The sequence below is a fragment of the Nicotiana tomentosiformis genome, chromosome 3, assembly GCF_000390325.3.
Source record: "Nicotiana tomentosiformis chromosome 3, ASM39032v3, whole genome shotgun sequence".
Taxonomy (NCBI): Eukaryota; Viridiplantae; Streptophyta; class Magnoliopsida; order Solanales; family Solanaceae; genus Nicotiana; species Nicotiana tomentosiformis.
The window spans coordinates 48,402,560-48,474,648 of record NC_090814.1 but is presented as its reverse complement, the minus strand read 5'-3'; the positions used below and the strand labels follow the sequence as shown (position 1 = coordinate 48,474,648).

At 38.3% G+C, this 72,089-nt stretch overlaps 2 protein-coding genes and 1 long non-coding RNA gene across 4 annotated transcripts; 2 read left to right on the top strand and 1 right to left on the bottom strand.

Annotated features, from left to right (window-relative positions):
• Positions 1–30,704: 30,704 nt before the first annotated feature.
• LOC104115693 (uncharacterized) lies at positions 30,705–32,859 on the bottom strand. Of its 2 annotated transcripts, none has more exons than XR_690667.3 (3): positions 32,677–32,859; positions 31,636–31,701; positions 30,705–31,010 (listed from the first exon to the last, which is right to left on the bottom strand). It is a non-coding gene; the product is annotated as an uncharacterized lncRNA (long non-coding RNA). The 2 variants fall into 2 exon arrangements; XR_690668.3 differs by having other exon boundaries at positions 32,698–32,834.
• An 892-nt stretch (positions 32,860–33,751) lies between these two features.
• LOC104115692 (5'-adenylylsulfate reductase-like 5) lies at positions 33,752–44,505 on the top strand. The gene is made up of 4 exons (XM_009626372.4): positions 33,752–34,101; positions 42,367–42,548; positions 42,878–43,002; positions 43,398–44,505. Exons 1-4 carry the CDS (start codon positions 33,943–33,945, stop codon positions 43,811–43,813), a joined length of 882 nt encoding a protein of 293 aa, XP_009624667.1. The 5' UTR covers positions 33,752–33,942; the 3' UTR covers positions 43,814–44,505.
• A 17,557-nt stretch (positions 44,506–62,062) lies between these two features.
• On the top strand, positions 62,063–63,761 carry LOC104115690 (uncharacterized). The gene is made up of 2 exons (XM_018777501.3): positions 62,063–63,063; positions 63,389–63,761. The coding sequence occupies exons 1-2, from the start codon at positions 62,350–62,352 to the stop codon at positions 63,503–63,505; spliced, it is 831 nt and encodes a 276-aa protein (XP_018633017.1). The 5' UTR covers positions 62,063–62,349; the 3' UTR covers positions 63,506–63,761.
• The last annotated feature ends 8,328 nt before the right edge of the window (positions 63,762–72,089 follow it).

Sequence of the window (72,089 nt, the reverse complement as noted above, 5' to 3'; positions counted from 1 at the left end):
AAAAGATTGTACGGCCTTGTCGGCCTATGTTTTGAGTTTATAAATGATGATGTTGGCCTATTAGGCTCGTATGTCACGTGTGTATGATGATGTAATAAGAAAGATACGTTACATTGGTACTCGGTTGATTAAGGTACCGGGTGCCCGTCGCGGCCTATCGGTTTGGGTCATGACAGAAGTGGTATCAGAGTAGTTCTGTCCTAGGGAGTCTACAAGTCGTGCCTAGTAGAGTCTTGTTTATGGGTGTGTTGTGCACCACACTTATAAGTAAGAGGCTATATGGCATTTAGGACTGTCACTCTTTCTTCTTACTCTAGATCGTGTGGTAGAGATCAGTTGTAAGAACTCAATTTCCTAAACTCTATCTTATTCATAATATGATGATGCCTACATCCAGAAAGACGGTTGGTAAGAGATATAGTTGTGGAAGAGTTGAGTCATAGGAACCCGATTTTTGCATCATGCTTATGATGGATAAATATGAGGTATTCATCAGATCATGTGTATACTAATATATGTAAGCTTCTTGATAAGGATCCCTAAGGCAAGAATGCCTATCCACTCTTACGGTAAAAAGGAATAAGAGAATCGGAAGGTAGACACAAGTTTCAGCAAGTAAAAGAAGCAAGGTGAAGAAGGGTACGAGGTACCTAGTTAATGAAGATTAACAGTATTTACAATTCAAGTAGAGAAATATAAGCATTTTGAGTTACGTTCAATTATAACAGAGGTATGTACAATCGGCCACGCCTATCTCAGTTATGCCCTATGGGAACTAACCGATATGGTTTAAGAGAAGGATGAGATATCAGGATCTGGCTGGGGTTAGAGTAACCCAAAATGGTGAATGGATTGTTTGCGTTAGTTGACATTTCTGAAGGATAGTGCAAATGTGCTAATAGATCTCCTTGTGAGACACCCAGATAGTGCACTCTAAAATAGTACAGCTAGATATGAGTACTACAAAGATAGACACTGAAAGCCTTAAAGGGATAAATATTACCTTAGTATGGTTCCAGTCTCTAGTAGAGGAAGAATGTTAGGCATACCCGAAGAGCCAGCAGATGGAGCAAGGGAAGCTAAAAGCAAAAGAATGTCTTGTTCGAGTTTTCAAAATAAAGTGATAGACATAAATGTTAGCGGGAAATAAGAAGAGAGTTAATAAAGCATTATGAGTAAGATGTGATACTTGGATGATAATGGTAGATCAAAAAGATGACAGTATTACATAGTCTATAGTCAAGTAAAGGAAAAGACGAGAGGTGACAGGCCTTGAGACAACAAAAGAGTATAGGCCATAAAGTCATATCCTCATTTTGAGAAATAAGTTCGTGACTCTAACGCGACTACCAGAAGGAAACGTTAGACCCCAGAATAATAGAAATCAGTATGGGCTGGTGAACAAGATAAACTAAACATGAACTAGGGACTGAGTAATAGTTGGCATCATGAGAATCTCAGAGATTGCACGACAGAAGAATACCCTTTAAAGGTCATTCAGGAAGACGTTTCCCTAAAGCAAGCAAGGAGAGTAAAGTTAAGCTTAAGGGACTGTATGTGCCAGTTACACTAAGTGTCACCCTCGCGAATAAGGAATTTTATTATTCTTGAAGAGGTCAAATACCAGTTACTGAGTATGAGATGAGGTTTATAGAGATGTCTCATCATGCTACTACCTTGATACCCACTCAGGAGGAGCAAGTGAGGAGATTCATTTAGGATCTACACTACACTATTTGCCTTGCTATGGCTAGAGAGACCGAGATTGCTTTTCACCAAGTTGTGGAGATAATGCGTCATGTTGAGCGCATCCGCAGTCAGGCTAGAGTGATTACATAGGGTAGGTACAAGAGGTCCCAACATTTAGTAGCTTCTGTAGTGCCTCGTCTAGAGGTTGATGTTTATTTGGAAGAGGCCATTCTAGCATACCAGCTTATCATTCACCACCACCCATTTGAGGGGCTTCAGTGTAGTCTTCATTCAGTACCCTCCCAGCGCATAGTTTTTATCGCGCTCTATCTGTCTATGGTTTGTTGCTACCGGATTCTTCTAGTGGTTATTCTGGTTCATGGAGTCCAACTTAGGCCTGTTACACCCCATGTTTTCATACGTGAAAGTATGCCATAAGTAAATTGATGAAAGTTTGGGAATGAGATTACCTTGGGATTATAAGTATTACAGTATTTCAAACAAGTGATAAGTAAATTCGTGAAGGTGAGAGGGTAAGCAAATTGAAGAAAACGAGTTTCGTCGAAGTTTGATAATTTGGGATAAAATACGGTCCAAGCTATAGTACCCTGTATTTATGGACTAGTGTCATACAAGGCACCACATGACCATGATAGTAAGGTATATAAGGTATGTTAAAGGTGGGTCGTATTTTAAGTAATTTGAGATATTCTCAACTATGTGGGTAATTGGTTAATTATTGATTAATAGAAGATTAACAAGTTAATCAAGTGATTAGTGGATAATTAATTCAAATATTTGGATAAGAATTAAATCTCCCAGCGTGGCAGCAAGGCCTTGAAGTAATTGTGACTCTTTGGGTCTTGATAGTTAGGTGGCATGTGTAGGCAATTTTGGATAAAATAAACCACATGAAGTGGGGGCCACACCCATTTAATATAAGGCTTCTTTACTTTAGCATATATCAAATGCTAAAGTATGATCTTAAGGAATTCCATAACGTAAGCTTCCAGGGATCTTCAAGAATTCAATACCCGTGAGCTTTCATGGATCTTTAGGAATTCAAAGTATGATATTCCATAGTGTCTTTAACACTTCAAAAACCCGAGATTTCAGAGCACCTGGGAATACGGTGTAATCTTTCTCAAGAGAATTGACTCGGGTATGTTAAGACTATCCCTTCTTTCCTTTTGGCATGATCCAAATGATTCAAATGAAACGAGCAAAATACGCAACTTTCATAAATGACTCCATTCATAAAAATACTAGGGGGGTCTATATTATTGATTCCCCATGTGAATTATTATTATATCTTCTGTTCATGGGTCTCAGAAAAATACGTATTTGATAAAGTTTATCCGACAAGCATATTATTTTAATGACATTCCGAGAAATTTTATTAACGTATTTCTTATGCATTTCATGCAATTATACATGTACATTGACCCATGATCAGATGGCATTATATACGTGTATATATGTATATTATATGTATATGGGATATGGAAAAAGGTTACAGCGTTATATACGCATCACCACCTGATCAGCTAGTATACGTTGATGATTTGCCGACAGTGGCCGAAATGATGTGATGGGATGTCCTCAGTGGCTTGATGATGTTATGAACACATATACCTATGCGTGGTATGCCATTTATACGCATATGCATGACATCATAAAAATGAAATGATTCACAGAGCTATGCAAACGTACATGTCGAGTCTTTTACTCCATGTTTCTCTTATGTCTATTATTTACTGATTTTCATTCCTCACATACTCGGTACAATATTTGTACTGACGTCCCTTTTGCCTGGGGACGCTGCGTTTCAAGCCCGCGGGTCTTGATAGACAGGTCGAGATTCCTCCAAGTAGGCGATCAGTTCAGCGGAAGATGTTGGTGCACTCTATTTGTTCCGGAGTTGCTTATGTGGTCAGTATGATTAGAACATGTACTGATTAGTATGGCGGGGCCCTGTCCCGACCTTTATGATATTTATGTACTCTTAGAGGCTTGTAGACATATGTCGTGTACGTGAAAGATTGTACTACCTTGTCGGCCTATGTTTAGAGTTTATAAATGATGATGTTGGCCTATTAGGCCCGTATGTCACGTGTATATGATGATGTAATAAGAAATATATGTTACGTTGGTACTCGATTGAGTAAGGTACCGGGTGACCATCGCGGCCCATCGATTTGGGTCGTGACAAGGCCCCACAGTCATTTCTAGTCAATGGTTGCTATGAGTGTGGGGAGTTGGGGCATGTCAAAAAATAGTGGCCCCATCTTCATAGAGGTCCAGTGCAGCAGGGAGGTCAGACTATGATTTTCACACCGATTGCTACACCACACGCTCATCCAGCTTAGGAGATCATTTAAGACGTGATCATCCTAGAGAGGGAACTCAATCTACTGGAGGTTAGGCTAGATGCTATGCGTTCCCAGAGAGGACCGAGGATGTTTTTTTCTGATGTGGTGATTACAGGTATTGTTTCTGTGTGCCACAAGGATGCTTCAATATTATTTGATCCCGGTTCTACTTATTCATATATCATCATATTTTGCTTCTTGTATGTATATGCCTCAAGGTTCTCTTGATGCTTCTATACATGTGTCTATATCTATTGGCGATTCTATTGTGGTGGATCAAGTTTATAGGTCGTGTGTGGCCACTATTTGTGATTTCGAGACGAAAAGAGACTTCCTATTGTTAGATATGGTGAATTTTGATATGATCTTGGTATGGATTGGCTATCTCCGTACCGTGATATTCTTGATTGTCATGCTAATACCGTTATATTGGAAATGTTAGGGTTGTCGAGGTTGGAATGGAAGGGTTCTCTAGGTTGCATGCCTAATAGAGTGATTTTATTCTCGAAGGCTCAACGGATGGTTGAGAAGGGATGTTTGGGATATCTATCTTTTGTCACAGATATTAGTGCTGATACTTCTATTATTCAGTCAGTTTCAGTAGTGAGGGAGTTTCTGGATGTATTTTCAGCAGATCTACTAGGAATGCCACCCGAAAGGGATATTGATATCGGCATTGATTGAGCACCGGGCACGCAACCTATCTCTATTCCTCCATGTCGCCTAACTTCAGCGTAGTTGAAGGAATTTAAGGAACATTTGCAGGAGTTGTTGGATAAGGGATTCATCAGGGCTAGTATTTCATCTTGGGATGCGTCAATGTTGTTTGTTAAGAAGAATGATAGGTCTATGAGAACATATATTGACTATCGGCAGTTGAACAAGGTGTCTATCAAGAACAAGTATCCATTGTCGCGCATTGATGACTTATTCGATCAGCTTTAGGGTGCCAAGTTATTCTCAAAGATTGACTTGAGGTCGGGGTATCACCAGTTGAAGATCAGGGCTTCGGACATGACCCTTGATAGGAAGGTATGGAGGTCGAGTATTAGGGTAGTAAAGTAGGTAGTCTAGAGTGTTCTTAACAATAGTATTAGCACACAGTCTCACTTTCTGTTGGTAGTAGGTTTTTATTGACTAACTGTTGTTTTCTTTCATTGTGATCACCTTATTATCTTGTTGTCTTTATTCTTATTTTTATATGGCTTTTGGGATGTCCCTTCTTGTCTATATTTTCATTCATGTGGTGCTTATACTTTCCTAAGCAGAGGGTCTATTGGAAACAACCTCTCTTTCCTCAAAAGGTAGGGGTAAGGTCTGTGTACACACTACCCTCCCCAGACCCCACAATGTGGGATAATACTGGGTATGTTATTGTTGTTGTTGTTATTGTTGGTGATGTCGTTTGGGTTGACTAATGCCCCACATCTTTCCTGCATTTGATGAACAATGTGTTCCATCCCTATTTGGATTGTTACACCCCATGTTTTCATACATGGAAGTACGCCATAAATAAATTAATGGAAGTTCGGGAATGGGATTATTTTGAGATTATAAGCATTATGCCATTTCAAACAAGTGATGAGTAAATTCGTAAAGGTGAGAGGGGAAGCAAGTCAAAGAAAATGAGTTTTCATCCAAGTTTGACATGTGAGATAAAATATGGCCCGAGCTAAAATATTCGGTATTTATGGACTAGTGCCATGCAAGGTACCACATGACCACGATGGTATGATGTATAAGGTGTGTTAACATGAGTAGTATTTTAAGTAATTTGAGATAATTCTTAATTATGTGGGTAATTGGTTAATGGGAGATTAACAAGTTTATTAAGATAATTGGTGGTTAATTATTGGACAAAATCCATAACGTGGCAGCAAACCCATCTAAGGATTGTGACTCATAAGTCACTATGATTATGTGGAAAGACTTAAAGATCATGACTCATACTCATTAACTAAAGAAGAGACACATTTCATTAGCAATTTTTATAAGTTGTGAATAGATCAGAACATTAGCCATTTTTGCCAATTCCTACAAATTTTCAAATTCTCATTTTCAAACACTCCAAATCAAATTCTAACCCTTACATTAAGCAACGTGAATTCTTGCAACCAAAAGGAATCCAACGAGAATTTTTAAAATCATAGTAACGTAAAATTTTACGGTTCTAAAGAAGTACGGTGCAATCTTTTTCAAGAACATCATACGGATTTTTTCCTACTTTGATCTTGCTGTTACATGTTGTCGCAATTGATGTGTGTTAGAGGGATTGTCAAAAGAATTGACTCAGGTATGTTAAGGCTATCCCTTCTTTCCCTTTGGCATGATCTATACGACACAAAACGAGTAAATGCACAACTTCCATAAATGACTCTATTCTTAGAAGTGCCTATGTTCTTGAATTCCCATGTATCTTATTATTCTATCATCTGTTCATGGGTCTTAGAAAATACGTAAGTTGAAAAAGTTTACTTCATGATATTATTCAAAGTCATAATGGCCTTATGATATTCCGAGAGATTTTAATGATGTACTTCTCATGCATTGCATTCATTTATACATGTATATTGACCCATGACCAGATGGCGTTATATACGCGTATATATAAGTATTTATATGTATATGGGATATGGGAAAAGGTTATTGCATTATATATGTACCACCATCTGATCAGCTGGTATACGTTGATGATTTTGACCACAGTGGCCGAGATGATATGATGGGATGCCCTCAGAGGCCTGATGATGTTATGAAATATGTACCTATGCACGACATGACATTCATACGCATATGCATGACACTATAATTATTTCATGATTTATAGAGTTATCCAGACTTACAGGTTGACTCATTTACTTTATATTTCTTTCACACCTGTTATGTACTTATTTATGTGCCTTACATACTCGGTACATTATTCGTATTGACATCCCTTTTGCCTGGGGACGCTGCGTTTCATGCCCGCAGGTCTTGATAGACAGGTCGAGAATCTTCCAAGTAGGCTATCAACTCAGCGGAAGATGTTGGTGCGCTCCATTTGCTCCGGAGTTGTTTGTTTGGTCAGTATGATTTAGACGCGTATTGTTTGGTATGGCGGGGCCATGTCCCGACCTTTATGTTAAAGTGTACTCTTAGAGACTTGTAGACAAATGTCATGTATGTGAATGCTTGTATGGCCTTGTCGGCCTATGTTTTGATTATATGAAAGATCATGCCGGCCTTATCGGCCCGTACGTCATATGCATAAGTTTGGATTACATGTTGGGTCGTCCAATGTCGAGTATTTTCCCCATGTTTTATTCTACAGCAAAGGGCCAAATATACCCTTGTACTTTCGAAAATGGTCTAAGAATACCCCTCGTTATACTATTGGGCTATATATACCCTTCCCATCATACTTTAGAACAAATATACCCTTATTTTGGATTGAGTACCACGTGTTAGCACTAGATGAAAATAAGGATATATTTGTTCCAAAGTATGACGGGAAGGGTATATATAGCCCAATAGTATAACAAAGGGTATTTGTAGACCATTTTCGAAAGTACAGGTGTATATTTGGCCCTTCACCGTTTATTTTATTTATCTCACGATAGCTTCTTTGGCTCATTTACCTATGGTAGTATGATACGAAAGATACTCTACGTAGGTACTCGGTTGAGTAAGGTACCGGGTGCCCGTCGCGGCCCATCGGTTTGGGTTGTGACATGGATTCCCTTTTCATAGTGTTCATTGATGATATAATGGTGTACTCCTATAGTAGGGAAGAGCATGAGCAGAATTTGAGGATCATGCTCTAGACAATGAGGGAGAAGAAACTAAATGCTAAGTTTTACAAATGCGGTTTTGGTTAGACTCAGTGGAATTCTTAGGTCATGTGGTATCTAGTGATGGGATCGAGGTAGACCCAAAGAAGATTGCTGTAGTTCAGAGTTGGCCCAGACCTTCTACCACTACAGAGGTCAGAAGCTTCTTGGGTTTGGCTTGTTACTACCATCGCTTCGTAGAAGTATTTTTGTCTATTACAACCCCATTAATCAAGTTGACTCAGAAGGATGCTCTGTTTAGGTGATCGGATGAGTGTTTGGAGAGCTTTCAAAAGCTTAATACAACTTTGACTACAACTCCAATGTTAGTTTTGCCTTTAGGATCGGGGTCATGTACGGTTTATTATGATTCTTTGTGGGTTGGCATCGTGTGTATTGATGCAGGACTGTAGGGTAATTGCCTACGCGTTGCGCCCATTGAAGCCCCATCAGAAGAACTATCCAGTGCATGATATGGAGTTAGCAGCTATTGTACACACACTCAAGATTTGGAGATATTAGTAATATGGCATGTCTTGTTAGGTGTATACGAATCACCGGATTCTCCAGCATCTGTTTAAACAGAAAATTTTGAATATGCGGCAAAAGAGATGGCTGGAGTTGTTGAAGGATTATGATATAACCATTCTTTATCATATGGGAAAGGCTAATGTAGCCCTATAGCCTCTCGAAGATAAGTACAAACGTCTTCGTACCGATTCGCAAGAATCTACTAGGCTTGCTCATAACTCGTGAGACCTATGCAACCTAGTGCTCTGATACCAACTTGTCAAGACTCAAACTCCCACCAGAGACGTGATGGCGCTTGACACCGCTTGCTAGGCAAGCCAACAACAAATATACGAAAATAAACTTCAATAATGATAAAATATAGTCTCTAAAGTGCAATGGTATCAATAACTGAAGTTAAAATTTTCAATACAAATGAATCCACCCAAAAATCCAGTGCAACCAAGTGCATGAGCACAATAGAATACTAAATACAAAGTCTAAACAAAATACAATATTGTCTGAAAGACCGAATAGTAAGCACATATGATTAAAGAGGGTACTTCAAGTGTAACGAACCGACCGGTCCTTTTGAGAATTTACATTTTCATTCGGTGGTTTGAGGTTTTGAGTAGTTTCATATGAAGAGTTATGACTTGCGTGTATGGTCAGTTTTGGTTTTTGAGTGATTCGGAATTTATTTGGAAGAATGATTCTTAATTTGGAAACTTTAAGTTGGAAGAGTTGACCAAGTTTGACTTTTGTGTATGTGACCTTAGATCAAATTTTTGATGATTCTATTAGATTAGATGGTAATTTTAGACCTGGGCGTACGCCCGGATTGGTATTAGGATATTCCTAGAAGATTTTCGCCCTAATTGTCAAAGATTGGCAATTTGAAGGTTTGAAAAGTTTATATGTTTGATCGGAAGTTGACTTTGATGTTATCGAGTTCAGATTGTTGTTACAAGATTTGGAATAGGTTTGTTATGTCATTTAGTGTTGGAGAAGATAGTTGGTACTTTGCATATGATAAGTGGGGTTCACATCCGCAACCCCGCGGGTACAAAAAATGGTCTGCAGGTGCGGAATCACAACTAGTAGACCGCAAGTGCGGCTTTTTGGGCGCAAAAGCGGAATTTGTGTGTATTAAAAAATTAGATTGCGTTCATTTGGTATTTTGAGCATATATCGAGTTCTAGAGATCCGCTTGAGGTGATTTTTGCGGTGTTCTTTTTGTTTTTTCATGGGAGTCCGTATCTAACCTCAATTTTTGTATTTTAACATGATTACACTAGTTCATTTGTGAATTAATCTATGTTTTGATTAGAGAATTGAGGATTTTTGTCAAAAACTTTTCTAAAGTGAATAATTGATTTTTGAATATTGATACGGAGTCAGAATTAGATAAAATTAGTATGGTTGGACTCGTATTCGAATGGATTATCAGAATTTGTGATTTTGTCAGATTCCGAGGTGCGGTCCCGGGTTGACGTTTTGGTTGACTTTGAGTATTTGATTAAAGATTCGACCTTTATTATTTCGGTTTGTTTTCTATGGCATTATTTGAGGTTTTTGAGTTTCTTTTGGCTAGTTTTGAGTTGTTTGGAGGTCGATTCACATGGGATGGCATTTCTAGAGTATTGTTTTGGGATTGTTCTAGGTAAGTAACATATCTAAACTTGGATTTGAGGATAATTATCCCTAAGAACTATGATATTTGAGATGTGTTGAGATGACACATGTGCTGAGTGATGAGCGTGTGTGCGTGCACCAGGGTATTCATGATCCGGGTAGTTATTAGGCTATTATATGCCTTGTCTTGATATCATGCTTCTTTGATATCATGTTTTCTCCATTTGTATGACTATGTGAGTTATTATTCATGCTAGAAATCATGTCTAGGCTATCTACTTTATTGTTTGAGACATGATAAGGCGATTTTGCCATGTTGAACTATTTACCTTAGTCGTAGTCATACTCTTCAGTCATGATAGTTATATCTACATGTTATATCTCTACCTCTGTACACTTTTAATATATTGTCTCACATGTTTTTGGTGTCCTTGTACGTGACACGAGTTTGAGCTGAATTTGTGGCACATTGTAATTTTCTGTGTTGTATAATTAGATTATGTTTTCTCTAAGAAGTTGGCATATAGAGACTTGAGTGGATTGATGATTAATGTGGGCCATAGAGCCGTGGTGAGTGATAGAGAGGCGATGCTTGTGTCGAGGCCCCATATTGGGCTGAGTGTTATTGATATTGAGGTGACGTGTACGCTAGGCCCCACGTAGGGCTAAGTGGTATTATTTAGGGGAGGCGTGTGCACCAGGCCCCATGTTGGGATATGTGATATTGATTATTGATTAGCGCTTGGGCAAGGATCCTCCCCTCCGAAGTTGGTATTACATTGACTGCAGGCACAAAGATATATGTATGATGTGGTGAGGGGCAATTGTGCCAGGCATCCGTACAGTGCTGAGTGTGATTGTGTGTGTGATGATAGTGAGGGGCATTTGTGCCAGGCACCATGAGTATGCTGTGTGTGAGTATACTTGATGGCTTCACTTTGATCTTATTGACTGGACATGTGTATGTGAAATATAGGCATAAATATGTATTTTCTCGTGCTAGACGGTAAATGAAATGTCTTATCTGTTGAATGTTTGTAAAATCATATTTCCTTGTTAAACTCATGCTTTAGTGATTTCAGAGAAAGATTTGGGCTTTGACTGTTATAATTGGGAAAACATGCGTAATTTTCTATATTTGTAAATGAGCTGAACATGCTATCTCTTGAATTATTTTATTCTACTATCATCATTATATCGTGTGTAGTTATTGAGCATTGGTTTTGGACACTAACCTTCTTCTGATCTCGTCACCATTTTCAACCTGAGGTTAGGTTTGTTACTTATTGAGTACATGGTTGGTTATACTCATACTATACTTCTGCACCTTGCGTGGAGATCTTGGATCTGATGCTACTGTATATGGTGGGAGCTGGCGTTAAATATGTACCTATTTTTTCGAACATAGCTACCACATGTCCTTCATAGTTTTAGATTCGTATTTTGTTTATGTATATTCCAAACAAATATTGTATTTATTTTCATACCAGCTTTGTAAATCAAAGTCTTAGTGGCTCATGACTTGTACTACCAATATTTCGGTTATTGTATGGAAATTCAGTTATTTCACTCATTGAATTCTTATTATTTTCATTAAATAGGGTTGACTATTGCTTGGCTTACCTAGCGGGTTGGGTTAGGTGTTATCACGACTAAGTGAATTTTGGGTCGTGACAAGTTGGTACAATAGCTCTAGGTTCCTTGGTTCTACGAGTCATGAGCAAGTGTCTAGTAAAGTCTTGCGGATTGGTATGATGACGTCCATACGTATCTTTGAGAGGCTACATGGAATCTAGGAAAAACTTTTGATCTTTCTTTCTTATTATGTAATTGATGACAATGCTTAGATGCATTGGATATGACGATAAGAATTTGTTTGGGGTGTAAAAGACTATGGATGCTTGATTTCTGTCTTGATGTGTTATATCATCTTGAGTTATGAGTATGTTAGGGATCTTTTAGTTGTTCAACTGTGGAATGAAGTAGATTCTTACATCTTGTTGACGGGTTCAGACTCTAGATAATTAAGAAATTTCATAGTGGTTGTGACTATGTTAGGGCAAAGAGAAATTCCAGTTTGAGGCTATGCAAGTGGATTATCTCCCGTGGGATATTCTGAGGTTTTGTGATCCCTATGAAGCTTATGTAAAGAGTTTTCTTTCAACCAGCGGAATGTTTATGTGATGCAATTTGAGTTCGGATCTCTTGAGTAAGGTTGCACGACTATCGCGAGAAGGGATACGCGCTTAGCAGAGGATTTGAGGTATTTTATGGTTGTGCTACATAAGTATATGAAGGATTTAGTTGAATTACAGTGCGTGATTATGGCAGTTATGGAGTTAGAGTATTGTGTGTTATTGAATGTTATGTACTATGGCTTTGAGCCAAGTAGGGAAGTCTGCTATCGACGATCAGATTGCATGGTCATGTGTTATATTAGTTTTGGTCTGAGGCATACTTGTGGACTAGTTATGTCTTGAGGAGGTTGGTTTAGAGTATGACTTGAGCAAGGAAATTGCCAGATGCATGAGGTACTATACTTTATGGGCATATGAAAATCTTGGAATAATTTGGGGTTTGATATTCGTTGTGGATATGATGTGGAAAGAGAAATGGTTCAATCCGTTGTTTAAGGTAGGGTTACTTCTTAGGGTGTTGGTGTGCTAATGGCAAAAGTAGTTCGGCTCGTGTTGGCGGTGCATTGGAGATCAGAGCAGAGTGGATGACTCTTGAGAAGATTCTAATGAGTTCATGATTCATGTGTGGTATTTGAGGGTTTCCCCGAATTATTTTATATGGCTAGGATCTGAGATTTGCATTGGAGGGTACTGAGATTTGTATTCCGTATCATTATCGATTACACATTTCAGTATCAAATGGGATAGAGAAACAACTTCAGATTCACAAAAGGCCTCTTCAGAGTAGGCATTTCGATTACGGTACTATTGGGTGCTCAAGAGGGAATATAGAGGATTATGGGCGTTAGGACGATGTGGTTTCATGCTAGGATCTCTTGAGGTGAGCTTTGGATAAGGACCATAGTGTACTGGTAAGAAGAAGTATTAACTTGTAATCAAGTCGAGGAGAATTCGAAGAAATAGGTCAGCTTGGTAGTGGTATGGGTCAGCATAGTAATAAGACTGATTGGTTCCTTGGTGTGGTGAAACTCTACAGGTGTTTTGTGGCAATACTCTTGGGTAGAGCGATCTGTGTGACTTGGTTAAGTTAGAGGGATTCAGTTCTGATGGCTTGGTTATGTGCAAACGGGTTTCGAAGAGTTCTCAACGGTGTCAACCATGGCTTGAGATGGATGTTTTCTACAATCATGTGGAGTTTGTTGAGCGTTGTGATTTTCTCCTAGATAGGGTCAAGTGGAAGGTTCCTGGTTGATGGAGTGTCTATCCTACGTATAATTCAGAGTTGATAATGGGACTCGTATTTTCATATGATAGGATGATAGATGCGGTGAGGCATGTGGGATTGAGGTTTCCATGTACGAGGTCACAATTCCATTCAAAGGTAAGGTAATGAGTTCTAGATAGCATGGACGGTTTTGGATGTTTAGAAGAATGTTGGCACTGTCTGGTATCACCTGAGAAGAGTGCGCATTTCATAAGGCACACTCAGTTTTGACTAGAGGATGCTTGATTGGTATTACGGTAATTGCTGATGTTCAGATTTTGTTATGTGGTACATTATAATTAAGGAAGTATTTCTCGTGAGATGATCGTACATGAGGAATGTGTCAATCATTTTAGTGGTGGAATTAGGATTAGAAATTGAGATTCTTGTATTCTAAGGATTTGAAGACTAGGAGGGTTCTCAGAGGCAGGGTTTTCCTTGGTTGCGGATGGTGAAGGCATGTTAAGGCATTGACGGTTGATTTTACAAGTTATGGATATGTTATTGTGGACTTTTGGAAGGTTACTTATCTATTTTGGGATGATCAAAATCGGTTTGGGGGCCCATTGTCAAGCCTAAGAAGAATATGTATTCTAGGTCGAATCGGGTTGATTGACTCAACACAGCTATTGTTGAGGGGCGTGTCATCGGTTAGAGTTTATCTTATTCGTGTTCTGATATGTTCCATGTGTTACTCTTCTATGCTACGATGGATTGTGAGACTGTTGACTATTTGCACACATGATGCAGTTCCATTTGGGTCTTATGGCGGAATTCGAACGAGATAGCTCATTGGGTGTTGAATGGTGGATTGTGCCTTGGTTATGGTCTCCTTGTGTGTGGTATATGGTTTTATCCATTTCTTTATGGTTATGGTCATGTGCTTCACGTGCTAGCTATTGTTATATATGTGTTTGGTGAGTATGAGAGTTTGGGAAAATGGGTAATCCATGTGGACCTGTACATTTGGATTGTGTCACGCATCGCAACAGAGTTATGTTGGGATATGATCCTTTGTGCTTATTTCATGTGTTTTTTTCTTCTTTTGTGTGATGGGTTCATAACATTACACTTTGTGGTGGTATCTGTTGAGGTTGTGAGACGATTCTCTCATTTGATTCTCTTTCCATCATTGGGTACACTCGGGTTGTTGCTTGTTTGGTGCACGGATTGCATAGTATGTGGATCGAGGTGGTACTGGTGTGGCATATCGGTCGAGCAGGTTGTACTGGATGAGATAAGGTTATTGTACCTAGAATGAGTGTTATCAGTTTTGATTAAGGTATGTTTGGAAGAGTAATATTAATAGTCAGCTTAGAATTTGGTTATAGTTCTTGGCGGGGTAAGAGAGCTCCATGACTTGTTGATATGATGAGTGGTTATGAGTTTCTACGTGTTTCTTTCATCCTTAGCAGTGTATGAAGGTTCAAGACAAGGTTTTACTTGATATGAGGTATGTCGTCGGTACCAGTTTTGTTAATGGGCAGATATTGTGGTCGGGAGTTATTGCTATGAGTACGTGAGTTATGCAACTTTTAAATATTCACATAATTACACTAGTTAATTTGTGAATTAATCCATGTTTTGATTGAAGAATTGGGGGGGTTTTGTCAAAAAACTTTCTAAAAGTGAATAATTGAGTTTTGAACATCGATTTGAAGTCGGAACTGGATGAAATTAGTATGGTTGGACTCTTATTCGAATGGGTTTTCAAAATTTGTGAGTTTTTCTGGTGCCGAGGTGTAGTCCTGGGTAGACGTTTTGGTTGACTTTGAGTGTTTGATTAAAGATTCGATGGTGTTATTTGATGTTTTTGAGTTGCTTTTGGCAAGTTTCGAGTCATTCGGAGGTCGATTCGCGCGGCATGGCATTTATAGAGTATTATTTTGATTTGTTCAAGGTAAGTAACATATCTAAACTTGGATTTGAGGGTAATTATCCCTAAGAACTAAGATATTTGAGATATGTTGGGGTGACACACGTGCTAGGTGACATGCGTGTGTGCGTGCACCGAGGTATTCATGATTTGGGTAGTTCTTAGGCTATTATATATCTTGATTTGCTATCATTCTTCTTTGATATCATGTTTTCTCCATTTGTATGACCATGTGAGTTATTATTCGTGCTAGAAATCATGTCTAGGCTATCTGCTTTATTGTTTGAGACATGATAGGTCTATTTTTCCATGTTGAGCTATTTGCCTTAGCCGTAGTCATACTGTTCAATCGTGATAGTTATATATGCATGTTATATCTCTGCCTCTATACACTTTTGATATGTTGTCTCATATATTATTGATGTCCTTGTACGTGACACGAGTTTGAGATGAATTTGTGGCACATTGTAATTTTTCGTGTTGTATAATTAGATTATGTTTTCTGTGAGAAGTTGGTATATGGAGACTTGAGCGAATTGATGATTAATGTGATCCATAGAGTCGTGGTGATTGATAGTGAGGCGGCGCTTGCGTCGAGGCCCCGTATTAGGCTCAGTGTTATTGATATTGAGGTAACATGTACGCTAGGCCCCACATTGGGCTAAGTGATATTATTAAGGGCGGCGCGTGCACCAGGCCCCATGTTGGGCTATGTGATATTGATTATTGATTATTGATTAGCGCGTGCACCGCCCCTCCGGAGTATGGTATTACAGTGACTGCAGGCATAGTGATATATATATGTATTGTGGTGAAGATCCATTGTGCGAGGCACTTGCACATTGTTGAGTGTGATTGAGTGTGTGATGATGGTGAGGGAATTTGTGCCAGGCACCGTGAGCGTGCTGAGTGTGAGTATACTTGATGTTATTGACTTGACATGTTTATGTGACATGTAGGCATATATATGTATTTTTCTCGTGCTAATGGTAAATGAAATGTTTTATTTGTTGTTAAAAGTTTGGAAAATCACAGTTCCTTGTTAAACTCATGCTTTAGTGATTTCAGAGAAAGATTTGGGCTTTGACTCTTATATTTGGGAAATCATGCCTAATTTTTCGTATTTGTGAATGAGTTGAACATGATATCTCTTGAATTATTTTATTCTAATGTCATTATTATATCATGTGTTGTTATTGATCATTGGTGTTGACACTGTGTAATACCCCGAAAAATTATGAAGTACTTGAGCGCTAGTAAGAAAGTTGATGTGCGCTAATTATATTATTTTATGTGCAGACAAGGGCTATTATAAGAATGATATCAATTGATCTTGATAATATATGTATGAAGTGCACTAAGAATGGTTTATGGTCTAAGAAGAGCCCCAAGGCTAAGGCAAGTTGAAACTTTCATGATAGAATAAAGTTTAAAGTGAGTTCGCACAAGACCTAACTTCAAACGCGCATACCTCTCTTAATATGAAGCGTTATATGGTGTATTACCTATACAAGAAAGCCCTTTGAGTCTAGTTTCCAACTCTTCAAACCGTTCATCATTTGGATATTTCTACAAGACGTTATGACCAAATTACCAAAGGCTGGAAAATAATGCGATTCTGTGACCAACTTTGTGATCGCAGAACCATTATGCGATCGCAGAAGTAGTTATGCGACCGCAAAATGGTCGCTAACCTGTCCAGTGAAGCCCAGTTCTGGGCACCGAATTGTACGACCCACACACCAATTGTGCGGTCTATTGTGCGACCGCATAGCTGAGTCCGGAGGGTCAATTTTCCTATTTTCATAACCCCGCCCCATTTTGATAAATAGGCTTTGGGGTGTTTTTATGAGGGTTTTAGAGAGAGGTAAGAGCATTTTAGAGAGAGAGAAGGAGGGAACCTAATATTATAATCATCCAATCTTGCACCAATCTTCAAGAATCAAGAAAACTAATCACAAGATCTTCATCTAAGAGGTAGGATTCAAACCCTTAATCTTCAATTTCGAGTTTGGGGGAAAAGATTGGTGATTGGGAGTATGATTCTTGGGTATAAGAGTATTATGTATATATTCTTGTACCAATAAGGTTTGTGGGAAGATTATTGAGCTCAAATAAGTAAAGATTGTGTTATGGAGTGAAGGACATCTTAAAGAAGAACCTTATAATTAAATTTGCACACCTAGTATTTGATAAAATGCTCAAACGAGCTGAGACCATGAATATCTTCCTAATTATGGTTCAATTTTGTTATGTCTCAAAATAGATTGGAATTTCTAGAATTTCTGGAACGTTGTAGTAATTTAAGGAAAGCTCAAAGCGAGGTATGTTGGCTAAACTTCTTTCATAGAATTGAATTCCATGATGCTCTTGTAAGTCCCGAGTTATTCTTTATAAATCAATTATTTCAAATAAGCTTTGTGTTGAAAGGTATATATTCAAAATGTATTTCGGATACTCTTATCATATGATGTTATCCTTCGGGAATATGTTCAAAGCATGAGTTGGGTATAAAAATATTATGACTCCAAGTAGCGTTTCAAGTGAAGGCTATTATTCCAAATTGTGTAAGAAGTCTCAATGTACATAAGACTCTTATTTGCTCATAGGTGTACTAAACTTCGTGATTTGAGATTCTTTGTTGTCGATAATTTATAAAGATGCTTGAAAGTGAAAGTAGTGAGTTGGGTATATAAAGTGTAGACACCGTGCAAATAATGAAAGTTATGATTGTGGCCAATAGAGCCAATGAAATGAAATGATGTGTGAAATATGGTGATGAGTATTGAAAGTAATGAAATGAAAGTATGGAATATAAGATACGGCCACCGTGCCATGAATGAAGAATAATATGTATGGCAAAAAGGGAACCAGTGAAATAATGATATTTTATGTAATTGAAAGTATCAATGAAGTGATAGTATGAAGATGAAATGTGGTTGTTCGTCTAAATGAGAATTATGAGGTGTTGTATGTCCCAATGATTTCAACTATAGTTGTATGCTTCTGAAATAATGTATGTAAATGACTTCGATGTTAAGTCCTCAAGAATCATGAACTTAGCTAATGACCTCAAGATGTCAAGTGAGTGAATAACGAGATGGAAGGGAGATGTCCTATGCTAAATGATGATGAACCTTAAGAAAGGAAATTGGGCTTATATGCCATTGAAATTGACTTATTGATTCACCATGCATGTGCTAATATAATGTGTTATATTTCTCCATGATGGGCATGAAAATGAAGTGTTCCAATGATCTGGGAACTTACGACTTTAATGTAATGTTGATCATGTCTCTTTGAGTTTATACATGGTTATATGTATAATGATGTGTTATGAACCCTATGGACGGTCTATGAAATGCATAGGTATATCGTGCTATGAAATCCTATGGACGGTCTATGAATGAATAGGTACATTGTGTTATGAAATTCTATGGACGGTCTATGAACGCATAGGTACACTGTGTTATGAAATCTCGTGGACGGTCTATGAACGCATAGGTACACTGTGTTATGAAATCCCGTGGACGATCTACGAACGCATAGATACATTGTGTTATGAAATCCTGTGGACGGTCTACGAACGCATAGGTACATTGTGTTATGAAATCCTGTGGACGGTCTATGAACGCATAGGTACATTGTGTTATGAAATCCTGTGGACGGTCTATGAACGCATAGGTACATTGTGTTATAAAATCCTGTGGACGGTCTATGAATGCATAGGTACATTGTGTTATTAAATCCATTGGACGGTCTATGAACGCATAGGTACATTGCGTTATGAAATCCTGTGGACGGTCTATGAACACATAGGTTCATTGTGTTATGAAATCCTGTGGACGGTCTATGAAACGCATAGGTTAATCGTTTGGTATATGTGAATCCTATGAATGTTCTATGAAATGTATAGTTGTATTGTGTATGGAATCCTATGAACGGTCTATGAAACGCATATGTGTATAATATGATATGTGAACACTAGGGACGGTCTATGAAATGCATAGGGGTAAGATAAGGGAGGGATATGGATGGTCAAGTAAGACGCATTGTCAACGCAGACATTATGAGTCATTTTCATTGGCCTTGTTTGTACATGTTGTTTCAATTACTTTATATTATGTGATCCGCATATAGATCGTATGGCTCAGTTGACCCTAAAAGAAGTTTAGAATGATGCAAGTATAATAAGGCTTGATATTTCAACCTAATTGATGTTTTGGTATTGTTCGAGACTTTCATTGATTTTGTGATTATTCCTCCTTGTAATATTAATTGTTCTATTGAGAGGGTGTTTAGTTATACATACTAGTACTATTCGACAATACTAACGTCCCTTTTGTTGGGGGCACTGCATCTTTTAATGGATGCAGGTATACTTCTACAGGATGATATGGATCTTTGGTAGGGATCTTCTGTGCATCAGATTATGGGGAGCCTGCTACAATTCCAGTGGGCACTCGAGTCTAGTTGGTATTATGTACTTAGGTATCTATTGTCATAGAAGCTCCATGTACACTGTGGGTCATGTACTTAAGTTTTGAGTTTCGTCATGTATTTATGTTCACGGATATTTATGAAGCTATGTACCCATTACGAGTGAAAAAGAAAAATTTTAAAAAAAAATTATGGGCCATTGAGCCAAATGTAATCAATATGAAAGTCATGATTTAATTATGTTTTGATAAATCATGCATGAGTTATGATGAGGGGTTGATGTAACGTAGGCTTGCTCGACTGGGCTCACTCGGTTGAGCGCCGGTCGCGCTCCTCAATTTTGGGGCGTGAGAAACTTGGTATTAGAGCATGGTTAAGGAGTCCTAAGGTGTCATGGAGCTGTATCAGTAGAGTCCCTCTTATCGGTGTGTTGCCGGCCACACTTATAATAGGGAGGCTACAACGACATTTAGGAAATGTTTCTCTTCTTCTATCCTCGATTGTGCGTTATTATTCCAAGTTAGTCTCAGAGTTCCCTTGTTAATACCAAGGAATGTAGCACATCGTGCTATGAAATGAGAAAGGTATAAGGATTAAAGGAATGACGCACATGACAGTCATAATGTATGAGGAACCCAATTGTCCTCGTAATGGACGAAGAAAAAGCCAATGATACGACCAAAGGTAAGAAAGATCATAAATTTGGCCTCGGGAGTCATAGTTGTTGATTTCATATATATATATATATATATATATATATATGGTGCAAAGTGGTATTATCTATATGTTGTTTAGGATTGATTTCCGGGATTCTCTGACAGGTGGATGGGCCTAGTTACATGGGAAACTCTGCCGAAATCTTTAAGAATTTGTAAAGATAGCCAAATCTTTAAGGGCCCTAAGTAAGTTGAGGTTTTGGATAGGAAGTATAAGACTCATGTAGTCATAAGTGCCTATGTATAACAGTTGGAGGTAAAATGATGGTAACTTTATTCTTAGAAGGGACTTGTAAAACATTCGAGGATGAATGTTATTAAGTGGGGGAGAATGTAACACCCCGGAAAATTATGAAGTACTTGAGCGCTAGTAAGAAAGTTAATGTGCGCTAATTATATTATTTTATGTGCAAACAAGGGCTATTATAAGAATGATATAAATTGATCTTAATAATATATGTATGCAGTGCACTAAGAATGGTTTATGGTCTAAGAAGAGCCCCAAGGCTAAGGCAAGTTGAAACTTTCATGATAGAATAAAGTTTCAAGTGAGTTCGCTCAAGACCTAACTTTAAACGCGCATACCTCTCTTGATATGAAGAGTTATATGGTGTATTACCTATCCAATGACATTCTTTTGAGTCTAGTTTCCAACGCTTCAAACCGTTTGTCATTTGGATATTCCTACAAGAAGTTATGACAAAATTACCAAAGGCTGGAAAGAATGTGATTCTGCGACCAATTCTGCGATCGCAGAACCATTATGCGATCGCAGAAGTAGTTATGCGACCGCAACATGGTCGCAGACTTGTCCAGTGAAGCCCAGTTCTGGGCACCGAATTGTGTGACAATTATGCGACCCGCACACCAATTGTGTGGTCCATTGTGCGACCGCATAGCTGAGTTCGGAGGGTCAATTTTCCTATTTTCATAACCCGACCCCATTTTGATAAATAGGCTTTAGGGCTTATTTTGGGGTGTTTTTCTGAGGGTTTTAGAGAGAGGTAAGAGCATTTTAGATAGATAAGGAGGGAACTTAATATTATAATCATCCAATCTTGCACCAATCTTCAAGAATCAAAGAAGCTAATCACAAAATCTTCATCTAAGAGGTAAGATTCAAACCCTTAATCTTCAATTTTGAGTTTGGGGAAAGAATTGGTAATTGGGAGTATGATTCTTGGGTGTAAGAGTATTATGTATATATGCTTGTACCAATAAGGTTTGTGGAAAGATTGTTGAGCTCAAATAAGTAAAGATTGTGTTATGGAGTGAAGGAAATCTTATAGAAGAACCTTGTAGTTAAATTTGCACACCTAGTGTTTGATAAAATGTTCAAACGAGTTGAGACCATGAATATCTTCCTAATTATGGTTCAATTTTGTTATGTCTCAAAATAGATTGGAATTGCTAGAATTTCTGGAACGTTGTAGTAATTTAAGGAAGGCTCAAAGCGAGGTATGTTGGCTAAACTTCTTTCATAGAATTGAATTCCATGATGCTCTTGTAAGTCCCGAGTTATTCTTTATAAATCAATTATTCCAAATAAGCTTTGTGTTGAAAGGTATATATTCAAAATGTATTTCGGATACTCTTATCATATGATGTTATCCTTCGGGAATGTGTTCAAAGCATGAGTTGGGTATAAAAATATTATGACTCCAAGTAGCGTTTCAAGTGAAGGCTATTATTCCAAATTGTGTAAGAAGTCTCAATGTACATAAGACTCTTATTTGCTCATAGGTGTACTAAAAGTCGTGATTTGAGATTCTTTGTTGTCGATAATTTATAAAGATGCTTGAAAGTGAAAGTAGTGAGTTGGGTATATAAAGTGTAGACACCGTGCAAATAATAAAAGTTATGATTGTGGCCAATAGAGCCAATGAAATGAAATGATGTGTGAAATATGGTGATGAGTATTGAAAGTAATAAAATGAAAGTATGGAATATAAGATACGGCCACCGTGCCATGAATGAAGAATAATATGTATGGCAAAAAGGGAACCAGTGAAATAATGATGTTTTATGTAATTGAAAGTACCAATAAAGTGATAGTATGAAGATGAAATGTGGTTGTTCGTCTAAATGAGAATTATGAGGTGTTGTATGTCCCAATGGTTTCAACTATAGTTGTATGCTTCTGAAATAATGTATGTAAATGACTTCGATGTTAAGTCCTCAAGAATCATGAACTTAGCTAATGACCTTAAGATGTCAAGTGAGTGAATAACGAGATGGAAGGGAGATGTCCTATGCTAAATGATGATGAACCATAAGAAAGGAAATTGGGCTTATATGCCATTGAAATTGACTTATTGATTCACCATGCATGTGCTAATATAATGTGTTATATTTCTCCATGATGGGCATGAAAATGAAGTGTTCCAATGATCCGGGAACTTACGACTTTAATGTAATGTTAATCATGTCGCTTTGAGTTTATACATGGTTATATGTATAATGATGTGTTATGAACCCTATGGACAATCTATGAAACGCATAGGTATATCGTGTTATGAAATCCTATGGACGGTCTATGAACGAATAGGTACATTGTGTTATGAAATCCTGTGGACGGTCTATGAACGCATAGGTATATTGTGTTATGAAATCCTGTGGACGGTCTATGAACACATATGTACAATGTGTTATGAAATCTTGTGGATGGTCTATGAACGCATAGGTACAATGTGTTATGAAATCCTATGGACGGTCTATGAACGCATAGGTACAATGTGTTATGAAATCCTATGGACGGTCTATGAACGCATAGGTACACTGTGTTATGAAATCCTGTGGACGGTCTATGAACGCATAGGTACATTATGTTATGAAATCCTGTGGACAGTCTATGAACGCATAAGTACATTGTGTTATGAAATCTTGTGGACGGTCTATGAACGCATAGGTACATTGTGTTATGAAATCCTGTGGACGGTCTATGAACGCATAGGTACAATGTGTTATGAAATCCTGTGGACGGTATATGAACGCATAGGTACACTGTGTCATGAAATCCTGTGGACGGTCTATGAACGCATAGGTACATTGTGTTATGAAATCCTGTGGACGGTCTATGAACGCATAGGTACATTGTGTTATGAAATCATGTGGACGGTCTATGAACGCATAGGTACACTGTGTTATAAAATCCTGTGGACAGTCAATGAACGCATAGGTACACTGTGTTATGAAATCCTGTGGTCGGCCTATGAACGCATAGGTACACTGTGTTATGAAATCATGTGGACGGTCTATGAACGCATAGGTACATTGTGTTCTGAAATCATGTGAACGGTCTATGAACGCATAGGTACATTATGTTATGAAATCCTGTGGACGGTCTATGAACGCATAGGTACATTGTGTTATGAAATCCTGTGGACGGTCTATGAACGCATAGGTACATTGTGTTTTGAAATCCTGTGGACGGTCTATGAACGCATAGGTACATTGTGTAAATAAACACTATGAACGGTCTATGAAACGCACAAGTGTATTGTGTACGTAAACACTGTGAACGGTCTATGAAACGCATAGGTGTATTGTGTAAGTAAACACTGTGAACGGTCTATGAAACACACAGGTGTATCGTATGGTATATGTGAATCCTATGAATGGTCTTTGAAACGTATAGGTGTATTGTGTATGGAATCCTATGAACGGTCTATGAAACGCATATGTGTATAATATGATATGTGAACACTAGGGACGGTCTATGAAATGCATAGGGGTAAGATAAGGGAAGGATATGGACGGTCAAGTAAGACGCATTGTCAGCGCAGACATTATGAGTCATTTTCATTGGCCTTGTTTGTACATGTTGTTTCAATTACTTTATATTATGTGTTCCGCGTATAGATCATATGGCTCAATTGACCCTAAAAGAAGTTTAGAATGATGCAAGTATAATAAGGCTTGATATTTCAACCTACTTGATGTTTTGGTATTGTTCGAGACTTTCATTGATTTTTTGATTATTCCTCATTGTAATATTAATTGTTCTATTGAGAGGGTGTTTAGTTATACATACTAGTACTATTCGACAGTACTAACGTCTCTTTTGCCGGGGACGCTGCATCTTATAATGGATGCATGTATACTTCTACAGGATGATATGGATCTTTGGTAGGGATCTTCTGTGTATCAGATTATGGTGAGCCTGCTACAATTCCAGTGGGCACTCGAGTCTAGTTGGTATTATGTACTTAGGTATTTATTGTCATAGAAGCTCCATGTACACTGTGGGTCATGTACTTAAGTTTTGAGTTTCGTCATGTATTTATGTTCACGGATATTTATGAAGCTATGTACCCATTACGAGTGAAAAAGAAAAATTTTAAAAAAAAATTATGGGCCATTGAGCCAAATGTAATCAATATGAAAGTCATGATTTAATTATGTTTTGATAAATCATGCATGAGTTATGATGAGGGGTTGATGTAACGTAGGCTTGCTCGACTGGGCTCACTCGGTTGAGCGCCGGTCGCGCTCCTCAATTTTGGGGTGTGACACACTAACCTTATTCCGAGCTCGTCACTACTTTCAACATGAGGTTAGGTTTGTTACTTATTGAGTACAGGGGTTGGTTGCACTCATACTAAACTTTTGCACCTTGCGTGCAGATCTTGAAGCTGATGCTGCTATGTATGGCGGGAGCTGGCATTGATGATGTACCTGCTTTTTCGGACATAGCTACCACGTGTCCTTGGTAATTTTAGATTCGTATCCTATTTATGTATATTCAAAACAAATGTATTTATTTTCTTACAACCTTTGTTAATCTAAATCTTAGTGGCTCATGACTTGTACTACCAATCTTTGGGTTATTATATGAAAATTCAGTTATTTCACTCATTGAATTCTTATTATTTTCTTTGGGTTGACTATTGCTTGGATTACCTAGCGGCTTGGGTTAGGTGACATCATGGCTAGGTAAATTTTGGGTCGTGAGTTCAAGTCATGCGAATGGAAAAATAGTGTTACCTCGAAATCTCCTAGCTAATCTAGATCCGGCTTACGATCAACTACCATGATCAGTAACACCTGGATCTGCACATGACGTACAGAGTGTAATATGAGTACAATCGACCCCATGTACTCAATAAGTAGCATTCTAACCTCAGGCTAAAAGCAGTGACGAGCTTGTTAAGGTCCGATGCTCACTTTCCACAACCAATAATAACAATAACAGCAGAATACTAGTATATAAATAAAAGAAACCAAATAACGACATGCTCGGCTTAACACAACATAAGGAGAAATAGGCATGCTTTTTAAATATAATAGTCAAGGCATCAACTTTCACAAAATTCACTTAGACAAGTATTTAATAAAGCAAAACTGCAATATTGAGCTCTAAGCATCAAATAGAGACATCAAATACCAATAAGCATGAGGGATAACACATCTATGCATGTCAGTTATACACTCTAAATCAACAAAGAGCCATATATTAAATATCAAGTATACATAATCTCCAACATGTTCATAATGCCCAGCATAAAGTACCTCTTAATCATACTCTTAACACAGTCATGGTGCCTGGCTCAAAGCCCTTGGACCCTCTTTCACACACAAAATCAAAATTGTACGAGTGCCTGATACAAGTTCCTCACCAAGCACATATATGACCAATATGCCTGCGCCCGCAGTTAATAACTGACTACGAAGGGGCGGGTCCTTGTCTAAGCGTTGACCGAATCTTAGTCAATGATCAATATCACTTAGCCTAACATGGGGTATGTCGCATACATCACCTCAATATCAATACCACTCAGTCCAACATGACGCCTGGCATATGCGTCACCTCACTATCAATATCAAATCGGCTCTATGGTCAAAATCAGTCATCAATCCGCTCAAGTCTCCATATGCCAATATCTCACAAAAACATAATTCAATATACCACACAGAATATATCAAAATACCACAATTCAGATCAAACTTGTGTCACGCACAAGGACACAAACAACATGTGAGATAATATATAAATAGTGGAACAATAGAGGTAGAGATATAACACGCGAATATAATATCATGACTGAACAATATAACTACGACTAAGAAATATAGCTCGACATATAAAAACATAGCCCTATCATATCTCAAACAAATAAAAAAATAGCCTAGACATAATTTCTAGCATGAAAATAACTCACGTAGTCATACAAATGGAGATAATATGATATCAAAGAAGCATGATAGCAAAACAAGGCATATAATAGTCTAAGATCTACTCGGATCATGAATAACCATGGTACACGCATATATGCTCGTCACTCCGCATATACGTCACCCCTAACATATAACAAATTTCACAACCAACATGAAAATTACCCTCAAATCAAGCTTAGGCAAGATATTTACCTCATTTGGGCTAGTCTTCAACCGCGAATCACATCAAAACCTGAATCTAGCCCTCTAATCGTGCAAATCCAAGCCAAACATCATCCAAGGAAGTCAAAAATACCATAGGAAGCGACCCCAATCAATAAAGCTTCGATCTTTGAAGAAATTTTCAAAAGTCAACAAAAGTCAACTCTAGCCACGTGCCCAAAATCCTTCTGATTTCTAAGATTTTAAAAGGAATTTTGGGTTTGTTCTTCTGAATTGAGCACTACAATTCAACCTTGAGTGTTGGTGATCTCAATAGGATTTCTTTGAGTTCAAAGTTGTGAGCATCCTTGTGTTTCCTTTAATTCAATTACTGATTTGTCGATGGGTATTCATTAAATTGAATCAGTGAAGTCCACTCATGTCATTTATTGCTTGGCGATTGAATTCAAGATTTTGAAATGATTAACAAAGACTGGTATAATTTGAACTGCCGAAGTTCTGTTGGATTGAATTTTTTGAGTTTATATTCCCTTATTGCTATCATCTGAACTCTTTAGGATTGAGTTCTAATTCTATGAGCTTGATAATTAATTGGTACGACGCAATTCATGATTCTCTAAGTTTGAATTTTATGAGATTTTGAGTTGTTGTATTTAGTTGACATCTTGAGTAGTTAAATGGAATTGAAAATATAACTGATAATCGTCTTTGTTCTACTATTAAATCTTGTGAGTTCTGGGATTTTTTCATTGGGTTTGAACCTCCTGTTTAATTTGTGAGCGCGACTCGAAGTTTCTAGTGAATTGTGAACTTTGTGAAGTATTCTTATATATGTGTGAGCGCGACTCGAAGTTGCTAGTGATTGAGCTGAATTTGTGAGTCATGAAGTTTGGTTTTTGAACATTGAAGCAAAGTTGTTAATTTCTTGATTGAACTGATTGATTAATTAGTTTCTACTGAGATTTGTTCAGTTTGTTACTGGTGAAGTTCTTTGTTGTTTCTACTGTTGGGTATCGATTTGTGGAACTTGAATTCTTTTGATCTGGTTGATTAATTTTGAACTTGCAACTTTCATTGAGTTTGAGAAGAACCTTGAAAAATGCAAAAAGTAAAAGAAAGGATGACAGACAAAAGATAGAGGGAAGTGAGAGAGAGAAAAAATGGCAACTCTAAAGTGAAAAAAGGAGAGGAAGTATGGAGTGAAGTGAGTGATTTGTCACAAAAAATGAGTCAAGAAGAATGTGTTGATGATTTTTTTGATTCGATTTCCTTTGGAAGAAAGATTCAATGTTTATGATGAAATGAGCAAATGTGAATGTGGAGATGATTTGGTTGAGCGTAAAAAGGAAAGTGAAGTTTTTGATGCTAATACTAGTATTAATTGCTTTACTTATTTAATTCCTACTTTTGAGAGAATTTTCTCTTTAGATTTTGTTAATGCTTCTATAAAAGGTAAGAATATTTCTTTTTATTTTTTAATAACAATTTTGAGCAAAAAAAAAAACTAACTTAATTGATTATCTTGTGAAGATTCAACAAGAGAAGGTTGCTAAGGGTAAAAAAAGCCTTGAACTAATACTTTGGCTTACTTTTTGTCAAGAGACTTTTATTTCGCCCAAAAACAAGAATGGTATGTACATTTGACTTATGTTTATCTTGTGTTTATCTAAGGCCATTGAGGCAAAAATGTATCTTTTTGAGTATCTTGTTATCTGTGTATGATGATTCATGATGAGCTTGGCCTATTTCTTAAGTTGCCATGTGAAGTTATTATTGGGAAGTATGTGAATACTTGGGGATTAAAGTTTGTTTTTGACGCTAGAGTTATTTCTTATTATGGTAAAGTATCTTTTTAGGATTGGAGAGTATGCTTTTTACCTTTTCTTATGACACTTGATTATACCATAAAGTTTGCACTTTGTTGAGAATTTTACAAGATTGTGGTTTTGTTGGAAGCATGGAACTTTAGACTTTCTTGATTTTTCTTATAGGTATTATTTTTCTTATAGTCAAGTTTGTGTCATTTATGTTGAAGATTTGTTCTTTATAGCTTATGACGCTTGGCTATATCATAAGAGTGTTACTTTTGAGTACAAGATTGAGAACTTTGATCTTTTAGCTTGCATACACAATGATTTGATTGTGATTGGCTTGATACTTATGTTTGCCTTTGGTTTTGCAAGGTCCAAATTTGAGAACGAATTTCTTTCAAGGGGGAAGGATGGGACACACCGGAATAACATACTTAACAAGGATAATTTCCAAGTCAACATCATAGCATTGTAATGCCTTAAAGGGGTCAAGATCAAGTGTGACTCTATTGGCAATTTAGGCTAGCTTTGTAAATTAGCTCTATTTAGCTTCCTTATTAGCCTAAGGATATTTTGGTTACTAATTCAAATATCAGTTCTAGTATAAATAGTCTGTTCCTTTTGAAAGAAAACTTATTATGGATTGATAAACAAAGACCAAACCTTGAGAGGTTTAGGGTATCTTTATTTTCTTTTTGTTTACAATATTTTCTTAGATTATCTATGTTAGGTTAATATTGTATGCGTTCATGTTCATACTCTTGGATTATCTTATGTATTTGAATGTTAATTTGCCGTACTAGTTAATATCATTACTAGGGGCTCCGAATTACATTCTTTACTTTGCTTAATATATGTTCTTTATTTATCATTATTCATCATAAGAATTTCAAGCGGTTTAACTAGTTTATAGTTAGATTATTATTTTTTCCTATTTTAAACTCTAATTTTCTATCTTTTGATTCCGTATATTTTTGCATTATCCGAGTTTTCAACCTGATTCCATATCAAAAATCAATACCAATATCCAATGACCCATAACCTGCCGAGTCCAAATATATAATAAGTTTTCAAAATCGAGTCCAAATAGGTACTCAAATCCCCAAAATATACTCCGTTAAAGTGTAGACAAAATTCCCAAATTTCCTTTCAAAATTTTAATTTTTAGGTGTAGAAATTCATGCATAATCACTATATAAAACCAAATTCAAGTGAAAATTGCTTACCTCCAAGCGTCCGATTCAAGCCTAACCAATCCGGAATGAACCCGAACTTTGCACACAAGTCCCAAATAATGAAACATACCTATTTCAATTCCCAGAACAATACTCTGACTATGATAGCCCAAAAGTCAACTCCTGGTCAAACTTATGAACTTTCTAAACCTTCAAATTTCCAACTTTCGATAATTAGGGCCAAATCAACCTAGAAACCTCCAAATCCATATCCGGACATATGACTCAATCTAAAATATCATACGAATCTATTAGAACCATCAAAATACGAATCCGGGATTGTTTACTCAAAAATCAAACATTGATCAACTCTTCCAACTTAAAGCTTCCGAATTGAGAATTACTCTCCCAAATCAACTCTGAACCTCTCGAAAATTGAAACCAATCATATACGCGAGTCATAATGTATAATATGAAATTATTCAATATCTCAATCCAGTGAACAAAGTTCTAAAGCTTAAAAAGACTTATCGGGTCGTTACAAGCAAATGCTAGGACGGAGAACAAAGCGGTTTGAGTCTGGTAGGTTGATGGAGCTCTCTGGTTTTGCTGTATGTTCGAATGTGATGTTGTTGCCTTTGCGTTAAAACACACGTGGATTGCAGTGATGTTGTGGCTATACAATTAAGAGACATGAGATCTGAATGCCTAAATACGTGAAAAGTAAAAAACACCCTTGATTTCTAATTTATAGACAATAAGCACACACGTCTAAACTTGAGCTTTTCTATTATAAACTAGATTGGAGAGCGGCTCTTGAGATGATATACTCTTAACTCGGTCATACTCTAAAATCTAATATGTACTTCATACAGGCATAAACTTAGGCTATAAATAATTGGAATGCATAAATTGAATATAAATGGGTGCTAAATGAAAAGCTGTAGACAAATTACAACTTCATTTGGTTATATACAGTACATTAAAGATTTTTAGTATGACCGATTACTTTGCTTCTCAAAATTACTAACTTCCAAAGCTAAAAAGATAACAGCTTAAAAAAGACATAACATGAGATATTACACGATATTCATCATTCACCAACATCGAGCTAGCACCAGATTATTTTTGCTTTGATTCAACTCTTACAATAAAGACACTATTCTGTCTCCTGCCGTTTCTACCTGTTGTTACTTTACTAATCACCAAAGTAACTTCTTGCTCTCCTTTCATATTCTGCAAAGCCACACAGTAATACTATTATTACTGAGATCTAGTAAAATTCTATCATCACAGGATGAGATAATGGAGAATTTTTATTTAGCAACTTATATATTGACCAATATAATTTAAATGCCTCCAAGCAGAATCACCAGCATATTGTTTAATGAGCGAATGGCTCAAGAGCTATGTTGTTCAGACTCTTTGAAAATATCTCCGGGTGCATGTCGGATTCTCCTAAAGTAGTGGATTTTTTCGAGGATCCAACACGGGTGCGACAACATTTTGGAGAGTCTGTGCAACATAGCTCAAGAGACTTGCACTACTTGTCCTTCAGATATCCATCCATATATTGTACATTGCTTGGTCAATCTAGCAATGAACTAAAATTCACCAAGTCATTTTTTTGATGACCGAGAAATCCGTCTAGGGCCGATCCTTTGGACCAACCGCAGCTTTCGAAACTCGGTGGATAATGGGCCCGCCCCTCTACTCTTACCACTGAGAAGCAACATTAAGGAGGAAAACAAACACATACAAAAATTATATGACTCGACTCTGCCCAATAAGATTTTTAAATATGTTTTCAAATATTGATGGAAGTATTAGTAGTAAAGATAAGAAGAGAAGCAATTGGAACCTATGGCAAGATCTTTCTTGACAGATTTAATTTCAAGCTCCACTTTCGTGAGTAGTGCCTCATCTTCTGGCAAAGGGACATGGAAGCAAAAAAAGTTACAGCAATTTTCAGTTCCTTCAATAAACCATATCCAACTAATTAAATTTATTTACTTAAGAATGAAGAAAATAATACCTTTTGAATCTAAATAGGATAGTTAATGTACATGTTAACTAACATTACAGTCAACCAAATTACCCAGATATTCACCACCAAACTATATTCTGTCAGCAACTAAAAGTACTCTCTTGTTTATCCTCATTTTGGTAAAAATGAATATGCCTCTCAACTTTCGTGATGCAAGCAATCAAAGGAAACACACAATCTCTAGATTTGAGATTGCGAAAATCATTGGTTAATGAACCTCAAAGCTGGAGAATGTATGTGTGCTACAATCGGACATAATTTTGATCAAATCTTATTTCTATTACTAAAAGTTTCTCTTGCCGGTTATTTTTGAAGGTCAGATAAGAATATGTTTCTAAAGTTCTCGGATCGGCATATGCTAATAGCTTTCAGTAAGCCCTTATTCCATCCAAGATAACAGAGATGGGAAAGGTTAACAAAAGGTCAACCCCGGGCGGCAATAGAATTAAAGAACCAGAAAATACATAAATCAGATGCCAAAATAGTGACGCAGATCAAAATTTAATAGAAAAAACATAAAGAAAGTGTGAAAATAAATCCTGCCCAATTCTTATTTCTCTTCTCATTTTCACTGTTATTTTGGTTCATCGACTATGATAAGGAATCTTAAATATTAGGGAGAAAAATTAGAGTCAATAATTCATACTTTCATTCCACAAATACAAAAGCCAAAGAAAAGGCTTGACCATATCTCCCAGTTTGAGCTGTCTCAAATCCAAAAGTTACTCAATCTAAGAGATTTTCTCATCATTGTCGCATCAGGTTATAATCATAATCAAACAACCAAAAAGAAAAATAAAGAGATAAAGAAAGCATGTAAGAGAACCAAAGCAACAAAGAAGCAAGAATACTAACATAGGATCGATGGAAAAATACCATAGTGACAGAGAAGAAACTCGGAAAAGAAATAGAAGGAAAGAAGGAACGAATTTGATACAAACAAAGAAGAGAGTCAGGGATAGTCGAAACAATAGTCGCCTTAAGCAGGTCACTCAGCATATATACATAAGAGTTCTGTGTGTAGCAGCTATGGAAAATGACATCTTCAGAGTAAAAGCCACGTTTTAAGGTTAAGCACTATAAAAAGTCTGAAATACCCTCAAACAAAACTTTAAAGATTTTAAGCTAACATGTCGAAACTACAAGCTTAACTAGGGGTGTTCAAAACCAAACCGAAACCGAAAACCGAAGTTTAATGAATCCTTACGTACTATGCATCAGAAGATCCCAGGCTTGGCTTAGCTTAGTTTATTCTCCCACCCTACAACAAGATTGTTTAAGTTGATGTCTATGGTTCACCTCTCCTTTTATTTTTTAAAACTAATGCATGTTGTCTATGTTTAATAGAAGAACAACAGTGTTGTGCCACATCTTTTTTCACTCTACAACACATGACACTATATCATTCTTATGTATGCGTTAAAAGACATGTATGTCTGGACTCAATGTATAATTTTCTATTCTAAATTTGTATGTTAGGCGGTCAGCAAATAATTAATACACGCAATATAGATTGAATTAGGCCGATAAACCGCCCAATAATCGCCCGATAAGAGCTAAACCGATACCAATCCGCCCGATATCTTATCGGGTGGCTAGCGGATTAATACATTTAAAAATCGATAACCGTTAAGCCAAATCGTTAAGAGTAATTAACCGTCCAATCCGCCCGATAAGCAGCCCTAAGCTTAACATGTCAATTAAGCTATTTTTCTGTTATATAGAAAAATATATAAATAAAATAGAAACCCAAAAACATCGTATCCATAAAAAATACAGTCACTGTAATAATCTAATTAGTTCAGTTAAATTAAGTAATACTAATAAAAGTTAACATCCATGATCCGCCTAGCGAGTCAGAGTTGAGAAATGTGTCATGGAGGTCCCTTCTACTAGTAGTATTTATTATGGATGGATGGATGGGAAATATAGAATCCATAGGCAAAGAACGACTTATGGACAAGACACCCTATATAGATAATAATATAATAATAATAGATTTAAAGAGAGAAACATCCTTTTTCTGAAGAGAGAGAAACAGATAGGTTTGACGAAGAAACCAAAGGCCTAATTGTGTTGTTATCTTCCTTTTCCTTTGTGGAATTTTTGTATTTGAAGCTAATGGAGGAATTGAGGAAAAGGGTCTATGGAATAGTATTGTTCTTCTGCATTGGTTGTTTCATATCTTTTTCACCATGCGATGCGTCAGCACCTCCTCCATATCTGCTTGCTCTTCGTTCTCAATGTCCTCTCTCTTTTTCTTTCCAATCCCCTCTTCAGGTCAGCTTTTCATTTCTTGCTGGTTTATATTTTTGGTATTTTTCTGTTGCAAATTTCTTGTGTATGTATTTGGTGTTTCTTTCTGCTTTTTCCCTTTTATGCAATTTTTGCTTCTCTCTTGATTTTCGCAATTATGTGGGCTTTCTCTTGTTTTTTGCGTTGATTTTCTGGGTAATAACTCTTAAAGCTAGAAACTTTTTAACTTAACAAACTGGGAAATAAAGATTAAGAAATTCTGAATTTATTTATGATAACAGTTTTTTTTCTCTTGAAAGTTATTTTGGAAAATTTTTCATGTCACTTGATTCTTAATATGGTTATTTCTTTATGAATTTTTGTTTTTTAAAAACGTTTCTGTGGTGAGCATATTTGCCTATGTTTTGTTCATTTGTCTCTGCCCTCAGGCACTTATCTTGGAATATATATGTAGATACTAAGCCTGTCAAGAAAGGCTTAGGGTAGATCCTTAGTATGCTTTGTCCTTCTTTCTAGATAGTAGGTGTTGCTAAAATCTTAGTGATGCATATGATCTCAACAAATGGTCAAAAAATCTAAGAGGACTGTATTTCTAATTGCTAGTAATATCTTTGATTTCAAAAGTATGGTCAGGAAGTTTAAAAGTTGGCGTTTGTAAATCTGTTTTAGTTTTTGGATGGAGACTATCAACAGTTTGGCGGTGATCGCTGTAGCTTTGTTGGAATTCGTCACTTGAGCTCTAGTGCAACTGTGTCTTGCACTAAGTCACTGATGTTAGAACTTAGAATGGTTCCGTGGGTGTGTGTTGGGGGGGGGGGGGGACATCATTAGAATTTGAAATAGAAGGTACACAAAAAACACCAGTTTGTTATTCAACATCTGGAAGCTTGAATCTCATACTAGATTTAAACCTTCCAGCATTGACCGTTCACTAGGATTATGCTGATTGACAAATGCTCTTATGATCTGTTCATGAATAGCTTTCTTATGAAACCAAGTTTCAACATCTTGGTTTCTCCTTTGACCGTCAATCTCTATAAATCTCCGGGATCTCTCTGTTAATGGATATTTCTGCATACACCTTGCATATTCAATTGCTGCTGATATTTGAAAAGCCAGATGTTTAATTGAGGTTGTTTACCCTAAAGTTGATACTAATTTTTGCCAAACTGAATTAAAAAGACATACCATAAAGTGATACTAATTTTTATTTTTACAAATATATAAGAAGTAGCTGGTAAGAATGTCAGAGTCTCGTTTCACATCTCAATGGAACTGTTCTTTGAGAAGTTTTCCCAACCCCTCTGCTGTTCCTTTGGTCACACTTTTAGCCCACTAGTTGTCGCTTAACTCATTGGTGGTAGTCTTCTTCTTGTCGATTCTTCTTGAATAATCAAGTAGGTTGGATTAATCACTTGTTTGTCTTGCACCAACATCTTAAAAAAAGTTCTGATATTCATTGCAAGCATAAAGTTTGACTCTATAGGCTATCAATGCAATGATAAAACTCTGAGCTTCAACCATTTAAACTTGTTCAGAAAAGTTTGCACATAGCTGGGTTTCTCTATCTAGAAACTATTCTCTACCCTCAAAGCGCTCTGGTTCCTTTCTTCCTATAGTTCAAGACAAGCTGGTATAGTCCTCCATGTCTTCCTCAACCCCTTTTGGATTCTGCATCCATTCCAGCACCTAAGGACCTGTTTAATTCTCTTTGGCATCATCCAATTCATCCCAATAATGTTCACAATAGCTCCCACTATTGTCTAGCTGTAGGACTATGCGGAAAAAGATGGCAAATATCCTCATTTGCTTCAGCACACATAAAGCACCTGCTGCATATCCGGATATCTCTCATCCGTAGATTATGCTGAGTTAGAACTTAAGTGTGTTATCACCCAACCAAAGCCAGCCACCTTGTAAGGGGCTTTAGTCTCACAATCATCTTTCTTGGCCAGTGGGGAAGATCACAATTTACAGTTAAAAGAATTTGGTAGTACTGCTTCACTGTAAAATTTACATCCCTTGGTGCAGTTCATTTTAAAGGATCAGCTTTTGCAGGAAAATATCTTGTTGTCCCAACTCCAGAAATAACTTGGCCAATCTTTCAACTTCCTAGTCATAGCAGCTCTTCTAAAACATATTTTCCTCTCATTCCTGATCTTCTTTGTGCTATTGTCGCCTCAGTATCTGCAGCAAAACTGTAAAGATCCAGAGTATGGACCTACTCTTGTGTTAGCCCCTTTGACAAAGTTCCTCGGCAGATGTGAGTTGTGACAAGGATTTTCATGATGGCCTTGGCACACAACCTGTAAAATGGGGCAACATCATGACGGGCAGCTCGGCATGACGGACTGAGCGGAGCTGACAAACGCACCTTGACGGAGGCGCATTTCACATGGACGTGCGGGTTGGCATGACAATGGCAAGGCAAAACCATGTCAAAGCAGGGGCCAAGACATGGCAAGGCAAGACAAGCAATAACAAGGGCATAGGCAAATTTGATCAAGTTGGGGGCGACTTGACATAAGCGGACAACTGAGACAACGGACGTGTGCGGCTAAGTCAATGGGCGGCAAGCTGTGGTCGTGACATTGGGGCGGAGCAGTGTCAAAGGGCAAGGCTGGGCGCAATGCCAGCCTTGGGCGTGCAATAACTGGCCAAAACAAGCACATGCAGTGCACATGACTGGGCAGTTGAGCGGTTACAACCGCCACATCCAAGCATGACTGATCATGGGGCTAAGTGGATGCACATTTTTTATCATGGCTGATTGTGTGGCTTAGTGATACACGTTTTTTAGCATGTTCTCCATGTTTGCCCATCAGTTGGGGCTTGTCAACTGATTGCTTTAAATGCTGCTAAGTGTAATTGGGCAGCCTGCACTATAGATATGTGCATAAGGCGACAGGGGCAGAACTTAGTCTTGTGGTAACTTGTTAAGCCAAAAACGTCTAAGTAATTCCTAAGGGTGGGAAAATCATTTTGGGGCAGAGAACTAGGGTGTTCTTTGTTCTTGACCATAGGGTTGGCTTTATTGTGTACTTGTATTCACATATTAATACGAGTTGGGAAGAAATTCCTGTAACTTTCGTATGTGGCTTTACTTTACTTGCTGCCTAAATTTTTCTAAGTTCCAAAACGTTCCTTAAATTATTCTAAGTGTTGGAAGGCTGAAGTCAAGGCTGGACTTGATTGCCGCGCAGTGGTGAACCTCGGGCAGAATTCGAGTGACGTAAATCACCCCTGTGACAACTGGTATCAGAGCGAGGCTGGATCGGGACGAAGACACGACATTCAGTGGTTGAATTTCATGAAAGATGGCTGGTGGCAATGCAGAACTGAGGGAAAGAGTTGCTGCATTGGAGGCACTCGTCGGAATTGTTGATGGTGATCAATTTCTGACTATTGTGACTCGTCTCGCCTATCTTGAGGCCGAGATGAACAGGCTGAGCCAGGAGTGCACAGATCTGAAAGCGGAAAATGGGTTGCTGTGTCGTGCTGTTGGCAATGATGATGCACAGCTAAGTTGCTCGGACTCGGGTGCGGGTGTCCGATACGGGTGCGGATCTAGAGGTCAGATCCTTCATGATCTAAATTTAAAGATTCGGGGGTACGGATCCAGGTACGAATACGGGTGCGGGGATTCGGCTAAAAATAATTCAATTATTTAAAAATAGAGTTACAAAAATTTGTCTAAATTATGAGACATTATGTGAAAAACTTACAAGGTATTCCGAGAAGGAGAAAATATTGAACAAGAGTAGAATTTTAGAAGGAGATAAAAGGAAAACGATTGACATAGAAATTTATATATACAGGGTATTCCATTTTCTTCCATATCACCCTAGCTTTTGATTTGTTTTCAAAAATCATTGTATCTGTCCCAAATTTCTCCGTTGATTTTGGTCAAAGTACTCAAAATCGGTTGACCAGATCCGACACTGATCTCACACCCATACCCACACCCACGTCGTGTCGACACGGGTGCGGCACTGAAAGTAAAGAGTCCGAGCAACTTAGATGCACAACGTGGGGCAGATCATACCAAGGTCAAAATACCTGAGCCTAAAGAGTTTAATGGTGCAAGGAGTGCCAAGAAACTCGAAAATTTCCTGGGGGATATGGAGCAGTACTTTCAGGCTGCCCATGTGCGAGATGAAGACAAGGTCACCATAACGACTTTGTACTTAGTGGACGATGCAAAGCTTTGGTGGCGGACGCGCGTGGCAGATGATGTAAGTCCTGGTGGGCCTAAGATCGACTCTTGGGAAGGGCTGAAAAAAGAGTTGAAGGATCAATTCTTTCCTAGCAATGCGGGCTGGATTGCTAGAGATCGTTTGAAGAAGTTGAAACAAACTGGAACGGTCAGGGATTTTGTCAAAAATTTCAGTTCTTTGATGCTGGATATAAGCAACATGTCTGAGGAAGACAAGCTGCACAATTTCCTTTACGGGTTGCAGTCGTGGGCACAGATGGAACTCCGAAGGAAGAACGTGAAAGACCTTCCTAGTGCCATCGCTGCTGCGGATGCTTTGGGTGACTTCCGGCTGGGGCATGAATGTTCTGATTTTTCTACTGCTTCAAAGTCCAAAAATGGGAACAAGGACAAGGCAAAAAAGTGGAGGAAAAACGGGAATGACAAAGGAAATGCTGTTGAGGGCAATAACAATGGGAAGGAAAAGCAATGTGCTGGACCTTCGACAAACAAGGGACAAAACAACAAGTTTGATGGCTGTTTTATTTGTAAAGGACCACACATGGCGAGGGACTGTCCGAAACTTGAACGGCTTACAACTTTGTTTGCTGATGAAAAAGGTGAAGATGAGTTGAACAAGGAAGAACAAGAGCAGGAGACGGCATATTTAGGGCCTATGATGGTGCTGAAAAATGCGAAAACTGCATCGTCGAGGACGATGAATTCTTCGGGTGGGGGTGGTTTGTTAGCCCCTTGACAAAGTTCCTGTGGGTTGTGACAAGGATTTTCATGATGGCCTTGGCACACAACCTGAAAAATGGGGCAACATTATGACGGGCAGCTCGGCATGACGGACTGTGCGGAGCTGACAAACGCACCTTGACGGAGGCAAAGCGCATTTCACATGGACATGCGGGTTGGCATGACAATGGCAAGGCAAAACCATGTCCAAGCAGGGGCCAAGACAAGGTAAGGCAAGACAAGCAATGACAAGGGCATGGGCAGATTTGATCAAGTTGGGGGCGACTTGTCATAAGCGGACAGCTGAGACAACGGACGTGTGCGGCTAAGTCAATGGGCGACAAGCTGTGATTGTGACATACGGGCGGAGCAGTGTCAAAGGGCAAGGCTGGGCGCAATGCCAGCCTTGGGCGTGCAGCAGCTGGCCAAAACAAGCACATGCAGTGCACATGACAAGGCAGTTGAGCGGTTACAACCGCCACATCCAAGCATGACTGATCATGGGGCTAAGTGGATGCACGTTTTTTATCATGGCTGATTGTGTGGCTTAGTGATACACGTTTTTTCGCATGTTCTCCATGTTTGCCCATCAGTTGGGGCTTGTCAACTGATTGCTTTAAATGCTGCCAAGTGTAATTGGGCAGCCTGCACTATAAATATGTGCATAAGGCTGTCCCAAAGGGGCATAACTTAGTCTTGTGGCAATTTGTTAAGCCAAAAACGTCTAAGTAATTCCTAAGGGTGGGAAAATCATTTTGGGGCAGGGAACTAGGGTGTTCTTTGTTCTTGGCCATAGGGTTGGCTTTATTGTGTACTTGTATTCACATATTAATACGAGTTGGGAAGAAATTCCTGTAACTTTCGTGTGTGGCTTTACTTTACTTGCTGCCTAAATTTTTCTAAGTCCCAAAACGTTCCTAAAATTATTCTAAGTGTTGGAAGGCTGCCGCGCAGTGGTGAACCTCGGGCAGAATTCGAGTGTCATAAATCACCCCTGTGACACCTTGCATCCTGCCATAACTTAATTTTCCTGCTATCACCAACATTCAATCGCCTTATGCTGAAGAAATTCCGGCATAATTTCTGATATGCTTCCATCGTCCAACACCATTACTTTTCTGGTGGACCCACTCATTGAGTTTCCCATATTTTGTATGCATAACCCTTCGCCGTAGCACCTGTTTATCTTTTTATGTCTCTAAAGCCAGTTTGGTTTGGGATTCATAGGTTGTTCGCCCAGGTTCCCCTGCCTTCTTGCTTTGCAAATGTGCGTCTTACTTTATCGAATGGAAAGATAGGTTCCCTACCAAAAAAAGCTTCTCCTAATCCTGTCTAAATGTTGAATTAGCTTAGAAGGGATTGGGAAGAGTAACTTCATGTAGGTTCGCAGAGAATGTAAAACGTTGTTAATCTGCACTAACCTTCCTCCTAGAGACAAAAAGGAGCCTTAATGTCTCAAGGCGGAAGTAAACAGATGAAACAAAGTTATTAGGTCTGAGGTTAAGCTATTGTCTAGTACTAAGATAAGATCATTGCTTGCTGCAAGTAAGAGTGACCTAGAGCCTGTCTGATCTCTGCTTCTCTGGCTGCCTTGTTCTTTCGTCAACCCCTTTATCTGTTTAAAAATGAAAAAAAGGTTCGATTTTTGACTTGAATTTTCATATAGCGGAGCCTTCGCCAAAGGAAGCAACAAGAGTATCTTAGAATTCTACAAGAATATCTTAGAATTCTTCCTTGATCCTTTTTCTTACTCTCTCCGTCTCAATTTAGATGAGGTAGTTTGACTCAGCTAGGAGTTTAAAAAAAAAAAAAAGACTTTTGAAATTTGTGGTCTTTAAAGGTCGCTTTGTGGGCCATGACATTTGTGTGGTCATAAAAGCTTCTCATTAAGGGTAAAATGGATAAAATGAAGAGTTTAAAGTTGAATTATTTCCTATTGTAGAAATGTGTCATTCTTTTTGGAACGGACTAATAAGTAAAGTGTGTCATCTAAATTGAAACAAAGGTAGTATTTTTTTGGGTTTTAACAAGAAAGCTGATAAAACTACATCACATTCTGGGTAAGGAACAATTAATATTTGATTCTTCAGTGCTGAAAATAATCCACGTTTGTTTGCAGTTGTACACTGCTCTTGAATATGATGAATATAACAATACACATCAAGTAAGTTGGTGAAGGGGAGCTTTGGAGAAACAATAAAGTAGTGTTAAAGCGCAAAAAAACTCGCTTTTAGTACAAAGCGCAAATAAAGCATGGGCTTTAACGAAGAAAGGCGCAAATGGAGAAAAAATACAAATGTCTGTGTAATCCAAAACTAATACGTATAAGCATGAATAACAAACATATGGATAAAGAAATTGAAAAAAAAATACGATAAAGTGAAATATCAGTTATTTAGTGTCGCCTCTTCAGGATTACGCTCATTGGCATGGAAAAGTATGCTTTAGAGCATTGATGACAACACTGAAGTGCCCGTTAAGCAAAGCGAAGCGCTCAACATGTTTTGCGCCTCTTCAGGGCTTAAGCACGCTTTAAGCGCGCCTTTGACAACACTGCGATGAAGTTGTCTCCATGTGACGTATAGGTCACGAGTTTGAGCCATGGAATCAGCCATTGATGGTTGCGCAGGGTAGGCTGCCTACATCACACCCCTTTGGGTGCGGCGCTTCCCGAGATCCTGCGTGAATGCAGGATGCTTCGTGCACCGGGCTGCCATTTTTACATCAACTAAGTTGGTGTGGCTTGCCTTCAGTCTGGATTCTCGATTTGCATTCTTTAAATTTCCAAAGATAATTGGCGCAGTCAATGTTTATTGCACAAGTGAGGTGATCATTTTAATCCAGTAAAAATGACAGATAAATACTCGCGTATTTTAAGGTTGAAATACCTTGAATTTTACATGGACTTTTCACACATTGCGCATGAAATATATGGACAACATTTTCTCTCTTGCAGCCCCTTGATGCGCAGAATAGAATAATTGATGCATCTAGACGTACGGATCAGAAAGGAAAAAGAAAAAATAACATCTTAGTGTGCTTGCAACTGATTCTCTTATCTTGTCACATTCTTTGAATTGATTCATTGTCTTCATTGGAGTTATTACTTAGCTTCACCGGCTGGAAAGATAATTCATGTGCATCAACAAAGGTCTAACAGTTTCATTGTAGGCACATCTTTCACTTAGTGAAAGCCGCGTTCACATATTATTGGATTTCAACATAGAAAATGAGCCTATGGTTATCTTGCTCAAGTTTGGATGTTAGCATTAATGTTTCAATGGTTCTCATTTGAGTTTTCCTCTAGTACAGTGATTAAATACCTGCTCCTTTCATGTCTTTGTCACTTTCAGGTTGGTGGAGACTTCATTGACAGAGCCCTGACCTCCAGGCAACGGAGTACATATACTTCAGCGTTGTTCTATGCTTCCTGGTGCCCGTTCTCAAGGAGAATTCATTTCATCTTTGAAGCCTTAAGTTCTATGTACCCTCAAATTGAACACCTAGCCGTTGAGCAATCTTCAGCCATGCCGAGGTGAGAGAATGCTCCTCTTTGTCAAAAAGAAAGCGTACTGTCATAATTGCTGGAATGGAGTATGATTGTGAAATCTTTGCTTCTGATATGATGGAATCTTATGGTTTCACTGCTAAATCTGCTGGGGCTAATGTGTCTGGAGAAGCATTTATTTCTTCTAAAGGCGAGGAACGAAGTTTCCTCTTTTTCAATAACATGAAATATTCAAAACAGGCCAACACTGTAAAACACTTGAGTTTTCCAAGAACGAAATCATTCATTTATGGATACTGGTACAAATTTGCAATTTTTTTATTAACTGAACTGCTTTTTTATGATCCATGTTGCAGCTTGTTCTCAAGATATGGTATACATAGCGTGCCTGCGATATTAATTTTTAACCGAACGTCAAGGACGTGGTTTCATGATTGCAAAGATCTTGATTCACTTTCAAAATTTTACAGGAGAACTACAGGTACTTGTCTTAAATAAGCAAAAATTAGTATCGGGTTTTTGGGCCAAACTGGGGTTAGTTATAGTTAAGGCTTAACCGTATACGTCATACACGCTTGAATCTAGGTAGAATAAAATTTCCTCATATTTAGGAGAAGTGGTAACTGAGTGAAAATCTATTCCCTCTCTCAACTAATTGCCAGAAAACTTTATAAAGGAGTAATTAATTTTGGCATGTAGATATGATTCTGGGAACCAATGTATGTTCTCCAAGATATAGATTAAGAGGAATTTTGGGGTCCAAGGAGATCAGTTAATAGCTTCTTTTCGCTATGTCTATTGAAGTATGAACTATGGCTTGCTTCTTTTGACCTGCCTACCACGTCTAATTTCCTCTTCTGGTTGTCTTGAATGCAGGACTTAAACCAATTCAGTTTGTTGATGTTGATCATTCTGGTGTATTAAGGAAAAATGCAAGATTTGCAACGGAGTCCAAGCTCTCCCTGCCGCTCAATGAAATGTTAAGTCGAGAACCTTACTTGTCATTTGCTGTTGCATTCCTTTGTTTAAGGGTAATATGGATTGTTGCCCAAAGACTCATGTACCATATCAAAGCTTTTTGGACGAGGTACAGACCCAATCCAAATTTAGACATCTTCGGTGAAACTGGCCAAATCTTGAGGCGGATTGTTCAGGCGATAGATATGAAGGGGCTTTGGACAAAGCTAAGACAATGCAAGATCAGGAACTTGCACCATGGTGCAAGGAGTGCACGCGTGTGGGCTTCATCTTTGGCTTCTGTCTCCCTAGGTGAATCATCAACTTCTAGATAGTCGCGCTTAGAAAAATCTCTGACTGTGTATATAGTTGCTGTGAGGAGGGGTTGGAATTCTCAGGTTACTAAAAAGAAAACCTCCCCGGTTTGAACTAAAGCGAAGGGAGATAGAGAAGCCAAAAGGAGACCTGGACGTTTAATGGAAATCTTATAGATCATGCTGGGCTTCCCCTTTAATTTGTGTCCTGTGGTGTTTGTCAGTAAGAGTATGCGTCCTTTGTAGAGTTTCTGCTGTTTAACTTATGGACCGAGGCATCCAGGGCTACGGAAGAATGGCTAATAAGAAGGTTAGAGTTTAAATCTTGCTTACAGCATTTGCAAAAGGTGTTCTACTTAAATGCACAATGGAACCAATTGTTGTTGTAAGTCTATGAAACGGGATTTGTGGGGTTGGAATAGAAGAAAAATGGAGAGCATTGGAGATTTCTCCTGTAAAATAAACAGCAAAAAATGGTTTGATCTATCTGTAACACGAATTAAGTGCCTTGAACTCTCTCTCAATATTTCCTCCTCCCAACCCCTTGTGTATTAGTACTGAAAACTCATGATATAGATTAGTTTGTCGTTGCTACTTCGTGTCATTGTGTATGTGACAGAAGATGAAACATATCTTTGCGACTTTGTATGACAGACTATGAAATGGTTACTTTGTTAGTCCAGAAAGCTGACAATGAAAACTATTTTTTTCAATGTGACTTTTGTGAATAAGTCATTGTCTGATAATGTGCAAGGAATCCCTTTCTTTGTGCTAAAAAAGATGGATTAAACTTATACTTTATGCTTTTTATTATCGTGGTTCCTTGTTAGTAATAGACCCTCGTGGTTCCGGTCCTTTTTTAGACTCCGCGCATAACGGGAGGGTAGTGTATCGGGCTGCCCTTTGGTTCCGTGTTAATAATAATACTATAGACATGTGGATAAGCTCAACTATGTTTCTTTTCTTGGGTAAAAGTAAAGGAAAAAAAAGTAGGCGTTGACCTTGAATAAATCAATACTTAAATTTAATTTCTTCAAAGAGCTTAATGCTCTGACTTCTCATCCACTCCACTATGTGGGTATATTCTAAATATCTAATCAACTTGCTCCTTTGTTCCAAATTGATTAATGGCGTAATTGAATTGTATGGTGCAATACTCTTTTCAAATGCTGTCAAAAAAAGCTTCAGAAATAAATGGTTCATATTTTATCGTGGTCATTTGGTTCACCGGTTTAACAAAAAAATCTTTGGTTACTCTTATTTATTGGCTCCATTATATTGGAAAACATCGCAATCGTGCTTTAAATCTCCTCATGCCTCATAGTTTGATTCTGATAGAGATGTGTTAAACGGAATGATGAAACATAAAAAATCTTGGGAGACTATGAACAGATAGATGTCTTTTATTTCAAAGTAATATTATCTCAATTTCTTAGAACTTTGAATAGATAAAGCCAACTGAATAATATAAAAGGGTTGAGTTAGAGAAAAAAGATATTCTATCACTGAAGCTAAAATAGATCATGGAAGTCTAAGATTTACGTCCCAACATCGGAAAGAAAAAGATTAAGGTGATTTTTATAGAAAAAATAGGCATTTCATATTTTAGCCAACGTTTTTGGTTTCTCCATCAGGTGATCGATATCAACATTGGATCCAATTAACTCGAATTTGCGCTGTAGAAGGCCAAATAGTGAGGGACACATTCTCGGGTGAATGACACAAATAGGATATTTCTGTACAACTATTATTTTTTGACCACCGCAAGAGAAGTTTTGGGAGAAAATCTCTTTGCGCTAGAATTTTAATGCATGTTGGGCGAAATTTTCCTTAACATCGTATGGTGATCGTCAGTATTTTACCACAAATTCTGACGGATCACCAGAATTTTTATCAGTATGGATGAAAAATCTGGTAATCGCTAGAATTTCTTACGCTTCAAAATTCTGGCGCGAAGTTATTTCCCAAAACGTTGCTTAACGAGGTCAACATATGTTAGAAGCTCAGAGTGAGCTCATGCAATGGGTTTCAATGGAGGAAACCCTAGCTGTACAGTAGAGAGAAAAGAGGAAAAGAACTATTGGAGAAAATACCTATTATTATTAATGAATCTCCTAACCTCTTATTTCCGTAAATACAAGTATTTATACTTGTGTTACAATGTGGCTATATTTACAAAGGTAAAATGGCTAAAGAATATAAAAGCTATGTTGTTATATGTGTGTGTTATTATGTGGGCCGTTGGGACATGAGTGGGCCTGGTCTGAAGTAGTTCGGAACTAAGGTCCAATCTGCTCAACCCCTCCCTCCTCCCCCCCCCCAAGCTTGGGGGTGAGAACACTCCAAGATTGCCTAGTAAATGATGGTGAGAGAGGCTTGTAAGGGGCTTGGTCATGATATCAGCCACTTGTTCAGCACTTGTAACATAATGAAGGGAGACCAAACCAGAAGTAACATGGTCGCGCACATAATGACAGTCAATCTCGATGTGTTTGGTACGCTCATGAAAGACTGGGTTCTTAACAATGTGGATAGCAGCCTGGTTGTCACAAAAAACAAGAACAAGATGGGTAATAGAGACACCAAAATCAGCAAGTAACTTGATTAACCATGACACCTCAGCAACTACTTGTCGAAGGGTCCTATATTCAGCCTCAGCAGAGGACATTGATACAATTTGCTGCTTCTTGCTCTTCCAAGAAACATGGCAGCCACCAAGAGTGATAAAATAACCAGAGACATACTTTCTAGAGATGGCACAAGCTGCCCAGTCGGAATCAGAATAAGCCTTGAGAGAGAAATCAGTACCAGGAGAGAGGAGAATTCCTATAGTTGGGGCAGCAGATAAGTAACTCAGAACATGGATAGCAACAAGCATGTGAGGGACTTGAGGAGCTTAGAGGAATTGACTGAGATGTTGTACTGAGAAAGCAATATTAGGTCTTGTGTGTTGTAGAAAATTAAGTTTGCCAACTATCCTCCTATAAGTACTAGGATCAGATAGTGGCTCCCCCATATCAGTTGAGAGTTTGACAGAGCCATCGAGAGGAGTGACCATAGAGGAAAAATTCTAGCAATGAAACTGTGAAAGTAAATTAGAGATAAATTTGTATTGAGTCATAAGAAAATCAGCAACAACTTTAGTGACTTCCAAGCCCAAAAAATAGTAAATAAACCCCAGGTCCTTGATTTTAAACTGAGCATCAAGGAAAGCCTTGACATCATCCAGCTCAGAAACATCATCACCAACTAGAAGGATGTTATCAACAAAAATAACTAGAACTGTGAGGGAACTGCCAGTGGACTTTGAGGAATAAAGAATAGTTATTTTTACTAGGAATGTAGCCTCTACTGAGCAAGGCCTAAGACGGCTTAGAAAAAAACTGTCTAGAGGCCTGCTTGAGGCCATATAGAGACTTCCTTAGTGTAACGATCCGGCCGGTCGTTTTGAGTATTATAGCCCCATTCTCCCATTTACTTCTCTATTTGTGATTTATAGCTGTATTATGACCTATCAGATTAGTTAATTCGGGACCGGAAGGATTTCAGAATGAATTGAGACACTTAGTCTCATAATAAAAAATTTAAGTTGGAAAAATCGATCGGATATTGACTTATGTGTAAACGACTTCGAATTTGAATTCTGATGATTCCAATAGCTCCGTATGGTGATTTTGGACTTAGGAGCATGTCCACAAAATTATTTGGAGGTCCGTAGTGGAATTAGGCTTGAAATGGCGAAAGTTAAATTTTTTGGAAAGTTTGACCGGGGGATTGACTTTTTGATATCGGGGTCGGAATCCGATTCTGAAAATGATAGGTCTGTAATGTGAAATGTGACTTGTGTGCAAAGTTTGAAGTCATTCCGGATTGATTTGATGTGTTTCGGCACAAGATATAGAATTTGAAAGTTCAAGTTCATAAATTTTTGATTTGAGGTGCGATTCGTCGTTTTGATATTGTTTGATGTGATTTGAGGCCTCGAGTAAGTCTGTGGTATATTTTAGGACTTGTTGGTGTATTTGGTTGAGGTCCCGGAGGCCTCGGATGAATTTCGGATGGTTAACGGATCAAATTCGGACTTAGAAAAATGCTAGAACTGTTGCCTCTGATGTGATCGCACCTGCGAGGGTCTTGGCCGCAGGTGCAGCGGGGTTGGTGCAGATGTGGGCCTGGGGTTGGCCTGGGGTCTTCGCAAGTGCGACGATATTTGCGCAAAAGCGTGACCACAGATGCGGTCCTAGGCATCGTAGAAGCGATCTGGGCTGGCCAAGCTATTCTCGCAAAAGCGAGTTGTTTTCCGCAGAAGCGAGGGTCGCAGGTACGACCTCTTGTCCGCATCTGCGAAAGGGCTGGACGGAATCCTTTAAATTCGAGGGTTCGTGATTTTTCACCATTTTCGGATTTTGGAGCTCGGTTTGGGCGATTTTGGAGAGGAACTTTTCCACACGACTTGGGGTAAGTGTTCTTAACTCCCTTGTGATTATATTCCATGAATCTATCTTCATTTTAGCAATTGGTTGATGAATTTAAAGAGGAAATTGGGGGTGTTGGCCTAAAGTTCATAATATGAATTTTTTGAATTTTGAACATTGATTTGGAGTTGGAATTGAGTGAAATTAGTATGGTTGAACTTCTAATTGGATGGTTTGTCGGATTTTGTGAGTTTCGTAGCGACGAGACGTGGGCCCCACGGGCAATTTTTGGAATGTAATTTCGAATTTTGTAAGAAAATATTAGTATTTTGATATGGAACTTTCCTATAAATTGTGTGGACTGAATCAAATTTATTGTGGCTAGATTCGAGCCATTCAGTAGTTGATACGCGCAGAATGGGATTTCAGGAGCATTGTTTAGCTTGCTCGGCATTGGATTCGTCTTGTTCGAGGTAAGTAACTCTTCTAATCTTGGAGATGAGGGTATGAACCCTGATTTTACGTGTTATGTATTTGGTGTTGAGGTGATGCACATGCTAGGTGACGGGCATGTGGGCGTGCACCGTGTGAACTATGACAGTTATTTCTGTAGTACTGTGTAGTTATCTAAACTTGTCTGAAATCATGAAAATCTCTACGTACTAGAGTTATCAAAATGTGATCCATGCTATAAACTATGTTTAGACTACATGTTTATCTTGTTGGGATCCACCGAGGTCATTTCTGCTGTTAAGTTATCTGCCTTCATTGCATTACATACTCAGTCATACGCACGCATTCATATGCATATCATATCTCAGTCTCTGTTGTTATTTATTTATACATCATATCATCATTTTCGGGCTATTTTCATGACATTGTGAGCCCATGAGAGAGAGACTGGAGAGATTGATGACTGAGTGAGGCCGAGGGCATGATTGATTCTAATATTGATACTGATTTATGATAGTGCTTGGGCTGAAGGAGCCCCTCCGGAGTCTGCACACACCCCCAGTGAGCGCGGTTGATATTATTGAGGGATGAATCTTCCCTGGACATTGATCTTGTCCGAAGTATTATATACCTGGAGATGGATCTTCTCCACGGGCTGCATTGGCCCTACTCGGTATTGAGTGACTAATGATCAGTGCTGTATATGTTCTGGGATGGATCTTCCCTGGGCCGTATGGGCCATATATAGTACCGAGTGGTTGAGTATTTGAGAGCGTGAACCTGGAGATGGAACTTCTCCACATGGTTGGATTGGCCTTCCTCGGTACTGGGTGACTTATAGTCAGTGATGTATATTTTCCGGGATGGATCTTCCCTGGGCCGTATGGGCCATATACAGTACCGAGTAGTTGAGTATCTGAGAGTATGAGCACATGAGGCTGTCAGCATGGTGCATCATATACAACATTGCATTGATATGCACACATGACATACAGGCATAGAGATGTATTTTCCTCATGCTGTACGGTATCACTTCATTCATGATTTCTCACATGTGTTGACAGATGGGCATAGTAATGCATTTGTTTTACACTAGTTATCTGAAAAGAAAATAAAATATTTTATTTATTATTGAAAGGATTTTTTTGGAAAAATTATTGTTTTCAAACTTATTCATACGTTTGGCAACTTCGGTAAACAATTTGGGTTTTCACTGATGTACTTGAAAGGTAGAACTATTTTCAGAAATCATGTTTTTGTTGAGCATTTAATCGTTGAGTTACTTCTGGTATTACTTATTTTATGTTGTTACGAACTATTGTTGTTTATTGAAGTTGGACCCGACCTTGGTACAAGCTCGTCACTACTTTCAACCTAAGGTTATGTTTGTTACTTATTGAGTACATGGGGTCGGTTGTACTCATCCTATACTTCTGCACCTTACGTGCAGATGTTGGCTGTTGATGTTGTTGTGTTCATTGGGAGCTGGATCTGAAGATGTACCTGCGCTCCGGTTGTAGATGCCTCTTGTTCATGGGAGCCTTAGATTCATAAAACTCTGTTTATGTACTTTTTAAACAGATGATGTATTTACTTCATACCAGCTTTGTATACTCTATTCCTAGAAGCTCATGATTTATACTACCAGTTCTTGAGGAATATATAAGATTAAGATTTTTCTTTACTTAAATTGCTTTAATAATTGTGATTTGAATTGGATAGATGATAATTGTCTTACCTAGCATGTTGGGTTAGGTTCCATCACGACCGGTTGGATTTTGGGTCATGACAAGGTGGTATCAGAGCCCTAGGTTCATAGGTTCTACAAGTCACGAGCAAGTGTCTAGTAGAGTTTTGCGGATCGGTATGATGACATCCATACCTATCTTCGAGAGGCTACATGACATTTAGGATATATACTTCCCATCTTTCCTTCCTTATCGTGCGTAATTGATTCAGCTTGAGGCATAACTCTTTGAATTCCTTCCACGCATTCGTATGCATACATGAGCGCTCGATATCAGCTGTGCATCGCCGTCTTGTGATTCTATGAACGAAGTTCGAGATGTGTATTATGTGTTTTGGTGATGTGCTAGTCTGGAGGACTTGAGGCCATGGTTGGACCATAGCTTAATCTCGGTAGCCTCAGTTGTAATTGTACATTTGGACTCATATGTGCGGTAATGTCCCTAGAGTGGAATTTATGGCTCGGTGAGCAGTGGAATGACCTTGTGATGAGTATGATGTAACTGCGGGATACGTTAAGACGATTTGAATGTGACGAGAAGCGTTTCCTTGAAGTATAAAGGAAGTCCATTGGGTGCTTGATTTTCGTTTTGATGTGACGTACAATCTCGAGTGTGAATGTTTTGAAAGATCTTTCACGTTGTTAAATTTTGGGGCAAATTAAATTCTCGTGTCTGGTTAATGAGTTTGGACTCAGGAAGATTAAGTGATTTCATAGTAATTGTGGCTGCGAAAGGGTATAACAAGATGTCAATTTGAGACTAAGCAAGTAGGTTATCTCCTGCGGAGTAATCTACATAGGTGTGTTCCTTATGATGTGAAAAAAGAGTTTCTTTTCTGCCAGCGTGGCGTATGTGTTGAGACTTGAATTTGAATCTGGTTGAGAAAGTTGACTTGAGTGTTAAGGGAATTGATGCGAGCTTAGCGGATGATTGAGGTATTTTTATGGTTGGTGTGGTATGAGCTTGAGAAGAATTTTCATTGAACTGACTGCGGTATTAAGGCAGCAATAGAGTATGGGTATTGTGAGTTATCGAGTGTTTTAATCTATGGCTTTGAGCTAAGTGGGGGATCCTGCTATTGACAATTCAATTTCATGGTTATATGTAAAGGTTTAGTTTCGGGTTGAGGCATACTTGTGGGTTAGTTATGACTTGCAGATGTGGAGTTAGAGAATGACTCGAGTAAGGAAATTTATGGATACGGGTTATATTGTGCTTTATGAGTATATGAAAATCGTGGAATAAGTGAGTTGTTATTTGTGAATGATGTAGTACGCACAGAGTATGAGTTTGATAGGTGGTATTAAAGTAGAGTTACTTCTTTGATTGTTGTTGTGCTAATGGGGCACATGTCTTTTTGGCCCATTTGGGCGGTGTAATTTGGATTTGAACAAAGGGGAGACTATCGAGAAAGTTCTAATAGGTTTGAGGTATATATATAGCAATTGAGAATTTCTCCGGACTTGTGTATGGATAAAATCTGAGACTTGCATTTGATGGTGTCTGGACTTGTGGTTCCGTATGACTATGGATTCTACATTTTTGTATAAGGAAGGTAAGAAGAAAAATTTCAAATTCACATAAGGTATTTTCAGAGTGAATGTTACAGTTGTGGTATTTATGAAGGTACTTAAGAAGAATACAGTTGCTTATGGGTCGTAAGGTGTTGTGGTTCTATGCTAAGGTTTGTTGGGTGAGTTGTGGTTAAAGATCGTGGCGTTTTAGCAAGGAGAAATATCAATCTAAAGACAAATTCGGAAGGGACTCGGAGAAATAGGACAACTTGGTAGTAGGTTGGATCAGTATGGTAATGGATATGATCGGTTCATTAGGTGCTTATGATGTGGGGGATTTTCTACAGGTGCTTTGTGGCAATACTCTTGGGTTTGGCGACCTGTGTGGCTTGGTTGAGTTAGAGAGATTTAAATCTGATGGCTTGATTATGTGAAAATGAATTTCCAAGGCATTCTCAAGGATTTCTACCACGGTTTGAGATGGATATTTTCTACCGGTGTAAGGTAGTATGTTGAGTATTGTGATTTTCTACTGGATGGGATCAAATAAAAGGCTTCTAGCTGATCGGATATGTATTCTACTTATGACTCCGAATGATTATGGGGTTCTCGTATGTTTCATATGATGGCATGATAGATGTGGTGTTGTGTGGGATTAAGGTTTGCGTATGCCAGGTCACGATTTAGTTTTGAAAGGGAGGTCATAAATTCTTAGATGGCATGGACGATTTTCGATGTTTAGATGAATTCTATAGCTATTTGGTATTGCGTGAGCAGAGTGTACATTTCAGAAGGCGCACTATATTTTGAATTATGGTATGTCATAGGTATTGCGGCACTCTCCTGGTTGATCGATTGTTGATTTTAAGATGTTGCTATGTGACACGAAAGAATGGGTGAAGTATTCCTCGTGGAAAGATCGTGTATGAGAGATGTGTTAGACATTCGAGCTGTGAAAATGGAATAGTGATTTGATGGCTTGGGAACAACTCTTGGCACGTTCGAGAACGAACATATGTTTAAGTGAGGGAGAATGTAACGACCCGACCGGTCGTTTTGAGTATTACAGCCCCGTTCCCCCATTTACTGCTCTATTTGTGCTTTATAACTGTATTATGACCTATCAGATTAGTTAATTCGGGTCCGGAAGGATTTTTGAATGAATCGAGACACTTAGTCTCATAATGAAAAACTTAAGTTGGAAAATTCGACAAGATGTTGACTATGTGTAAACAACCTCAGAATTGAATTCTGATGATTCCAATAGCTTCGTATGGTGATTTTGGACATAAGAGCGTGTCCGTAAAAATTATTTGGAGGTCCGTAGTAGAATTAGGCTTGAAATGGCGAAAGTTAAATGTTTTGGGAAGTTTGACCGGTGGTTGACTTTTCGATATTTGGGTCAAAATTCAATTCTGGAAATTGGAATATGTCCGTAATGTGAAATGTGACTTGTGTGCAAAATTGGAAGTCATTCCGGATTGATTTGATGTATTTCGGCACAAGATATAGAATTTGAAAGTTCAAGTTCATAGATTTTTTATTTGAGTTGCGATTCGTCGTTTTGATGTTATTTGATATGATTTGAGGCCTTGAGTAGGTCCGTGGTATGTTTTAGGACTTGTTGGTGTATTTGGTTGAGGTCCCGGGGGCCTCGGGTGCGTTTCGGATGGTTAACAGATCAAATTCGGACTTAAGGAAAATGCTGGAACTGCTGCCTCTAATGTGATCGCACCTGCGAGGGTCTTGGCCGCAGGTGCGATGCCGCAGGTGCGGAGGGGTTGGCCTAGATGCGGGATTGGGGCTGGCCTGGGGTCTTCGCAGGTGCGGCAATTTTTGCGCAAAAGCGCGATCGTAGATGCGGTCCTAGGCATCATAGAAGGGATCTGGGCTGGCCAAGCTATTCTCGCAGAAGCGAGTTGTTTTCTGCATAAGCGAGGGTCGCAGGTGCAACCTCTTGTATGCATCTGCGAAAGGGCTGGACAGAACCCTTTAAGTTCGAGGGTTCATGATTTTTTGCCATTTTCGGATTTTGGAGCTCGGTTTGAGCGATTTTGGAGAGGAACTTTTCCATACAACTTGGGGTAAGTGTTCTTAACTCCCTTGTGATTATATTCCATGAATCTATCTTCATCTTAGCAATTGGTTGATGAATTTAAAGAGGAAATTGGGGGTGTTGGCCTAAAGTGCATAATATGAATTTTTGAGTTTTGAACATCGATTTGGAGTTGGAATTGAGTGAAATTAGTATGGTTGAACATGTAATTGGATGGGTTGAACTTGTAATTGGAGTGTAATTTTAGATTTTATGGGAAAATATTAGTATTTTGATATGGAATTAATTCCTATAAATAGTATGGACTGAATCAAATTTATTGTGGCTAGATTCGAGCCGTTCAGGAGTTGATACGCGCAGAATGGGATTTCGGGAGCATTGTTTAGCTTGCTCGGCATTGGATTCGCCTTGTTCGAGGTAAGTAACTCTTCTAATCTTGGAGCTGAGGGTATGAATCCTGATTTTATGTGTTATGTATTTGGTGTTGAGGTGACACACATGTTAGGTGACGGGCGTGTGGGCGTGCACCGTGTTTACCGTGACAGTTATTTCTGTAGTACTGTGTAGTTATCTGAACTTGTCTGAAATCATGAAAATCTCTACGTACTAGAGTTATCAAAATGTGATTCATGCTATAAACTATGTTTAGACTACATGTTTATCCTGTTGGGACCCACCGAGGTCATTTCTGATGTTAAGTTATCTGCCTTCATTTCATTACATACTCAGTCATACGCACGCATTCATATGCATATCATATCTCAGTCTCTGTTGTTATTTATTGAAACATCATATCATTATTTTTGGGCTATTTTCATGACATTGTGAGCCCATGAGAGAGAGACTGGAGAGATTAATGACTGACTGAGGCCGATGGCCTGATTGATTCTGATATTGATACTGATTAACGATAGCGCTTGGGCTGAAGGAGCCCCTCCGGAGTCTGCACACACCCTCAGTGAGCGCGGTTGATATTATTGGGTGATAGATCTTCCCTAGACATGGATCTTGTCCGAAGTATTATATACCTGGAGATGGATTTTCTCCTCGGGCTGGATTGGCCCTACTTGGTACTGAGTGACTAATGATCAATGATGTATATGTTCTGGGATGGATCTTCCCTAGGCTGTATGGTCCATATACAGTACCGAGTGGTTGAGTATGAGTGTAAACCTGGAGATGAATCTTCTCCACAAGGCTGGATTGGCCTTCCTCGGTACTAGGTGACTTATAGTCAGTGATGTATATGTCCCGGGATGGATCTTCCCTGGGCCATATGGGCCATATACAGTATCGAGTGGTTGAGTATTCGAGAGTATGAGCATATGAGGCTGTCTGTATGGTGCATCATATACAACATTGCATTGATATGCACACATGACATACATGCATAGAGATGTATTTTCCTCATGATGTACGGTATCACTTCATTCATGATTTCTCACACGTGTTGACAGATGGGCATAGTGATGCATCTGTTTTACACTGGTTATCTGGAAAGAAAATAAAATATCTTATTTATTATTGAAAGGAGTTTTTTGGAAAATTTTTATTTTCAAACTTATTCATATTTTTGGTAACTTTGGTAAACAATTTGAGTTTTTATTGATGTACTTGAAAGGCAGGACTATTTTGAGAAATCATGTTTTTGTTGAGCATTTAATCGTTGAGTTACTTCTGGTATTACTTATTTTATGTTGCTATGAACTATTGTTGTTATTGAAGTTGGACCCGACCTTGGTACAAGCTCTTCACTGCTTTCAGCCTAAGGTTAGGTTTGTTACTTATTGAGTACATGGGGTCGGTTGTACTCATACTACACTTCTGCACCTTGCGTGCAGATGTTGTCTGCTGATGTTGCTGTGCTTGTTGGGAGCTGGATCTGAAGATGTACCTGCGCTCCGATTTTAGCTGCCTCTTGTTCATGGTAGCCTTAGATTCATAAAACTCTGTTTATGTACTTTTCAAACATATGATGTATTTACTTCATACCTGCTTTGTATACTCTATTCTTAGAAGCTCATGATTTGTACTACCAGTTCTTGGGGAATGTATAAGATTAAGATTTTTCTTTACTTAAATTGCTTTAATAATTGTGATTGAAATTGGATAGATGATAATTGACTTACCTAGCGGGTTGGGTTAGATGCCATCACGACTGGTTGAATTTTGGGTCGTGACACTTATCTTGCAAACCAATGGAGAAGAGGAAGAGTAAAATATAGAAGAAAGCTGCAAACTAGGAGAGATCTTCATATAAACTTCTTCATGAAGATCACCATGTAAAAAGGCATTGTTGACATCTAGTTGATAAACAATCCAATTCCTCAAAGCATCAATGTTAAGAAGACACTTAATGGTGGTGAATTTAACAACAGGGGAAAATGTCTCATTGTAATCAATGCCTTCTTTCTGAGTGTTACCCCTTATCACTAATCTGGCCTTGTACCTTTCAATGGAACCATCAGATATTTGTTTGATCTTGTAGACCTATTTACAAGGTATATGCTTCTTGTGAGAGGGAATGGGAACAATGTCCCAAGTGTGGTTTGCATCTAAAGCTTGGAATTTCTTTAACATGGCCTCCTACCAAACATGGTGAGTTGCAGCCTGTTGGTAAAACTGGGGCTCATTCATGTGCAAAACAAAGGAAGAGACCTTAGAAACTAGAGAAGCAGGAGCCTTGGGAGCAAGAGATGGACAAACATAATCCCTTAAATGCGGTAGAAGATTACTGATCCTGGAGGAATGTCTGATAGAGAGAGAAACAAAAAGAAATAAGGGATAACAAGTGGAGAAGGATAAGGAGAAGGAGGATCAGTGGTAAAGGGAGGAGAATTAGAAACAACAGGAGGAGATGGAATGGAAGGAGGATAAGTAGCAGAAGTGGGAGAAGATGAAAAGTTAGGTAAATCTACAAATGGAGTAGGAGAAGAAGTAAAAATTTGTGAAGGAGGAGATGAATAAGGAAATACATGCTCATGAAATACAACATCCCTATAATATAGGATATCATGGTTGGAAAGATTTAGTAACTTGTAACCTTTCTTGCCACAGGGATAGCCAAGAAAGATATAAGGCAATGCTCTTGTCTGAAACTTGTCTCTTCGAGATTTGGGTGTGGTGGCATAGCATAAACATCCAAAGGATCTAAGATGATCATAGTGAGGGGGATGGTCATGCAATTTTTCATAGGGGGATATGTTGTTCAGGACAGTGGAGGGAAATCTATTGATAAGGTATGTGGCTGTGAGAACACATTTATCCCAATACTTGGTAGGTAAATGTGATTGGAAAAGCAAAGCTCTAGAAGTTTCTAAGAGGTGTTTGTGCTTTCTTTCCAACACCATTTTGTTGAGGAGTGTGAGAGATGGTAGTGTGGTGTAGTATACCTTGAGCAAAGAAATATTTGGACTCAGAACTAGTTCCTAGTTCAAAAGCATTATCAGACCTGAAAGATTGAACTGAAGTGTGAAATTGAGTTTGAACCATAGAGGTGAAAGCTTTTTTAAAAAAAAAAAGAGCATTGCTTTTAGAGGAGAGTAGGTGTGTCCAAGTTACCCTAGTATAATCATCTACTAGAGTTAGAAAATACTTGAAACCATTATAAGTGGGGGTATGATAGGGGGCCCAAATATCAATGTGAACCAACTAAAAAGGGGCTGAAGAATGAATGGTACTGTCAGGGAAGGGGAGTCTCTACTATCTAGCCATGGGACAAACAGGACATATAAAAGGCTGTTTGGAAGAGATTTTATCAGAAATGAAAGGAATGAATTTCATCCTATTATAAGGCATATAACCCATTCTTTGATGCCAAAAATAGTCTGTTTTATTGATGTGAGTGTGTGGATTACAAGAGGGACTGAGGGGAATATGATCATTAACAGAAGTAGAACTAGAACATGTAAAAACAGTAGAATCAGAAACACTACATGGTGAAGGTAAAGCACAAAAAATATATTGAACATCATCAACAAGATGGAGGAAATACATCCCATTATCAGCTCTACCAATTTCCAGTGGCCTCTTCAGAGAAGGGCCCTGTAAAAAATATTTAGAAATGGTGAGAACTGTATAACAGTTAAACTCTAAAAGTAGATGGTAAATGGAAATTAGATTGAATTGGAAAGAGGGAACAAGAAGAACATTGCGAAGAATTATGTCAGATCTAAGGTGTAGAGAACCAGTGGAGACAACTTTCACTTTATAGCCATTTGGTAAAGTTTTCAAGTAAGGTCTAGCTAGTGGTGTTAAATTGTGAAGTAAATGTTTGTGTGTGGGGAGTAAGTGTTTGTGAGGGGTCATGTGATTAGTGGCCCCTGAGTCTAAGATCCAAGTGTCTATGGTGAATTGAGATGATGCACAATCATGAAAGTCCACAGAATTAACTATAGAACTACAGAATAAACCTGCAAAATTTGCATAAGCAGTGTTCTCTCCAGAAGACAGGTTATTGTTGTTGGCCCCATGGTACATATAAGATTGTTGTAGTAAACTCAGAAGGTGTTGATATTGTTCTTGAGTAAAACCATGAGAAAAATATCAGGAGTTGTGGAACCTTGGGGAGAAGCTGATGGAAGACCAGAGGAAGAAGCATCAACATGCACACAAGAGGCTGATCTTTTGTTCTTGTTGAACTTGAAATCAGGGGAAAATCCATGGAGCTTGCAATACTTTTTAATAGTGTGCCCAGGTTTCTTGCAATATTTGCAAGATATAGAATGATTAGGTCTCTTTGTCTCAAAGTAAATTCTCTGATTGAAAGACCTCTGACCATTGTTAGGTGCAGAAGAAGCGGAGAAAAAGGCAGATTCATCATAAAAAACCTGGAGAAAATGCTTTCTCTCTTTATTTTTCATCATGCTACAGAATAGAGTAGGCTTTACTGACAGCTGGGAGATGGGTCATCATAAGAATGATGCTCTTGACTGTGGAGTATGAATCATTTAGCCCAGCAAGGAACCAGAATAGTTTGAGTTCCTCTAGGAATTTAGGAAGGTCTCCACATGAGCAAACATGCACGACATAAGTTGTGTTCATCTCATCCCAAATACTGCGTAGTCTGGTGAAATATGAAGCTATGTGTGAGGTCCCTTGGGAGATAGAACCAATCTCCCTTTGGATTTGAATGAATTTTGACCCATTTGATTGACCATACCTCTCATTTATATCCAACCATATCTCTCTAGCAGTGTCACACCCTAAGACACTGGTAGCAATCTCTCTAGACAGAGAATTGGTGATCCAAGCACCATATCGTTACACCTTTTCCAATATGGGTAATAAGGAGAATCCTCAGTAGGTTTATCATGGCGGCCATTAATTAGCCCTAATTTGTTCTTGGCAGAAAGAGACACAAGCATGCTCTTCCTCCAAGCCACAAAACCAGTACCATCAAAAGAAGGGGAGACTAAATGAGTACCAGGACTGTCAGAAGGGTGCGCGTAGAAAGGATGTGAAAAATCTAAGGTGAAAGTTGAAAAACCCTCTGATGAATTAACTTCGTCAATAGCCATAAGAAAAACTCAATTTTAATACCACAGACACATAAATAAAAGGCTATAAGGCTAAGATTGATGAAAAAATACATGAAATTTAAGCTTGAGGAAGATAGTATCGGTTTTGCTTCAATTAGTCAAAATCAGCAGCAAAACTAAGAAATCCTCAGCTACTATTTCGTCATAGATGATAGCAGATACTTTGGAATTTCACCAGAGAACGAACGGAGTTTATTCACCCGCGCTGATACCATGTTAGAAGCTTAGAGTGAGCTCATGCAATGGGCTTCAATGGAGGAAACCCTAGCTGTACAGTAGAGAGAAAAAGGGAAAAGAATTATCGGAGAAAATACCTATTATCATTAATGAATCTCCTAACCTATTATTTCCGGAAATACAAGTATTTATACTTGTGTTACAATGTGGCTATATTTACAAAGGTAAAATGGCTAAAGAATATAAAAGCTATGTTGCTATATGTGTGTGTTATTATGTGGGCCGATGGAAGAGGAGGGGGCCTGGTCTGAAGGAGTCCGGAACTGAGGCCCAATCTGGTCAACAACATATAAAATATAATTTAGAAAAAGTCTATCCAGCATAATTTCTTGAACAACTACTATTAAAATTTATTTTGAGTTTCAAAACTCAAACTCGAAATATTTATTAAAAATAAAGAGATCCTACTGGTATTTTAATCAATATATCTAAAAGTTAGCCTAGATATTACCGTGTCAAAGAAAAATGTAAGAGAAATGAAAAGGAAAGATAAAAGTTAGTAGTTCATCGAGACTTTTGTGTGTGTTATCACATTTTCATCTTCATGAAAATCCCTTTCACCTTCCAATCAATTGCTATAAGGTGGTCCAATGCACAGTAGCCATGCGTCATTGAACGATCTCTTTAGCCTTTGCTCCACGTTTATTAGCTGGCCACCTTTCACTTCATGTCCCTTTGCTAGCTCTTATCTTGTTATCTTGTAAGAAAGAAATATGCAACCATCTTGATTTGGACATGTTTGTAAGATGACATAAGGGATTCTAGCAGTTTATTTTGAGTGCGATGGGATTAATTTCAGATTTATTAATTAATTGTGAATGTCCATTATTGCTCCTAAAACTTTCTAAAAAAGATTATATACAATCAAGTAAGTAAGTAGCTTGCAAATAGCTAGAGCATGCAGTTTACAAGTAACTTGCAAGCAGTTCTGCAGGAAGCCGCTTGCTATTAGCTTAGGAGGAGTTCACTCATTAGTTTATGAACAGTTTCTGTTCTTCTATGAATAGGTAGCTACATTAATTTTTTTTTGTACATCAATAAAATCTCTCTCCCCCCAAATTCTTCTGCTGTATCTCTTAATTTGTATTTATTTTATTTTATAACACATACATTTTCTCTTTTATTTATTAATTACGAAGAGTATTGTTACTTCATTTATCTCAATTTATGTGATATATATTTTTTAAATTTATTCTAAAAAATAATATTTTTTATGTTTAATTATACTTTTACCTTAAAATATTTATTTTATTTTTAATAAGATAATTTATAACTTACATGAGACTTATTTGGTATCACAAACTTCAAAGAGTCTCATCAAACAAGATCGCCTAAAATGGGATTGAGAGAGTATTTTCTATTAGCACAATTATCGAGTAATTCACCCACTAAAATTTAAGTCTGTGCAAATAAATCACCTAACATTTGTTAACTTAATTTTGGTCTCTCATAATTTTATATGTTTTATTCACTGGGATCCATAGGCCAAAATATCAATTTCTCTTTCATTTTTTGTTGAAACTTAAAAAGGAATAATATTACTCCATCTGTTTAAATTTGTCGGATATACTTTTTTTATTGATCCGTTTAAAAAATGATACAATTTTATATTTAGAAACAATTCAACTTTAAACTTTCTATTTTATCTTAATGGAAGTCATTATAGGCACACCAATGTTATGACCCACAACTTTTATCATTTATACTTTTAAGACCATAAATTTTAATTTTTATTTTTTAAATTTTGTACCGAGTCAGGCTATTTCATATAAAGAAATGGAAGGAGTATAAATTTAAATGAAGATAGGCAAGGGAACTCTTTGTATATAAATGTTGAGGCTTTAGGGAGTTAGAAAAATGGTCACCTTATTTCCTAGGGTATTTAAGGCAGCCAAAGTACCTAATAATGGACACTTGTATAGAGTTGAATCAGCTTCAACTTTCATTTGAGAGAGGGGGCTGGGTTTGGAGCCGAGAAGACTTGAAACTTTTTTTACTTTGTTCAAGAAAACTCCTGCAAGAAACTACATTTCTTTTTTCTTTTTTCCCTTAAATAAATAAGGAAAATGATAATTTTAAAATTTGCCATTTTGGAGGTGAAAACCACCTTATCTTCCTCTCGGAACATTAGACAAGAAGGAATTCAACTAAAGGACTTTGAGAGGCATTATTTTAGTCCAAAGTTGGTGAATACCATGGTTCAATTTTATCCAAAGTGACATTAAAGTAATCAAACTATAATAAAATAATTCACTTAAATATTGAAAAAATATCCAGTAGTCCAACTAAAGGAGGCTTGTGTCAATGGGGACCATCCCCTAGTTTGTCAAATTGCTTGAAGGATAAGCTTCCACCTACATGACCCCATCACAATCTTCAACAAATGCAAAGTTAAAGTCTCCATTCTCCATAGAGCCTTAACATCTCATATGGTTGAGTGGCAATTCCACACTAACTAAACTTCATGTGAAAAATTAGATTCTTGAATCCAATAATTCATCACCAAAAAAATTAGATCTCCATAACTAATAAGTTTTTGTTTCAACCCCACTATTCTTATTCCTACCTCTTTTCTTTTCACGTGAAAAACAGAAATGGATCTTGAAGAGTGGGAGGTTCTTCCTGAGGATGGGTTTCTTGAAATCCATGATGATGGTGGCAACAAGATTTTCTCAAGAAAATTTATTTCTGATTCCAATAGAGTTTTCCATGATTACTTTAGTTGTTCAACTCCAAATCCTTGTCAATTTGTCCACTCAACAGTGCACCCTAGAGTGCCAAAACAACTTATCCCACTCTCAATTCAACTAGAGCCAAGAATCCAGAAAACACAAGATGATGATCATGAGGTTTCTAAAGAAGTCATCACTACTCAAGTTCCTTTTGAGATCACCATTTCTGAAAAGATCAAACCTCCAGCAGCTATGATGGAAACAGAGCAAGATCAAGCACTGTCACAAGTTTTCTTCAAGAAAATGAAGGATACTGAAAGTAGACTTACAAAAGACATGAAAGTAGACTTACACAAGACCTTTGTGCCACAAATTGATCAGGAGTATCCTTTTCCATTTGAGGAGAATAGTGAAGTTATTGAAATTGACAAAGATATAGTGATCAAGAAAATGAAGATGGAAGCTGAGATAATTCATGAAGATAACAGAGGTGGATTAAACCTATTGACTGGGATTGGTGCTATCTGCTCATTTGGGGTTGCTGCTGCTGCTACCATTTGCATCATCTTCATTGGTAATCGCCAAAAACATAAGCAAAATCAGATGCTTCGGTTCCAGATCTTTTCTGATGATAAGGTGAGACAAAGTTTGACAGTCAATGTTGACAGAATTTGGTCCATATTATTTGCTCTTTAATCTTTTTGCACACCTTCAAAAAGATTTATAATAGAATATATCTTTAGAATGTCTCACTTAGTTAACGCTACACTAATTGAAACACTACATGTACGTTTGAGAAAAAATAACAATAAGTGCTCCTTGTTTTTTTTTTTTATATTTTTAAATGTCAAGTATTTTGGAACGAGTTTATTTTGCGAAATGGAAAATAATATAAAGATGAGGTGGTATATTAATTTTGATTGTTGATCTAATCTAAATAAGATGTTATGTGCGGTTGCAGAGGATGAAGCAAGTAGTTCACCACGCAAGCAAATTGAATGAAGCAATATCAGCAGTAAGAGGAGTTTCTATAAACAGAGCACAAATCACAGTTGGGGGATACTATGATGCTGTCTGAAGCAATAAATATCCAGTAATGACTTAATCAGCCTCCTGAGTCATTGTTATGTCCAAGTATTTTATAAATATAGGATCATTATAAATGCTGTGTAGATATATGTCGGATTTCCTATATTCCATGAGCTTAGTAAGGTCAGTTATTCTAAAAAAGAAAACAGGAGTTTGGTAATGTGTGATGTTTGGTTGTGTGTGTTGTACATGCAATTTACTTGTGGAGGCTAATCTAGGACTTGGAGGGTTCAATTTTTTTTTAATCGGTGGACCAATCTTTATTCATGAGAGGAAAGGATATGATACATTTGGGAAAGGGGGATTTAACACCTGATCCTTGGGCACAATCTCTGTGACTATATATGTCAAATAAGGCAGAAAACAAAGAAGACTCCTACTTAGACTAGTAGCTAAAAAAGCATCTCAAAATGTCTCACATCGAATTTCAGAAGCTTTAATTTGTCCGATTCTAAAAAAAAATCATTTCTCAGCAGCCCGCTTATTTGTAATGGTAATCCAGAACTATATGCAGGTGGATAAGAGTTGTGGTGGCTAGTCTATATCTGCAACTTTGTTCTCTTCCCTATACCAATGCTTAACCATCGCTTCTTTTTCGCTCACAATCTGCTTGACTTTGTCCTCGTTGATAGTAGACACTAACACCTTCAACCGCTATTTTAATCAATCCTCTTGTTATACAATAATGTAATCCCAAGAACATCTTGTAGTACAAAGGAGGAGGTTTGGTCCATTTAACCCTAAACCTAAGCAAAATGAGTATATATACCATGATAAAGGTTCCACTACAATCTCTAGTTACTCCTCCTATCCCCACAAGATCTTTCTACAACTTCCATCACTGTTTAGCTTGTAGTACAAAGGAGGAGGTTTGGTCCATTTAACCCTTTTGCACATTCTGTGATAAATAGGTTGATCAATAATGTGTTGTAGCTTTTCTCATGTTGTTTTCACCTATAGCTGTTTAATTATACATAGAGTGATTAGTTGTAGATCTTTGGATAGAAGGGAGCTCAGATCCGTAGTTACTAGCATATCTCAGATTCCATCAGAGATTAGATCATGAAGCCTAGTGGTGTCTATTGGTGACATAAATCCAGAAAAACTAACTAGAACACCCTTAGAAGGTGGCAAGATTACGTTGATATCAAATGCACAAGAAAGGCAAGAAGGATATGTCTAATCAAACTAGTATTCCCTCCTGGAGATAACAATCTGGAGTGCCAACCTCTTACCCTTCTAGTTATTTGCTAATCATCATTTAGTATGCGATCCTTTGTCTTTCAACAAAAAATTGACAACTTAAATAATTAATTAGGAAGATTTATTGTTTCATTCCAGTCCATCCAGCAATACTGACACCCTAACTGTCGAAAGCACCAGGATCTAATAAGAAGCAACTCTTTGTCTTGTTTACTAACTGTCCAGATATAGCCTCATCGGCGGCCAAGATATTGATCTCTAATTTGATTGTTCTCTTCCTGCCACCGGAGAATATTATGAGGTCATTTGCAAATTCTAGATGATTCACCTGAGGCTCCCTTCTATTCATAGAGAAACTAGTAAAGTCTCCATAGTTATGTAAATTGTCCAACATTATAGACAGGTTCACAATACTGATAATACATAATGAAGGTGAGATGGAGTCTCTGTCTTAATTCATTTTTAGACTTAAAAAAACTATGCCTCTGCACATTAACAGTAGCATTGTACTAGTTACAAGAGGTGCTTATAGATTAACTCTACCCAATGCTCTGAAAAGCCTAGTTTCCTCATTATCTGATTAAGTCATTACTAGGCTACCCTGTCATATGCCTTGGCCCTATCAAGTTTTATGACTACATTGCTCCACTTCTATGATTTTTGAATGTCATTTAGAGAAAGTGCAAAGATTAATTGGTAAGATAGCAGCCCTCGATCGATTCATATCACGGTCATTGGAAACGGTGGCACAAACGAGTGGACACCGGAATGCCAAGAAGCATTAAAGGATTTGAAGAGCTATTTGACAAACCTACCATTGCTGGCCAAGACCTTAGAAGGTAAACATTTGTTGATCTACCTGGCAGTGTCCGAAGTTGCGGTAAGTACAGTACTAGTATGGGAAGATAAAAGTACAGAATCTCCAATATATTATGTCAGCAAAACATTGTTAGATACTGAAACCAGGTATCCTCACTTAATAAAATTAGCATTGGCAGTCAGAGTAGCTGGCCGAAAATTAAGACCTTACTTTCAGTGTCATCCTATTTCTGTTGTCACCACTTCCCCATTACGGAGTATCCTGCATAAGCCAAAACTCTCGGGACGACTTGCCAAATAGCAGTCGAGCTGAGTGCATATGACATTTCATATCAACCCCGTACTGCCATCAAGTTGCATGTCCTAGTGGACTTTGTCACTGATTTCAATATAGATATACTTTCCGAAGCGAAAAAAGAAGCGATAATAGCTTCTGGAACAATTCTGGGAACCTAGACCCTCTATAGAGATGACTCATCCAACGTGGAAAGGTAGACCTAACATCCTACTTATCATCCCAACTGGGGAAATGGTATAACAAGCTACTCCCTCCGTTTCAATTTATGTGAACTTGTTTGACTGGGCACGGAGTTTAAGAAAAAATAAAAACTTTTGAAATTTGTGGTCCTAAACAATTCAAAAAGGGACCCAGAGTATTTGTGTGGTTATAAACGCTTCTCATTAAGGGTAGAATTATAAGTTTAAGTAAAATTATTTCCAAATTTAAAAAGGAGTCATTCTTTTTGGAATGGACCAAAAAGGAAATAGGTTCACATAAAATGGAACGGAGGTAGTATAAAATACCATTCCATAACTAATAATGAAGCTGGATATGAGGATGTTGTTGTTGTTGCAGGAATCGACTAGCTCAGGGACTCGGGGCTGAACACATAAAGTAGAAGAGTGACTCTCAACTAGTAGTGAACCAAGTACATGGGACTTATGTAGCACGTGAAGCCCGCATGCAACAATACCTAGCCAAAGTTACATAACTCTTAGGTCAGTTCAAGTGAATGAAGGCAACCCAAATACCCCAAGAGAAAAAGAAGTTGATGCTCCAGACAATTTTGGATTTGTTGTCGGCGTTACCGAGTATGGGATCAGCCCTATTGTATATTTGTTTCACTCCTCCATCGATCAAACCAAAAATGAGGTAAACACAATCATTATAGTTTGGTATTGGCGTAATGATTTCATTAATTACTTGTAGAATAGGACCTTACCTGAACTCAAGATGGCTGCTCAACAACTTCGAATTTGGACATCATGATACTGACTCATCGATGGGGCCCTGTACCGAATGATGTTCGGTGGCCCGTTAGCTAAATGCCTAGAACCTGGAAACACATACTATGCAATGTGAGAAGTCCATGAAGGTCATTGTGGCAACCAATCCAAAGATAGATCACTTGTCCGAAAGCTAATAAGAGTCGAATATTATTAGCCTAAAATGGAACAAGACGCAACTAGCTTTGTCAAGAGATGTGAAAAGTGTAAACGATTCGCTCATTGATTGTATCAACCAGCCGAACCACTTCACTTGTTGCTCACCTCGTGGCCTTTCATGAAATGAGGAATGGACATAGTAGGTCCGCTACCACAGGCCCCAAGACAGGTAAAATATTTTCTTGTTTTTACTGATTAGTTATCAAATGGACTGAAGTAGGAGCGTTCGCACAAATCCGATAAATCGCATGCGATAATGGATCATAGTTTGTCGGGGTCAAAATAACCAAATTCTTCGAAGAATGGCAGACCAAAAGGATCACTTCTACCTCGTACCACCCAGGAGCAAACGGATAGGCCGAATCCTCAAATAAGGTCTTGCTCAACAGCTTAAAGAAAAAATCTAGAAGAAGCTAAGAGAAGATGGCCAGAAGATCTGCATGGAGTAATATGGGCCTGTCGTACGACAATAAAGTCGAGCACAGGGGAGAACCCCTTTCTTTTTAGTGTACGTGTCTGAGGCCCTTATTCCAGTCGAGATAGGAGAATTAAGCTTAAGATTCACCCACGCTTCCGAAGAGTCAAACAACGAAGTTTTATGCGCAGCCTTGGACCTACTAGGAGGACAAAGAGAAATGGCTCTGATTCAAATAGCAACACAAAAAGCAAAGAATCGAGAAATATTACGACAAGAGGGCGGACCTTCTACATTTCAAAGTGGAGGATTATGTGCTGCGAAATTGTGTTCTCAGCATCCCATAAACCAAACATGGGAAAGCTTGGACCCAATTAGGAAGGACCTATCATATCGTCGAGATAAAAGGCAAAGGGTCATACAAACTCGAGAAAATGGATTATTGGCCCGTCAAGGCGATCTGGAATATGGCATATCTCAAAAGATTCTACTTCTGCAGACTACAACGGTTCTACTTCCTTCCCTATTCACACATTACAAATTCATTTTATTTTATTTTTACTAATAGGTTTATATGATAGGCAATAAGCACCGCTTCGAGTGATGACTATATTAACCCTTGGCAAAATTCTAGAACCATCATAGTTCCTAGCCAAGGTCGAAACATCTAACTAAAAGGGCTCTTGTTCATTCTTCATCTAAAAATTCTTCTACATCCTTTTACTTCCCTTGCACGAAAAGGACCATTGGTAGAGCAAGCCACGACAGGACCAAATACTTAGCTATATGCTGTAAAGAGGCAATACCAGTGCCTGAGCCTTTATTCTTCAAACTCGAACACTGGGGGAGACTACACCATATGGAACTACAGAAACGTAGAAGTACCTGGAAGACTGGAGTATAAATTGGAAGATCGGCGGATTTTAAAATCTCATAAGATCTTTAGATAAAGCCTCTCAAAAAAGCGTAATGGTCCATTCGATCCAGTAGAGGAAAATTTAGTTGTTTACTCAAAACTCATCTGATACGTTAAGTCAAAGAATGACTCAATAATATAATCAGGTTCACTACCCTATTCAAATGAATGAAAGTTAATTTCTTTTTAGAACTTATGTTCCGTTTCTACTTTACAAACATGCTTTTAGAACTTTATTTGAGACAAGATCTATCACTTCTCTGTGCCTAGAGAAATCACCTTCACTCACGCCAAACATACATAAATATATGGCCACTTTTATGCACAAACTGCTAAGTTACGACTAGCAATGATCGATTCAAAAAGCAATGAATCATAGAAAATTCTAAGTCTACGAGACAAAAAAAGTGAGAGGAAACACAAATAGAATATTTATATATGCAATCAGCATTAGACGAAAATATGGAAGGTACAACGAGGTTCATAAACACTATTTCATTCATATATTAAGGGGCCCGATATCGTGAAGTACATAAGAATGCCTAAGAGGAACTTTGGGACCCAAACTAGGGTCTAATACCAGGCCTCGAGGAGAGAAGTAGAAGGGGCATCCAAGATAAGCACCGGCCACAATAGGAAGAGCTGAAGACTCGGGGAGAAAGGCGACTTCCTCTTCCTCACCATCTTTATCCTCGAGATCATCTTCGTCCAAGTCAGTGCCGACTCCTTGCTTACCGGGGGAAGGAAGGCCAAATCGTCTCTGAATCTCCCTTGCCTCGCCCTCGAGTTGAGAAACCTTGCGAGATTTGTCCAATACCCTCGTATGTTCTTCGTGGAGGGCCAGCAAATGAGTCTCCAAAATTGCCTAGGCCCCGTCTAACATTATCCTTCTCTGCAAGGTTTCGAAGGCTTCTTGAAGAGTCACCTGATCGTTGTTGTTGGCCTGAGCCCTGGCCTCAACCGCCTCCAAATCGGACCTTATTCCCTGAACCTCAGCCTCCAATTAGGAACAATCTTCCCTCGGTCGTATCAATGCTCATTTTCAAGGCCGACTCATCTTGAAGAATCGAAAGTCTTTAAGTGCCACTGCTAAGCTCAACTCTAAGAGTCGCCTCGCTAGCAAGAAACTCTTGCATTCTATGCTCGAAGCTCCTCTCTTCCACTTCGGTCCTTGGCAGGAGGGATTTCTTCTCAGCCTTGAGGCTCTCGATCTCCTTCTTAAGATCATCACTTTCGGCCCTCAGCATTTGCTAGTGCCTCATCACTTCCTTGGTTAAATCCATATCCCCTCGGACTTTTTTCATGGCCCCTAAAGTGAGAAAGCAAGATGCATAGAAAAATAACATAGACAAATAAGAAGAGGACAAAATTGAAGAGTACTCCATCAAACAACATAAACAGAATTATGGAACATACTCTAGTAGTTGTGTAAGCCATTTGAGTCACTAGCACTTTTGTGTTCATGGACTCTCATATTCTTCTACTCCCGGCCCGCCAACTTGGGAAGATGGATGGCAACGTGCTTGGGGTGAAGAGATCGATCCTGCTAGGCTCCAAAAAATTAACAACCCACTGCTCGATAGTAGCGTCCATGGGAGTGGAATCATCAGGAATTTGAACAGTAGCTCCAATAACATATCCTGACAGGACCCTCTCCTCCGCAGATGGATCAGCTTGAGAGGGCTAAACTTCTGGGTCCTGGGAAAACATTAGTCTTTTTTCCTAGATTGGAAGTGTTGCCTAAGTGCCAATCCTTCTTTTGGGATAAGACATGTTTCTTCCTCCGCAAGTATATCAACGGGACGAGGATTTTTATATCAAAGTCAATCATGATAGGGCCAGGAGATGCCGACCTCACAACTAAACTATGTCGAATGGGCAGGAGACTGGCCTGAGAGATATTTCCATCGGACCCGTTGCGTGAGGCTTTCTTTTCAATGAGTTCTGTTTCTATTAGCCACCACTGAAGGAGGTGGTACTATAAGGATCTCGGCAGCGTCTCTATGTGGCGCTTCGACAAATAGTTACCGGATTATCTGAGAAGCGTCTGCCACAAACGAGAGCAGGGCAGGATCCTGAGCTCGAGACTGGGGTCTCTTGTCGATACCCACACTTTCAAAAATTTACCTTTTTTTGAAGAAACGAAAAGGGATAAAATAAGTAGAGGAACACCCGAAGCAGAACATGCTTGAATGCTTGGATACACCGAGTTTGTCGGCAATAGCCTTCAAGGTCCTTAGACAGTTGGTTGAAACTCATAGGACCTTAGCCACCCATTCTTCAATACCGGGTGCTCCTCGCGAGCCATCACAATAGCTGCAAGAAAAATAATATGTATAATTTAACGAGCAACGCCAAAAATACACTAAGAGGGAATGAAAAAAGCACTCATGATTAAGGTTCAACTTCTCAGGGAACTGGATGTTCTCGCTCGAATAAAGAAACTTGGTATGCACCACCAAGTACCTCTCGAACCATCTTTGATCAGGGTCCTTGCTACAATCGGATATCAGGGCCATCAGACCTCGATTAGTCATGTTGATTATTCCCCCGCGATAATTTTTTGGGAAGTAAAAATGATAAAGTTGTCGAAAAGTAAAATTGACATCAGCCTTCGTAGCCAGATGACGAAGGCATAAAACTAATATCCAAATTGGGGGCCGACTTGAGCTAGGCACAACTTGTACCGAACGTAGAGCTCGGCAATAACTTCATCCACTGGGATTTCGAATCCTATGGTAAAATGATATGTAGGGATAAAAAGTGGCATAGATGGTGACTAGTAAGCCTTTTATCCTCTCGGGGAATCCCGATAACGATATCTATTCTATTGGTCGATCTACAGTCCTCCCAAACTCGTCGAATGATATCATTAGTAATAAGAGAAGGATAAATAAACAATGGGGAGTTTTGATCCCCCTATGTATTTTTCAGTCTTTTCCCTTACATGGAAGTCATTATCTTTCTTTAACTCCTTTGGCACGATATCCGAGACCATTCGCTCAGGCGGGGATGCTAGGTCTACCTTCTTGGAGGTCTTTCTCTTCTTTTCTGGAGGTGAAACTTTACAGACCACCGTCCTCTAGATACCAGCATCGACAAGAACATCCTCCGTAGCACCGGAAGTAAGAACGGGGGAGGATTGCTCTTCTCAAAGGTGTCGGTCCTAAGAATCCATTGATGAAAATTGAAAAAAACTTTAATAGAAGAAGCAGAAAGCTTTTTGTTTTAAAAAAAAAAAAAACAAAGCACGCAAAGTCTTTTGTTGCTAGAGAGAGAGTTTAAATGAGTGAAGGTATGAAGTGAGACAAAGGCTAGTCCTTTTATAAGAAAAAGTCATAATTAACGGAATTCGTTGAAGGCACCAATTACAGTCAGACTAGTCACCTGTCACATGACCTCAAAAGACCTCTTTACTCCTAAGATACTTAAGAACCACCAGGAGAGAGATCTGGTCAATCTACACATCACACCAAAGCGCCAAATGACACCATATATTTGAGTCAAGAAAGCTTTGGGATATTCGAGCACCACACCCATCCCCTAAAACCATATTCCTAGGGACTGTAGGAAGATCCTCCAAGGCAAGGAATCCAAAACAAGTTAAAGGTGTTCTCAATATATGGGAAACATTTAAAATTTATAAACACCAAAGCAAAATATGTCAAAGGAGCAAAAAATATAGAAAATGATGCTTTTCATTCATTATAAACCCTACGTCCCTATCGATTAAAAATAAGGCGTAGCCATAAATGCCCACAACTACCCACAAAA

What these genes read in the sequence shown, in the direction of transcription:
- LOC104115690 (XM_018777501.3), top strand. Translation starts at nt 62,350, where the DNA reads ATGGATCTTGAAGAGTGGGAGGTTCTTCCTGAGGATGGGTTTCTTGAA. An exon ending in AGATCTTTTCTGATGATAAG is followed by an intron (nt 63,064 to 63,388) that starts GTGAGACAAAGT and finishes GTGCGGTTGCAG; the next exon opens with AGGATGAAGCAAGTAGTTCA.
- LOC104115692 (XM_009626372.4), top strand. Translation starts at nt 33,943, where the DNA reads ATGGAGGAATTGAGGAAAAGGGTCTATGGAATAGTATTGTTCTTCTGC. An exon ending in CAATCTTCAGCCATGCCGAG is followed by an intron (nt 42,549 to 42,877) that starts GTGAGAGAATGC and finishes TCCATGTTGCAG; the next exon opens with CTTGTTCTCAAGATATGGTA. An exon ending in ATTTTACAGGAGAACTACAG is followed by an intron (nt 43,003 to 43,397) that starts GTACTTGTCTTA and finishes TCTTGAATGCAG; the next exon opens with GACTTAAACCAATTCAGTTT.